This window comes from Acartia tonsa, chromosome 2 (genome assembly GCF_053477335.1).
Source record: "Acartia tonsa isolate MP-2025a chromosome 2, ASM5347733v1, whole genome shotgun sequence".
Classification (NCBI taxonomy): domain Eukaryota; kingdom Metazoa; phylum Arthropoda; class Copepoda; order Calanoida; family Acartiidae; genus Acartia; species Acartia tonsa.
This window is the reverse complement of record NC_137261.1, coordinates 4,260,945-4,333,033: the sequence shown is the minus strand read 5'-3', so window position 1 is coordinate 4,333,033 and position 72,089 is coordinate 4,260,945. Positions and strand designations below refer to the sequence as shown.

Genomic DNA, 72,089 nt, shown 5'->3' with positions numbered 1-72,089 from the left:
TTTCTAGAATGACACATAGTTATTTAACATACATTTTCAATGGATCAAAAACATGTATCGCTTCATATTAACGACAATTTTCTACACACGGATAAGGAAACATCAAATCCGAGCAAAAAAACCCGAAATTTATCTCAGCCATTGCATTCGTAAATAAACAAGGATGATAAATTCCATAAAAGCGAAGCACTGAAACTGTAGGACAAACGGACATTAACACTTATATAGTGTCAGAACTAAATAATCAGAATATAAATGTATAAGAGTTGAAGCAAAATTGCAAGTGTAAATTTGTTGAAAAACTGCTTGATACAGGATAATGTTTATGGGCATACTTACATTTTTAGGACTTGATTATAGAGTTGCTTTGCTTGAACCATTATACTTTGTTGTCCCAGGAATCAATATACCAAAAATCAGTTCAATCGGATGATTAGATCACAAAAAAATTTGTTGTTAAAAAAGTAAAAAAATCAACATGTTTAAAATGGACGTACGGACATTCTTGTAATGATTATAGAGTTGCTACGCTTTCTAAATCGTACCTAACTACTAAAGGAATCACCATGCAAAGTTTGAAATCGATAGGACAATTCTAACATGCCTAAATTAACTAAAAAAGCTATCCGTTTGTGACAAACGTACGGACGGTCCGACCCTAATTATAGAAAAGCTTCGCTTTTAACAAGAATGACAACAACAAAAGTAACGAATTACAATGAAAATATATACGTCTTTTGTAGCATGACTGACAGCTAGACTGACAAACCGATTAAGTTGTTTGCTGAACGCTTTGTGGTAGTTGATATTTTCGCCAAAGAAAATCAAGGGTTTATCTTAAATAGCCACCGAGAAAATCCTATATCCGCTGAAGCGAGAAGGGTTGATTGATGAACAGGCGGACGTAGTTAATTATAGAGTAACTTCGCTACTAATAATGTCAGTTAGCAGCTTTTTTTGTAGCACTTAAAAACTAAAAAAAAAGTTTTTATGACCATTTTACTTGAGATAGTTTATTTACTCTTCTAAACAAGCCAGGACCAATATGAAGATTCCCAAATAAGGAGAAGGCACTAAAGATATCTTTTATTACATACATAAAATAATAAATGACAAATAGCCCTCAAAATTTTTTTTCTTCTAAATAAATTAAAATGTGAAAAATGTTTGGCACTTTCACGCAATGTTGAGCTAGGCCCCCTCCCCCTCTTAGTTTTGAAATAAATTGAAAAAAAGGAAGGAGGGTATTTTTTTCTTAGTTTGTCAATTAAGGTAAGGTTAAGATATATTGAGAACTAGTTAGCCAGGCAGGGTCAGGGCACCGCAAGGATATGATACCCCAGGTTTAGGGGTTTAGGCAAAGTGAAACAACTCCCTCCTCCTTTCTAAATTTATTTCAACATGCATTTTGTGTGGAAGCCCTGTCAGGAATTTAAAGAGGTAAAACACAAAATTAACCCTTCTTTATATTACAATAAGTGGTTGAAACGTTTGGACACTCAACTGAATGAACCAACCAATCAAATTTAATAAAATTCCCCAACATTGTTGATTTAAAGAATAAGAAAACTTTACTTTAAAACTTTTGGGACTAGTGTAATAAACAGCCTAATGTCCCCTCCCTCCCTTACTGTTGGTACTGTAACAAAAATGATGTGATTATTAGCCCATAACAGAGTAAATACACACATTTACGGATTACGGACTATACAATACAGGGATCAGGGGGATTTCACATCCACAAAGAATTATAAAAAAAGTATATCGCGAAAATAAGGAATGTCTTGGCCCGTTTTCAATAATTCATAATGTCCGTATCACTTAGGGGCTTCCAAGCTTTTTTTTTTTTGGGGGGGGGGGGGTAAAATTGTTTTAAGGGGGGGGGGTAAAATGGCGCGCGAAGCACGCCGCAATTTTTTTTAACCCCCCAAAATTTTTACCCCGGGGGTAAAATTTGATTGGGGGGGGGGGGGGAATTACACCCCCCTGAAATCTGTTAGCAGGGGTAAATTTTGTTTACCCCCCCCCCCCCAAAATTTACCCCCGGGGTAAAATTTTTTTGGGGGGGTAATTTAATTTAAATTTGATCAAATATTTAGTATATAAAATGCGCGCGAAGCGCGCAAAATTTTTGTTTGTTAGAGATTTTTATTTTGGGGGGGGGGGTATTTACTCCCAAAAAATTGTTTGGGGGGTTAAATAGCCCTCCTAAATGGTTGGAGGTGCCTACGGCACCCCCAGGGTAGGGGTAAATTTTAAATGGGGGGGGGGGGGTAATCATTCCTTTACCCCCCCCCCATTGGACGTCTATAGTATCACTATTAGGGAAATTAAATAGTTGTTTATCGCATCGTATTATAGACAGCTTTCCGCAGCTATTAAAATGAAAAAAATATAAGATTGGTTTTCATCTTATGATTCCTGGAAAATAGACTGTAATACTATACATGAATTCTCAGTATGGCTAAGATACGGTTGTTATCCAGCGGATATTAATCGGTTACTGGAATATTATTTACTAGCAGCTACGCCCCTAGAGGCCTCCAGTGGTACTTTAAATGTTTGTTTTTTTTGTTCATGTCTCTACGATACCTCTTTATGTTGCGTTCAAGTCTCTCAAATAATTAATTTTTTTTTCAATTTTTTGTGAATTCTCTTAGGAGGGTGGTGGTACCATCCCCAAAAATAGTAATAAACCTTTCCGGGACCTATGAGAAGCTACTCTGTTAAGGAGAACCCGCTCGGTTTAGCGGTTTGTGTGATCCTTCGGTACAGACACACAGACAGACAGACAAACACACATCCTGTTACTTTATTAAAAGGATTGTGAAATAATGAGCATGTTTATAACTTATTCTGATCATCTGTTTATTTCTTTACTTTATCCAACATAAATATGTATTTTACTCTTTGAAAAATGCAGTTTTTATGCAAAATATTAAAATAAATAGGATCAATTTGCCTATCTTAAAATATCCTTTTATTATATATTTTTGCAAATATCTAATTTTGAACATTATTAAAATCATATGAAAAAAGTTTTCGGATTTCCATATTATGATCTTTATAGTAAAGAGTTTTCTTCAATCGAAGCTTTTCTACATACAGGGCCATTCATTCTGTTCCGTACCTTTAACAGATAGCTTTTTAAAGAAATTAAGTAATGTTAAAATTATTCTATCGTATTCTAATATAGCATGGTCAATAGGTCGTATGTATAACAGTTAGAATTTAGAAAGCGTAGCAACACTTTGATCATTATCAGAAAGTTAGTTCCTCCATTTATAACACAATTTTTAAATGATATAATTGTTATATTTCCTTAATTTTTGGAATATTAATTCTCAGGACGATGAGAAACAATGTTGATAGCAAAGCATATCTATAATAAAGTCTTAAAATGTAGGTATGTCCATTGTTCATATTAGGCATCCTGTGCAGATAACGTGATTTGGAATAGATTTACATGGAACTTTTGTTAAGAATTGATGCATGCGATTTATAACTTTCTTGTTTGTTGAGCTTTACATTTGTTTTTTTTTTGATATTATCATCCTTTTTAAAATGTAACGCTTTTCTGTAAATCTATTTGAAAAAGAATTATTTTGTCCATAACTTACGCAGCTATATCTATCTATCTATCTAGATGCATAACTCGGAGATATCTAAGAGACTTGGGGCTGACTGGAAGCTACTCACAGATTTGGATAAAAGACCTTACATCGATGAAGCTAAGCGATTAAGGTATGTGTTTCAATCAATACAATTTTTTAAAATTAAGTAAAATGCCTTGCCTATTGAAATTTGGTTTAGTAAGGATTATCATAGCCACGTATGACTATTGTCCCGTAGGGTTAAAGCCCCCCCCCTAGTGAGCTATAAAGACGTTTTTAAAAATTAATAGAGGGGTATAGTCTTCTTATATGAATAATTCTGGTCATGTAAAGAAAACGAAGTTGCGGGTTTCATCGTATTTTTACAGTAGCTTTTGTTAGGTTAGGTTAGGTTAGGTAAAGTCAGGTTATGTGATTGCCCTGCAGGTTTAGAGCCCCCCGCTGGTGCTAAAAATAGGAAAAAAGCTACTGTGAAAATATGATGAAATCCGCAACTTCGTTTCCTTCACCTTACCCATTAATTCTTTTAGCTAAGGTTATTCTAAAAAGAAAAAAAAGATTACTACATACATTTTTGCTTTGATTTTGTTACTTTCTAATACTTTTGGACATTTAAAAACTATAAATTATTATTTTTGTGTTTTATAAAAAAAAACTTCTATTTCGTTATTATTATTCAACAAATTTTTATAAGTTATTCAATTTTAGAGCCCTGCATATGAAAGATCACCCCGACTACAAATACCGTCCCAGAAGGAAGCCCAAACCTTTGATCAAGAAAGAAATGCCTAGGTTCCCCTTCTCCTTCCCCTTTATTGACCCTGTCTCCCGCCAGCTGATGAACTCCTATCCCATGCTAAACCCGCCATCCCTTCAGGACAGGAGCGTCAAAGATTTTTTACCCGCCCTTGATTTTTCCAAAGTTTCAAGAACAGTTGAACAAAGCTTGGGATTCATTCCAGCATCATTGCATCAGTCAAAGTCGCCATTAATGGTGTCATCATTCGTTTCCCCAACTTCCTCATCATTTTCATTAAACTCTTCAACGTCAGTTGCACATTTAGGATCTATGACATCGGCTGCAGCTTCTCTTCAATCACGTCTTGCTGCTGACCGCCGGCGGCTCGGGCCGCCATTCCATCCCGATTCGCCGAATCACCACCATCCTGATTCAACAACAAGTCCATTGCCGCCATTAAAAACTAGTCCAGCCCCGTCTATACCTCCATGTTTATCAATCACATCCCTAGCTAATCTATCAAGATCAGGATCACCTAACATAAGATCTAGGCGTGATTCAAGATCACCTTTGAGAACTAGACGTGATTCTAGATCAAGATCACCTCCGCCATGTTCACCACCATCAACCTTGCCACTAGCGACATCTGCACTGCACGCGGCAGCTTCTTCAACTACACACCAAACAATAACAAAACAAGAATCCACATCACCATCCACTTCGCCAGGTCCTTCAACAAGAGAATCTTCATTCAGTAGATATTCTCCATTAATATCAGCAGCAGGGTTATCAAGTTCTACTTCTAGCTTTTCATCCCCAACTCTGCCATACCTACATCCACTTCAGTATTATCCTTCCTGGTACCTTCACCATTTGCTGCCATCGTATGTGCTCCAGCCGCCGCCATTTTTGCCGTTTCCACCTCCATCAAGCCTGCTGCCGCCACTCACGCCGCCGCCAGGTTTTGGTGGAAGTTTGCCAGCAAAGCCTAATCAGACCTCAAGTCTGACTGGTTCAGATTAGTTTTAGAATTAAATTTTTTTATGAATTGGATATTTTTACTTTGGCTGTATCCAGTGTTTTTCAATAATATTCTAAAATACATCAATTTTTACGCTGTTAGCTACATAATTATTTTTTTAGATTTAACACAAAAATAGTAAAGCCAAATAATTTGGTTAATAGTGATATTTACCGTAGGAGTTGTCAGATTTTTTATTTGTTTCTTGCAGCAAAGCTACTCTTCAGATATCTTTATGTTTACTAACTTCATTAACAATACACTATAGCAAAATATTACTAAGATAGTTATTAGAACTTTGAATTTCGCCCTATTAGATTTTTATTAATTTTTTATCTTAATTAAATAATAAACTATCAAAATTGTAGTTTTTAATAGATTTTAAAAAATTCAATAAATTTTTTTAAATAGGGTTTGCCCTGTTCTCTTTTATTTATTTCCATTTCAATAATAAAAGAATTTGGATTTAGTGCAGTTCACGGTAAAATGTTCCTGGTAACGATTATCTCCAAAAATCTGTGAACTTTAAATTTGCTAGCTGCCAAATGGCTGAATTCACATGTCATGCTCGCACACAGTGTTAAATTGCATACGAAGAGCAATAATCTGGAATAACCAAAATCTAATGATGCACAGGGAAAGACCAACTGAAGAAAAACGCGTAAATAAGTCTTTTTCAAGCATTTATGTGCGCTGCAAGATTACTGCGCATTATTGAGTTCTGACCATCCAAATCATTATTAGGCCTTCTTTAGTTGGTTAAAATTTTGTGCGATCATAATCTATACGTTTCACCGTTTGGCCGTTAGCAACCTTTAAAGTTCTTAGATTTTTGGAGATAATCGTTACCAGGAACATTTTACCGTGAACTTTAACCAGATCCAAGAATGTAATTAGGAAATAGTACTTTGTTTATCAATTAAATAGTCAATGTATCCTAATAAAAATAAAAATTGTTTCTAATTGTTTAAAATATATCACTGTAATAATAATATATTTATAATATAATAATAAATATTTCTGTTGTACTTGACTATTGTTTTTATATCATACCCATATAAAAAATTGACCTTTAATTTTTAGACTTTTTAAGAACAGCGATAAAAATTTAGAAAAAAATCTGCTAAATACTGCATAACACATAACATGAACAATTATAATCATAAGTAGCGAAACAAACAACATAGTAAATTAAGTTTGAATAATCAAAAGTCAGGGATCTTTAAGGATAAGATGACAACGGACGTTAATGCTTTTGTAGAATAAGATATCAGTGGAAAAATTTTGACACTGCTAGTTTGTTCCAACTTATCAAGATTCGATAAAAGTCCCCAAAGTTTTTAATAGAACGTGTTTATAAAACTTTATTGAACAGTAAAATTAACTGTCCCCTCCCCCAATATAAAAAGTCGAGGGCAGTTTATGTACCCCCAACAAATTATATTGACAGAAAGGAGGATGGGGTAGGAATAGTTATTTCTCGTATCGTATTATAAACGGCTTTCCGCGGATATAGAATGTACAATTATAAGATTAAAACTAGTTTTTTTAGCCCCGAGGTGCCGGAGGCACCGGCTAAAAAAACTGGTTTTAATCATATGATTGTACATTTCTTTATTCGTAGAAAACTGGATATAATACGATGCTAGACATAGTTTTTTCGTATGGATGAGAACCGGTTCCTATCCACCGAATTCGAATGAATACGAGAATAAAGTTTTCTTATGTTTGTGTGCACGTGACTTAGGAGACAGGATCTTAGAAAGATTACAAGAAAAGGTTATAGACAGCTTTCCGCGGATAATGGGTTAGAAAATTATTAAAGATTAAAACCAGTTTTATTAGCACCGAGGGGCCGTAGGCCCAGGCTGATCAATTTTATGATTTTTATTTTGATATTCGTTTCGTTGAATACTGTCTATAATACGATGCTATACATGATTTTTTAGTATGGCTAAGAACTAGTTCTAATCAATACTGGAAAAATAGATTAAATGCTCAAATCAAAAACTTTATAGTTTTTTTAGGACACATATTCCTGTCCTAAGTGTTTATAATTCTGTGTATTTTGGGATTAATAAGGAACATTCAAACACTATTGAACAAAAAAGAACAATTTTATTTCAAAACAGTCAAAATCATGACAACTTTCATTAATAGGCAACTTAAATAATTTTTATGAAATTATCAAATACAGGCAGGCAAACAAATTGATGTCAATTAGTAAAAGGAATCTCAAGAAAATCTTCTAAAAAATTCCATTTTTTTCAGACCTAGCCTTATGAGGACGGCAAAATAAGATGTAGTTGATTGTCTAATACGAGAATCACCACAAGAAATTCTAGAAATTTATCTCATACAGAAGCCGTGTAAATCATGTTTAGAATTAGTTATAGCCATGGGCAGACGGACAAACGGACAGCAACAGTAAGTAATATATTCTCCATGGTTTTGAAACTGATTAATATCCACTGGATAAGAAACGGGTTTCAGCCTTTTTGAAAAATCATGTATAGCTTTGTATTACAGACAATTTTCCACGAATATTAAAATTAAAATTTAAAAATAAAACCAGTTTTGTTACCCCGAGCCTTCGACACCTCAGGGCTAATAAAGCTGGTTTATTCTTCAATTTATAATTTTATTATCCGCGGAAAACTGTGTATAATACGATGCAATAAATAACTATTCAAACATTAATTGTCTTATTTTAAACCATAGTGCATAAGGGATTAAATTATATTGCTAATTAGCTTTTCAATGCCTATGAAAACAAATTTTTTAATAACATAATAATTATCACATTTTATAGAGTTTATAAATTTAGTCATCGCTTTTATTAAACAGGATTAAACTTGCATAATGATTTTAGCTTAGTATTTCTATAACATGGTTTTTACAACTTTATATGTTAGAAGGTCTTTATAGTGCCTATAAATAGATAAATTTAAAACTTTTATAGGCAAAATTAAGAGAAAGCAGCTTATAGTGCCTAATATAAAATGATGTCTTACAATACAAATGACCAATGTTAGGCCAGTATACATTTTACAATTGGTCAATGTAAATGTATACTGGCCTATCCTTTTTCATTTGTAATGTATGACTTCTTTTTTTATTATGCTCTATAAGATTATTAAAAAAACATATTTTATCTGGCTGCTTTTTGGGACTACCTTAGTATTTTTAAAACATGCAACCCAAAAACTGCTGAAATCACAAAATATCTTTTAAAAATTAATTCAGTTATTAATTACAGCTGATTTCATATTCTAAATACACTTTTGCTACAAATTAATTTAGACCTAGACAACAAATGTAACAATGAAAAGTTCTATCATTTCAGATGAATACCAACATTTCATTGTTTAAAAAAATTGATCTCCTTTTTATTAATGTTTTCATCCTTGGAATTGCACCATTTTAGATGCAAAAATAACAAAATTTACCTAATTTTCAAATTACCTAATTTTTAGAATTAGGAATATTTATCGCATCGTAATATAGACAGCTTTCCGCAGATATTAAAATTAAATTGAAAGTCTAATAAAGTGAAACGGGCTAAAATAACGATTCCTCCTTCCACTCCCTTTTCCCCTTCCCCTCATCTCCTACCGAATAAACGATCTGACCAATAAATGAATTCCATATTAGAAAGCTAGATTGAAGACAATTTTTCCCTGTCATAATATCCACGTATATTTAATTACATTATAACATCCTATGAAAGATAAAATAATAATCAAACCATTGCTTACAATATTGATAGGTTGTATCAAATTTCTAATACTCTCTTCTTACGAGATACAGACAAGACCTTCATAAAATTCATTGATTTCACGCCAAGGGTTTTAAATTCTTTAAATGGATATTTAAATTTCTTCTATCAAATTTTGATTGTCAATCCTAGATTCATTTATACTCGATTCAAATTTTTATGCATATCACAATATACAATGTTACAATTAAAATAAACCTAATTTGACAACGAGGGAAGGGACATTCAACTTGTACTGTTCTCTTTAAGCACGAATATATTTTTGTATATAAATAAAAAAAAACAGTAAGTGAGATTTGATGGTATTTTGCTAATTTTGTGAATATTGAAAGGATATTTTTTAAAATTGAAATCTTATTTTTTATAAAATTATTAACACATAATAACTATATTGGTCTATGTAATGTTTAAAAAAAAAGAATCATAATACAATCCTTGTATGGCTAAAACCAAAAATTTGTGTATCTGTTAAAAATTGACAGAAGTATTCATGACAAGTTTTCATGGGGGGCAACCCACAGTTTTATTTGTTAACGTGTACACCTAGTTTAATGTATTTTTTGTATAATTCTACATACTACAATTATCCTACTGACTTCATTTTTGAATTATTAATTTCTAGAACCATTAGTAGTAAAGTTATGAGCAAAGCATCCTTATAAAAGTCTAAGTTTGTCAATATTAAGCATCATGTATTTAAGTAATTTTGGTTAGATTTAAACAGAATTTTTTAATATAATTCTAAATAGTGTTAAATGTTAAATGAGTTATTGTTCAGTGTAATATTTCAGTGAGGAAGGGGGCATTGAGCTATTTATTACACTTATTACACCAAAGTTTTATAATAACGCTTTCTTATTCGTTGACTGAACAACTTTGGGGACTTCCATGAATTTGATTGTTTGGTTCAGCCACTAATTGTAATCTACATAAGAGGTTATTTTATGTATCATCATTGGGGATGTACATCAATTTATCGGTCATTGTCTTATCCACTAAGATCCATCCAACAATTGGATTGATTTTGACTGTACAAATGCCTGATCTCACTATTGTTGGTCATCAGGGGGGGGGATTGAGTGAAATATTTGGATGGATCATGGGTCGAGAAATTCAACATAGAAAACTTACAAGGCGGAGTTTATACAATACCCCTATAAAAAAACTATTTTAGCTGAAGAATTTTGTTGTTGTAAGTTTTGTTGTAAAAAATATTAATCGTTGCATAATACTAGGAAAAAGAGGTGGAATGTATTTCTCTGTTGCCTAAGATCTCAGATTTAATCATGCATAAGTAAACTTTAACTTTTGTATAGAATTTTGATCATTTTTACATGAACACTAAAAGATGGTATGTGCCTAAAAGATATTGGCTACAAAAAAAAAACTATTTTTTATTTGACCTATTTATTCTATTTATAACATTGCAAAAATTTGTTGTTTGTGAAATTTCCTTAGTAAAATTGACAAGCCAAATTCCATGAGGGTCCCTTTAAATTTGTCTAAAAACTAAGAAAAGGTTTGAGAGAAAGAAAGAGGAAGAGAAAAAGTAAAAGTATTAGAGATAAAAAAAAGATTGATCAATTCTGTAGTCATCTTTCTCAATTTGAGATCTTGCAATCAAGGTTGTATATTTTCTGGATGAGACTTTAATTGAATAGCCTAAAACCACCCCAACACTTAATTTCAGAAGTAGAATAGTCTAAAACAACTCCAAAATGCTTGCAATGGATAAATTAATCGCTTTTGTGGTTAGCGAGGTTTTAATGGACAAAAGCCGTACTAAATAGAACACAAATACTTAGAGAGAGAGAGAAAGAGAGAGGGGGAAATAAGACTGTTTATTACACTAGTTTTAAAATAACGTTTTCTTATTCGTTGGAGACTTTAGTGAATTTTGATTGGTTAATTCATTAAATTGGGGTTCAAACGTTTCAACCACTAATTTTATTCTACAGAAGAGGTAATTTTTTGTATCATCATTGGGGATGAACATCAGTTGTCTTATCTTTTTAGATCCCTGACAAATACTACTGTTTATTTAGAAATCTAAACTCTATTGGGGGACACAGAGAGAACAAATTTGTCAGAAATATTAATATTCTCACATTTAAGCTAAATTTAAATTAAAGCTAAATCAGGACAACTGTATCCATAATAATTGTAGCATAAAAAAGCCAAAAGTCTAAAAACAATAAGTGTTAATAGGGATATTTGTTGTCATGGACTTTATTAAAGTCAACTACATTAACACTTTTAAAAGATTTAACTTATTCAGTTTTTAAGTTTTAACTTTATAATTTTCATCACTCCTATATTACCATTGTCTCCATATCGCATTTTTCACATAAACTTACCATAATTCGAATTCAATTTCTGATATGAGATTGAATAATAATTCTTCCAGTTTATTTTCGATTAGTATCTGCAGGATTAGAATCGGTTCTCAGCCACAATTAGGGTCTAACAGAACTGGTTTTATTCTTATAATTTTTCTTTTCAATATACGCGGAAAGCTGTCTAAAATGCTATGACAAAAATAACTATTATAAGTTTGAAAACAAACAATAGAAGATATTTATTAGTTTTGAGTGGACACTATCTGAATTATCAGTGGTGTTTAACCAATTCTAATTTCTGTTACGGCTGTCAATCAAGAATGCCTGGGCCAGGGGTAAACCAGAGAGGAACGGATCAACCACATGAAATCTACAACACATGCTTCCTTTCAAAAGATTTATTAACTTTACTGGCAGTATTAAGAGCAAAAAATCAAGAGAAATATTAGTTATGTTTAGGTTGTTAACATGACTCCCTTATTTGTCTGTTCGTTCATCCATTAGAAAAGGGAGGGGAAATCATTATTTTAGCCCGCTGAGAGTTTCACTTTATTAGATCCAAGTGATAGTAAATGCATTATTCCTTAATCCTTGCATTGGGATGTCAAGAATTTATACAGGGAAACAGGAATCTGCCATTCGGATTGAATATTCGTCAATCCTTATAATAAAGTAACAGGATGTGTGTTTGTGTGTCTGTGTGTTTGTTTGTACCGAAGGATCTCGCTAACCGCTGAACCGATCGGGTTCTCCTTAAAAGGGTAGCTTCTCATAGGTCCCGGGAAGGTTTATAACTATTTTCTTGGGGGGTGGGACACCCCCCCCCCAAAATGAAAAATCCCCCCTCTAAAAAAATTTTTTTTTTACAAATTTTTTGAACAAAAAAAAAAGTTTTTTTTCGCCCACCCCCCTCAAAATTTTTGTTTACGTTTTCTTTTTAAATCTAAAATAAGAAGTTGAATTATTAAATTCGACCTTCTCCTCCTCAAGTGCCCCTAGAGGCTTCTAGGGGGCGTAGCCGCTAGTGAGCTATATAGGAAAATTTGATAGGACAATGAAAGATAAATCATTTATACAATGAGTATTAGAGCTCATCATTGGCAGAAAATATACATATGTTTTTTTAACCAAAGTGCTTCGTCTTACCAGTATAAAACTTACTTAGTGACAGTCTGGTAGTCAAGATACAAATTCATCCTTCGCATTTTTATTACCAATGGACATCTGCTTTATAACTCACTTTGTTCGTTTGTCCATTCTTGATTTTTCTAATTTAAATGCATTATCATTTTAATATGATATCCTTTATTCCCTGAAGAAATTCTAACCATATCTGATAACTAATGAAGGAATATTTAAATGATTTATTGGCTGTGAATACCTTTCATAACAATAATTTTGGATATGATTTGATAGCAATACACCTTTAAATGGTTAGAAGAATAATAATTATATGCACATATACAAATACAACAAGGATAAATATATTTATTTAAAATACACCTTTTTTCGGTGCTAGAATAAACAATAAAAATGAATTTATTTGTTAACAATTAGGGTGGCTATTTTCTTCTTTTTAAAAGCCAAGCTTTTCTATAACTAGGGTCGGTCCGTCCGTACGTCTGTCTGTAATGAATAGCATTTTTCATTAATTTAGGCATGTTAGAATTGTCCTATCGATTTCAAATTTTGCATGATGATTCCTGTAGTAGTTAGGTACGATTTAACAATTGTAGTCTAAACTTAATTGGACGTACGTACGGACATACCACAACTAATGTGAAGAATATGAAGCTTTTAATAGTGCATATAAAAATAACGTCATACTGGCCTACCATTGTTCAATTAAAATGTATACTGATCTGCCATTGGTTATTTAGTCTGTGAATTGACATATCATTGGTCATTTGAATTATATGACGTCAATTTTTGGCACTATAAGGAGTTTCGAAGAATTGCGACAAAACAGCGGTAGATGAACAAAATATTACGAACATACAAACACTAAAAACATACGAATTATTGATAGCTCAAGGACTGTTTGTTCAGTCAATGAGGGTGGTGGACATTTATAGTGTTGATACTTTATAATTTAAAAATGAATCTATATGTATTATACATTTTGTAAAAGGGTTTAATATTTACAATTCTTTATATCTTTTAACACGGTGTTTATTGTTATAATAGTTATTTTCGCATCGTATTATTGACACCTTTCCGCGGATATGTAAAATGGAATATTATACGAGTATATCCAGTTTTATTAACACCAAGGGGCCGAAGGCACAGGGTATCATTGCAAGGAATGGTTATGCAAAATTCATCAAAGATATACATGTGTATCATGTTGACAAAAAGTCTTGAAAAATATGCAATGTAAAAAGACAGAAAATAATTTTCACATTTTTTAAATTTTAAGTAAAGCTTTAAGTATATAGTCTAATCTTAAGATGGCTTTAGGCTATTTTTTGCCCGTATCTTTTTTTCTTCATATACATATTCCCTTAGACGTAGGGGCGTTGCTGCTGGTTAAAATTTATATTTCAGAATATCAATATCCAGTTTCCTGTGAGTATTGACTTTATTTCTAGTGGATTGAAGAAAAACATTCTGTGTGTCCACAGATAATTATTCCATTGTCAGTCAGAAAGGAATAATTAAATAATGATATAATGGATATATTATTATTTGAATCTTACACCAGATTATCATGTACTCTAATAAAGTGAAACTTGCATCTGGTTAAAATAACGATTTCCCCTTTCATCCCCTTTAACCAATCCCCTACTGGATAAACAAACTGACCAATAATTGAGTTCTAAGTTAGCAAGCTAAGGTGACAAAAATTTTTTCTAATTTCATAATATCCACGTATATTCTACATCCATTATTGAGATAGTAAGTAGCCCCTAATTCATATGACAGGTACATTAAGTTAATATCATCAAGCATTATAAAAATATACGTATTTTAAAGTTAGTATTTTTTTCAACCTAAAAATATACGTACATCGCATGAACCTCACTGTAGCGAAGCAACTCAATAATTTACTTTGGATATCCGTCAGTCCTTCTGTTATCCAAAGTTTGAAATTGATAGGACAAGTTTAGCATGCTTAAATTAGAAAAAGAGCTAACCCTTACGTGCGAACGGACGTACATACCCTAATTATAGAGAAGCTTCGTTTTTTAAAAAAAGACTTGCAATTGTACTGTAAATTCGCTACTTTTAATTCTAATTTCTCGTATTCATTCGAATCCGGTGGATAGGAACCGGTTCTCATCTATACGAAAAAACTATGTCTAGCATCGTATTATATCCAGTTTTCTACGAATATAGAAATGTACAATCATAAGATTAAAACCAGTTTTTTTAGCCGGTGCCTTCGGCACCTCGGGGCTAAAAAAACTAGTTTTAATCTCATAATTGTACTTTCTATATCCGCGGAAAGCCGTTTATAATACGATACGAGAAATAACTATTTCCTCCTACCTATCCTTTTATCCCAGGTTAGAGCCCACTTATCCTGCCTTTATAATCAAATTATCCAGAAAAGGTCATTTACACAATTGTTTGACCAACACGCAGGCTTTACCATTTGAAGGATACGGGTTTTCTTGAAAACAATGTAGAACAAGATATGATGCAGACAAAAACTTATTGTGTATTAATACTAGGGGCGATATCTCTTGGGAGGCTTGGAGAAATCCTTCGGTACAGACATATATGTCAAGGGACAGGTTTTAGGCTATTTTGCGAATTAAGAATGAAGAACCCCCAAATTACATTCTCGAAAGAAGAAAAAAATCGTCAGACCAATTTTGTTTTATTATTTAAAACAAAAAAAATAACATGTGGGAGATAGAAGATAATTAGAGGCGAAGCCACAGGTAATTAATAAATAAAATCTTTCGTGAATAATAAAAAAAAAGATTTAATCAAATGTTTCTGTATCATTTCTTCGTTAGAATATTTGTCAGTTCACACACCCCTCCTTAACCGAACTTTAGATTAAAAAAATTTAAGATTTTTAGTAAAATTTTAGTGAGACAGCTCAATAACAGAGAATCTTTGCTCCTGTGGCTAATCTTACTGCCTGGAGTCCCTAACAGAGAGTACCTTTATGTGTTAACACAAGTAGGGATTCGAACCCATTCCCAAAACTAACCAAAGTGGAATAGCTGTGTATTACAGCATTAGGTCAGTATTTTCACCACTGACAGGTGGAAGGCAGTGCCTATCCTAACCAGAAACCCGATCATTCACCCACAGGCCCCAGTGGAGCACCTTGGAGGTCTGCACCACATGTTTAGTGGGGTGTTTACCTGCACCCATGGATTGGGTAGGTTGAGACCTAATAGTGCCCACAGGCTCCCATTAACCCTGCCATTTGGACAAAGCTTAGAATAATGTCACACACCTGGCCCCTAAAATGGGCTGTGAGTTACTCCCCTGCCAATCATAGATCAGCACAGCCGCCATGGAAGGATAGCTGCAGGTGGTGGGCCGCATACCTTCACTCAAGATGCAAGTTAGCCCTATTCTGATTTTGATCCTCCAGGAGATCATGGTAGTGTGCATCTTGAACTATGCCCAGAGCCTGGGAGGGTTTTTTTCTGAGGGAGTTGGGGACACCATTACTGTTTGACAAACCCGAGCTGATGGTATGGATCAATAGGGAGAGTAGCCATGGTCGCCGCCACTCACATTAAGCAAGTGGTCACAGCCCTGCCAAGCCTGGGGAAGGCCCAGAGCCCCTCCCACAAACAGCTGCTGAAGACAAGAAGCTGTAAAATCAACTGTCTGGCCAGGGCAGCTTTCACGGGGCCACAGCCCTTGTCCTCATTGACTTTCACGAGGTCAAGGAGCACCTGTTCAGAGCTGACTGATGACCAGGATATGGGTAGCGTGAAGTTCTTGGCCATTCCCATCAAGATAGGGGCCTGGGCCCCTTAAAAGGTAAAACTGAACAGGGGCTATTCTTAGTTGTACACCCCCATGGTGTTCAATGTGCCTCCAGGAGGTGTGACTGCATCAAACGGTCCCCTAGGAGAGAGATGGTGGTCAAGACCAGGCCTAACTTTCCAGTGCAGGGGACCCCAGGTAAAACTTTAACAAGGAGCTGAACCCAATAATGTAAAATACAGCTATTCCACCATGGATAGTTTCAAACAGTAACTGTGTCCCTAACTCATGCATTGCTTAATGTGAATGGGGGGCGACCATGGCTACTCTCCCTATTGATCCATACCATCAGCTCAGGTTTGTCAAACAGTAATGGTGTCCCAACTCCCTCAGAAAGAACCCTCCCAGGCTCAGGGTATAGTTCAAGATGCACACTACCATGATCTCCTGGAGGATCAAGATCAGGGTAGTGCTAACTTGCATCTTAAGCAAAGGTATGCGGCCCACCACCTGCAGCTATTCTTCCATGGTAGCTGTGCTGATCTGTGATTGGCAGGGAAGCATCTCATGGACAGGGCACAAGCCAGGTGTGTGACATCACTCTGAGCTTGGCCCAAATGGCAGGGTTCATGGGAGTCTGAGGGCACCATTAAGTCTCAACCTGCCCAATCCATAGGTGCAGGTGAACAACACCTCAGAAAACAAGTAGACCTCCAAGGTGCTTCACTGGGGCCTGTGGGTAAATGATCGGGTTTCTGGTTAGGATTGGCCTTGCCTTCCATCTGTTAGTGGTGAAAATACTAACCTAATGCTGTAATACACAGCTATTCCACTTTGGTTAGTTTTGGGAATGGGTTCGAATCCCTACTTGTGTTAACACATAAAGGCACTCTCTGTTAGGGACACCAGGCAGTTAGTTTGGCCACAGGAGCAAAGATACTCTGTTTTGGGACTGTCTCACTGAAATTATACTAAAAAATTTAAAGAAGATTTAAGTTTGTATTTGGATATTTAGTGCAATTTTACTAAAAATCTTAAAATGGCGATATCTGGCAAGAAGGAACGGCTGGGATTTTGTTCTCAACTGATTCTAACTACCACTAGGTCCTATTTGAACACCCTATTGTCTGAATGTTTGGGAAATTTTTTTAATCTAAAGTTCGGTTAAGGAGGGGTGTGTTCACTTTTCTTAAAATTGAATGGGTTATCAATATTTACCTTTATGGTTACGATGCTATCCTATAATTTTATATGTTCGTCTCCATATCCGTCAATAACTAGGCCCATGTGGTGGGGATTTTTTGTCTGCTAGCAAATTGCAATCTGCTCTTTTGAAGCGACTTAGCTGTGTTTATATTTCCGACGCTATTCGCTGATATTAAAAGACCCAATTAAAAGTCGGCAGAGGTTCTCCACCATGTGGGTAGAGTTACATATAGCTAGTGCATCCTCTATTCTTTAATAGCCACGTTAAAAGTCAATCGATATAGATAGATGTGCGACTTTTTTGGTGAAATCTTCTGATAAATAAACTTCCACTAACTTACTTTGACAGTTGAAATAGTCGATTTATTGAAAAATATGATTTTATCGTTATATAACTCATATTAATAAGTATAAGTCTTACAAATCAAGTTATTTTTTAATTTGATGATTTTTTAACAACAAATTCTGCTAGCTATATATATATTAGCCGTTTAAAGCAGGTTTACATGGATAGGCAAAAGGAGTCAAAGAGTAGATAAAGTTTCACATAAAAAAAAATATGAGCACTGAAATGAAAATATCTGAACAAAAGACCAATATTCAGGGCATGTCTAAGTATCCTTTAGATTTTTACATACAATCTCTATCCAGGATTACGGAGCCTAAAATGTTTTCTAAATTGAACAAAGTTGACGACATCCATAAATTAAAGTTTCAAAATGGCTATATTATTACTTGTTACAACATTTATTATGTTCTCTAATAAAGTGAATCTCGCAGCAGACTAAAATCAATAATTTTATTGCACGACCTTTATTGATCCGACAACAAACTTATTCCTTTCAATAAAAAAAAAACATTTTAGAGGCATTTGGATAATAACCAATTTTTGTAAAAATACTTATTTTTTTATGCTTTTTGTAAGTTAGGTAAATTCATGTTAGGGCAAAAGATATAGCCCCACAGGATAAGAGCATCCACAGTAACTAGAAATATGTTTTTTTCCCCTAAAAAAACATCAACCTCTCCGTCCCGCTAAAAACAATATATCATATATTTCTTTTTACTTGATATAAAAAAAGTTGGAGTGTAAATATCCCTCCCTCTTGGAGTGAAGCCACTGTTTTTTTTCTCAAAAAGTTAAATATCCACCAGGAGAATGAATATATTATCACATGGATTTTGCACCAGATTTTCATGTTCTATAAAGTGAAACTCGCAGCGGGTTAAAATAAAGATTCCCCCTTTCCACCCCATCTCTTCCTATTGGATAAAAGAACTTACGAATAAACAAACAAGTTCCAAGTTAGCATCCTAAATTGACGCCAATTTTGCCACTGTCATAATATCCCCGTATTTTCTACAGCTATTACTAGGAGCAAAAACACAGTTCCGGGTCCGCAGCCCTGAATCAATCAAACAAACAAAAAAGGGGGGAAGAATAGAATTTGTATTTTCCTCTGATTTTGAGTTGAGAAGAAAAGATGATAATTATTGTGATTGTTTGGAGAGTCTTTAGATAAAAGTTTTGACCAACTATTCAGTTTGAGAGGTGTGCAGGTAAAACTGTGTATATTCTAAAATAGCAAACTTGTTCAATGTCAAATTTATTATTGATCACTTTGAAATAACCCGCGACTGCGGCGTTACACGGTGTCAGGAAGATGATAGGTTCATATCTCGGCCTAACACCGTGTCATATTAAGACGTTATTTATAGTTCCTACTGCTGCTATTTCAGAAGTTCGACATAAATAGTTATAGTAGGAGGAATTCCTTAGCTCAAAACAGGCGCAAGTCATTTCTATGCACAGTTAGGACTTCAAAACAAAGGACGTGCAATCAAAGGGTTGGTTGTCTGGAGGGCGTTTGACCATAAAATCATTCAAATTATTAAGCAGGATTTCGTTCAGAAATGCACAAAATTAATAGTTAAGCATACATTCCAACATTTTTTTTATTTTTGAGTGTTTTGCAGTGTAAGGGCTATCATTTGCTGGGATGTGGTACAACTCACCCCCCCCCCTCCACCTCAACTCCGTTGAAGATGATTAGATATCGAGGGAGTTTTAGACTTAAACACACACATTAAGATATATAAGTTTTCCGTAATTTTAAAGTTAGGGGGAGATTTGAAATCTGCATCAAATTTTGAGGATTTTTTATAAAATTCGTTTTTTCTATAATTCTTTATCTAAAAGCGGAAATGCAATTTAAGTTAATTAATTTTGGCATCTGTGATTGGTGGATTTAAAAAATCTGCGCTCTGATTGGATGGCGTACATCATTCAACCAATTAGAGCGCAGGTAGTTTAAAATCCACCTATCCTATTGGTCAAAATTAATTAACTTAAAATGCATTTCCGCTTTTAGATAAAGAATTATACAAAAAACGAATTTTATAAAAAATCCTTAAAATTTAATGCAGATTTCAAATCTCCCCCTAACATTAAAATTCCGGAAAACTTATATATCTTAACACACATATAAACACACCCACAAAACACCAACACACACATATAAATAAAAACATCTATATCACAACAATATATTTTTGATGTGTTACTTTAAGATGCGTAGCATATCTATAAGAATCCTCTTCCTAATCAGTCATTCAATAACTAACTCTGCATTCAACCAAGAAGTATATTTTATAAATAACCGTAACGGACGGATGGACGGAGGGGCGGACCAACCCTAATTATAGAAAAGCTTCGCTTTAAAAATAAATTATTTTGCTTCTATTGATATTCAAAGAAAACTTTAAATCTGATTAAGAAAATATAGATATTGAAAAACAATATTGCTTTAGAAATTTTAACTAATGTAGGTCAATATAAAAAAGCGTCAAGATATTGGTAGTTGGCAGTTTAACATAAGTCGGGGCCTTAAAATTAAAATTGATAACAATTTTATAATTTTTAATGCTTTGTCCCAACTGTAGAAGGGGTAGAAAATCCTTAAATATTTGATTTTTATTAAAATGAAAAAAAGAAAAATTTAAGGAGATATTTTCTCAGGAAATCGAGATATTATTACTTGGATGTTGCACCAGATTTTCATGTACTCTGATAAAATGATTCTCGTAGTTGACTAAAATAACGATACTCCCCCCTCCACATTCTTTACCCCATTTCCTGCCCTACTACTGGATGAACGCGCTGACCAATAAATGAGGTCCAGAATAGCAAGCAAAATTGACGACAATTTTTTCGCAGTCATAATATCCACGTATATACAATAGATCTATTTCTCAGGACCATATCTCTGGTAGTGTTAACCTAAAACCTGAGTAGGAAAAATGCAAAGCATCTCAATTATTGATCTGACCAATGATCTGACTAGTGGTTTTCGAGATCTTGCTGAATATACATACATACACATAACTACTAAACTAGCAATCTATATCATAGTAATCATAAATAGAATTTTTAACACACTTTATTAACTCATCTTTTGGGCTTACTGTAACTGTTAAATGTGATTTTTACTAGGATCTTTTTCTCTTTAAAATAGTAGTACCCTCCCTTAAAATACTTGCAAACCTTTCTAGGACCTAGAAGAAACTACACTGTAAAGTAGAGCCATATCAGTTCAGCGGTCAGCGAGATCCATGTACACATAGACAATTAGATCCTGCTACTGTTATATAAGGTGTAATTCTATTTTCAATGTTTAGAAATAGGAAAAGTAAATTTAAGGATTGAACTGGATGAATTAAAGTTTAAAGTTTGGGCATCTCCCCTGTATAAACAGGCCTCTGTATTAGTGTGTGTAGTGATTTGGATTTCTTAAACCTAACTTTACATATTTATACACTATCAAATAAAAAATATTCCAATGAAAAAAGACTTACTTAATCGATCTGATATTGTAATTCTCTGCATTATTATTAATCTAATTAATCAATATTTGAATTCAAACTATTATCAAAAGCGAAGCTTTTCTATAATTAGGGTCGGTCCGTCCGTAACGGATAGCTTTTTTCGTTAATTTAGGCATGTTAGAATTGTTCTATCGATTTCAAATTTTGCATGGTGATTCCTTTAGTTGTTAGGTACGATTTAGAAAGCGTAGGAACTTTATAATCATTACCAAAATTTCCGTACGTCCATTTTAAACATGTTGATATTTTTACTTTTTTAACAACAAATTTTTATGTGATCTAATCATCCGATTGATCTGATTTTTGGTATATTGATTCCTGGGACAATAAAGTATAATGTTATAAGCGAAGCAACTCTATAATCAAGTCCTAAATATGTAAGTATGTCCATAAACATTATCCTGTATAGAAAAAGTTTTTCAACAAATTTACTTACAATTTTGCTTCAACTCTTACATTTATACATTTATATTCTGATTATTCAGTTCTGACACTATAAAAGTGTTCATGTCCGTTTGTCCTACCGTTTCAGTGCTTTGCTTTTATGGATGTTGTCATCCTTGTATAATATAAAAATAGCGGCTGCACAGTCACACCAAGCATCTATGAGCTTTGTATACGAAGGGAATGGAAAGCAGGAAAATAGCTTACAACCATCCAGTATCTTGAGTGAAGTTTCCGTAAAATGAAGAACTCAAACAGTTCAGTAGTTATCGAAATCTTTATCTACAGACAAAATTAATAAAATGTTAAAAAATAACTTTGTGTTTTTATATATAACTTTATATAGAAGGATAGTAATAACATTTGGATGTATAATGCCACGTGACTTTCTCTACTGCTATTACAGAAAGATTAGTTTTGAATGATAAAATAAGTTAGTAAATTCTGGGTGTGGGAATCTTTATTGTGTGTGTTTGAATTATTATGTGTTTATACAGAGTGTAGACACTAGATAAAGGATTTCAATATTATTCACAATTCAATTCCAACAATAAGTCAAGCTAAAGTCAAACTTTAAGGAACACTCTGTTATAAATTTTTTTTTATAACTGAATTTTCTTTTCAACGGCTTAATTTATCATCCATTCAATTTATAGTTTTAAATGATAAATTCACTGGAGCGAAAAAGTCCTTTTTCTTCATAATTATGTACTTATTTGAAATATATTTCAGTGAACATGGCACCCTCTTCAGTCTAAATGGCATAAATCATTTAATCATTAATTTAACTTGCATATTTAAAAGATTAGGTAGTGAAAATAAAGAAATTTGTAAAAATATAAAGGGAGAAAAAGTTGCTATTAATGTCTAGTTTACAGCTTTGTTCTTAAAAATTCAAAGCTTTCATGGTGATTCATAGGGCAAAAAGAACAATGTTATAAGCCCAACATCTATGTGATTACAAAACGTTTAACTTTTTCTCATTTTCTCTAAAGGCTTCGGTTTTACTATAGCTTAGCTTACAAAAAAAAATTTTAATAGTTTCCACTAAACCATTTAAGTAAGCATGATATCTTATTGTACAAACACAAGAAAGGGGAGAGGTGACTGAGAACATTATTCAAAACAAGGATGACAACATTATATACAGGAAAATTGAATTATATTAAAAGTGGCTTTAAAAACCATACGGAAAGGAAGATAAGGGATGAGGTTAAATCAAATACGAGAAAGAAAATAAAGAACATGCTAAAATATGTGCAAATTAAAAGAAACAATGATGTGAATTCAGAGCCGGACGGCTTCGAGAAGGACAATGGCTCTTGGTGCAACATCAAAGTTACAACAAAGGACCTAGGCTAAAGTTATACTTTTGATTTTTTAAAAATCTTGCAAAAGCTTATAAAACTGAATGTTTGCCAAGTAACATTTATTTTTTTGGAACTACCATTTTTAAAATAGAAATGTTTATCATGTGATGACTTTATAATTTACCATTCCACTATGCATCCACTTCTCACCTAGTTTCTTTTTGGTTAGCAATTGATAATACAGTTGCTACTGTGTTTATTGATTTTAGGTTGGTGAGGTTTAGTATAGATCAGAAGAGCCCCCCGTAGAGATAGTACCACAGTAGGGATAGAGCCTCTCAGAGTTAGATACCCATGCATGGTTGGTTAACATGAAAATCTGGTGCAACAAACAAGTAATAATATATGATTGTTTGTTGCACCAGATTTCCATGTTAATAAAGTGATACTCGCATCTGGCTAAAATAACCATACCCCCCTATCCACCCCCTCACCCCCATCCTTTCCCCTCATACTGGATGACCAAACTGACCAATAAATGAGGTCAATATTAGCATACTGAATTAACCCTTACAGATCGGGCCCCAATTCCCACCTTAATAGATCGGGAAGGGGGGGGGGGGGGGCTCACAGAGCCCCCCCCCCTCTATCTCGGCTCCTGGTACAGATAAAGACGTAAAATTTTTTTCTGGTGGTTCATGTGTATTTTTAGAGAAAATTACTTTTTCTAGTCATAGCAGACCGCTCCTTAGCCGCATTTTAGCGGCCAGCCGCTAAATTTTAAAACAGCTGTAGAGCGGCCAATTTTGCAGCTAGGATAACCAAATTTTAGGACGAACTTTTATTTTTCATAACAAAAAAAATACTTTTTCTGATCATCGCCGAAAAACGGCTAATAACGGAAACCGCCATTTTCGGCGGTTACGGCGGTAAAACGGCGGTTGGCGGCGCAAATTAATATTTTTATCTGTTTATTATTGCTCAAGGATTTACCAAAAGAAATTATAGGTCTCTAGCTGTGATAGAAGACACGATATTCATGATTTATATCTGTAGTAAAAGCCGGACAAAAATCGGTCATAAAGTCGGTCAGGGAGCGGTCAAACGGTCATAACACCACTTTTCTCAGAAGGTCATTGATATCTAAGTATTCACCAAAAATATTTTAGGTTTCTACCTTATATACAAAAGTCATAATGTAGAAATTAAGATTTATTTAGAATTTTTTCTATTTTTTTTTGCTACCCAACCGACTTTGACCGGACACCACGACCGACACAGACCAGATATCCTAATAAAATCAACTCTTGCCGACGTATAATTACTAAACTTAAAAAGTCATGAAGTTACAGCTCTCCATCTTACCTACACAAAAAATGAGATTGAAAAAACTAGAGGGGGGGGGGGCTCTTTGAGCCCCCCCCCCCCCCCCCGATCTGCAAGGGTTAACGACAAATTTTCCCCTGCCAATAACTCCACGTATATACTTTATCCTTTTTAAAAGCACCCTTTTCTTTTTTATTGTCTATTTTATTTCTTACTTCAATTAATAATTTGTGTGTTGCTATGCATACTTACGTGATTCTCTGCACGCTATTAAACACAAGCATTACTAAGCAGTTCACTCCACATAAGGAAATTTAGAAAATACGAAGGTGAAAGTGGTTATCTAGTAAAGCGCCACGGTTTATACTAATTCCTAAAGATAAAATAACAGTGGTATCACTGTACAGTTGTAAGGTATTTAATACTGAAATTAAACTGTTACTTTAACACAATTCTAGAAACCATGTCAAAAAGCATGACAAGTCAGAAATTTATCACAATTCATTTGTGCAGCCTTAAAAAGTTAACCAGTGGCTTTATTAATTTTAGGTGACAATGGTGTTAAAAGTTATTTGGAAATAAATAATAATCATGCATAGCATCGTATTACAGACAGCTTTCCTCGGATATTAAAATGAAAAATTGTAAGATCTAAACCAGGTTTGTAAGGCCCGGGTGCCGAAGGCTCCGGCTTATAAACTTGTATTGAACTTATGATTTTTATTATAATTGTCTGTAATACAATGCTATACATGATTTTTCAGTTCTAGTCCAGTGAAATTTTTTTTCGTTTTCAAGTTATACTAGAAAAGTGCATGGCAAATTGTAAGTAGTATATTACATTTTTAATTTGGCGACTATAGGATTGGAATCTTATTTTAGAAAATATATTATAACAAGGCAAATTATTTTTTGATTCAAAGATAAGTTTAAAAAGAACCATGTTCACTGCAATTTGTTTCAAAAAAAACTTTTAAATCTGTATAGGTATAACAATAAAGGTACTAAGAAAGAGAGGTAATGTCTGATTGAGCCAATAGGAGAATCGCATCGGTACATACATTTAACCTCATTGGTTGAAATTGTGTACACATTTTGTTACGAATGCATGTTTTTTTTCATTTCATACATAGATAAAAGTCAGCTGTAAACAGTATATTTTCTTAGTAGAAAGCTTTGCGGAATCAGACTTGATTGCTCAAAAATTTCGTCTTAAATTTGAAAGCTTTAAACAGAAGTGGATTCTTAAAAAAAAATTAGGCTGGCTACTCGCTGGTTAGGCAAAATTATTTTTGTGAAAAATCCTCCAAAATCGCATAAAAAATTTACAAAAACTAAATAAAATCTTGGGTTATTAACATATGATTTTGTTTAATTTTTGTAGATTTTTAATGTGCTTTTGGATGATTTTTCACAAAAATAATTTTGCCTCACTATCGAGTAGCGAGTCTATCAATTTTTAAGAATCCACATCAGCTTGAGTCGAAAGTAAACAATACTTTTGTCTGCTAGAAATGTTCCTTCTTAGATTTGACAAAAAAGGGTTCAGAATATGCTTCTATTCTTATATTTCTATTGGTATAACCCAATGAAATTTTTGTTAACGCAAAAATCACACTGATGTCATGTCAACTGTGACGATATTTTGGTAATTACTGATTTGCAAAAATTTTATAAATACTTTTTTACTGTAACATAATTTTAAACATCTGTTTATATAAAAATCATCTCTAATTGACATTATCATATTTGTAAATGAAAATCAAGACACGATAAATAAATCGTCAATTTTTGAAGATTTATAAAAAAAATTTAACAAACATCAGTTCTAAGAAAAGTTTTAGTTTCTTCTATTTTTTAAATCATGTACAAAATAAATATCATTTTTAAAAAGTCCGACAATGTACAGAATGAATTTTAGATTCAAGTTGTCACATTTCAATTATATCCCTACACAAAAATGTACTTGCTTAAAAAAAGTCGTGATTTGACCAATAAAAATCAGCAAAATCTGAGGTTTTCACAAGATTTAACAAATTTTCATCCAAATTAAAACGTCTTCTTGATTTCTCCGGGAAGTTTAACGTCTATTAAAACTTTTTATAGAAGGATGTATTAGTAATAGTAGCTATCTACTATAAAACAATTAAAACTCCAAACTGCCTTATCTTTTACTAGCATAGACGCGAAAAATAGCTAAAAACCATTCTAAGACATAAATATGCAGCTTAGGTACTTAATATAGAGAACCCAATCGGTTCGGTATTTATTGAGATCTTAATCTTCATTAAAAAAAACGGATCATGTTACTTGTCGATGCAGCGCTTATCACATGTTACTTGACGATGCAGCAAACTCATACATGTTACTTGTAAGTGCAGCAATATCCCCCCTCCATTTCCTATAGAGATACTAATATGATTATAAATAGAAACAATTAAGATTAATTCGTTAGCTCAACATTTATTAGTAATGGTTTTGAATATATGCAAAAACATTATTGGCAGCATCCTAGTTTAGGAGTGGAGATACCCGGTATCATGAAAATTAAACCCCCCCCCGGGGGTATGCATCTATTTTGACACCCGGTATGCATCAATTTTGACCCGGTATATATTAATTTGGTCACCCCAATTTTTTTTGCTTAAAACAGACAAATGGGTAATGAACAATACATAGTGGGTCAAAAATAAAGCATACTGGGTATAAAATGAAAGATACGGGGTAAAAAGATAAAGGGTCAAACATATACCCCCCCCCCCCCGGTATGCATCAATTTTGACCCGGTATATATTAATTTGGTCACCTCAACTTATTTGCTTAAAACAGACAAATGGGTAATGAACAATGGATAGTGGGTCAAAATTAATGCATACAGGGTATAAAATGAAAGATACGGGGTAAAAAGATAAAGGGTCAAACATATAGCCCCCCCCCCCGGTATGCAACAATTTGGACACCCGGTAAGTGTCAAATTGGATACCCCCCCCCCCCCCTTATAATCCTAGTGTCCATTGAGTTCGAACCGCGCGCGAATTTCCTCTGGACTGAGATTCATCTTTAACCCCAATTCTATTTCAAAGAGGGGAAAGGGTTGAATGATATAGAGATATTCTATTGATAAGGAGGTATATAGTTAGACAACTGCCACTATCCATATGTTGTTTTGTATTAAACTGACTTTATTGTATAATAAAATTGTTTTCTAATGTGTGTGTGGTGTAGAATATGTCATTTTTTTTACCTAACATTGATGAAAGTTTGTAGGTTTGTGCCTTGTTTTATTTAAAAATTGAGACTCCTAGTGGGAGATTTTGTTACTAATATATAGGGCCTAAAATTTGGCCTGGAATAGCTGAGGCTTCATCCTCAATGGAGTTATGAGATGATTAGACTGCTCAATAAAATGGACCATCTCCTTCCCTTGTCATGTGATGGACACAAAAGAGGCAAGCTATTTGCAATAAAGCAAAAAAATTGGGGTGACCAAATTGATACATACCGGGTCCAAATTGATGCATACGGGGTGTCCACATTGATGCATACAGGGTGTCAAAATAGATGCATACCGGGGGGGGGGGGGGGTAAATGTTTGACCATCTATCTTAATTTTGTTGGTGTCATAGGAAAATGTTATTATAAAACTTTGGGGACTAGTGTAATAAACAGCCAATTGTCCCTCTCTCTCTATTTCTACTGGTGCAATTAATTCTTATATTAAAGTAACAGGATGTCTAACTGTCTTTCTTTTTCTCAGAGAGAGATGAGACAACGGATTGTTTATTACACTTGTCTCCAAAGTTTTTTTTTAATAATGTTTATAAGAATTTTGGGGACCTGAGAGAATTTTGTTTGGTTGGTTTATATTAAGTTGAGTTTTCAAAGTTTAAACCACTAATCGTAATCTAAAGAAGGGTTAATTTTGTGAATCATGTACATTAATTTATTTTACATTGTCCTATCCCTTTATATACCTACTTTTTTTCTATGCAAGGATCAGCGGACCAATTTGGTTTCTTTAATTCATTGAAGCTTTGGGTTGGTTTTGAGTATTTTTAAAAGCGAAGCTTTTCTATAATTAGGGTCGGTCCGTCCGTCGGTCCGTCTGTCCATCCGTCCGTCACGGATAGCTTTTTTCGTTAATTTAGACATGTTAGAATTGTCCTATTGATTTCAAATTTTGCATGGTGATTCCTTGAGTAGTTAGGTATGATTTAGAAAGCGTAGCAACTCTATAATCATTACCAAAATGTCCGTACGTCCATTTTAAACATGTTGATTTTTTTACTTTTTTAAATATCTTTTTCCGTTAATTTAGGCATGTTAGAATTGTCCTATCGATTTCAAATTTTGCATGGTGATTCCTGTAATAGTTAGGTACTAGTTAGAAAGCGTAGCAACTCTATAATCATTACCAGAATGTCCGTACGTCCATTTTAAACATGTTATTTTTTTTACATTTTTAACAACAAATTTGTATGTGACCTAATTATCCGATTGGTCTGATTTTTGGTATACTGATTCCTGGAACAACAAAGTACAATATTATAAGCGAAGCAACTCTATAATCAAGTCCTAAAAATGTAAGTATGTCCATAATCATTATCCTGTATCAAGCAGTTTTTCAACAAATTTACTAACAATTTTGCTTTGACTTTTATACATTCGCATTCTGATTATTCAGTTCTGACATTATACAAGTGTTAATGTCCGTTTGTCCTACCGTTTCAGAGCTTCGCTTTTATGGATGTTGTCATCCTTGTTTAAAAACAATTTCTATAAAAGTACCAAAAGTTTTTGAATACAAAAATAAGGGAGTATGTATTTACAACTTTGGGCACTAGTATAATTAACAGTCCAATATCCCCTCCCTCCCTGTTTATAATACTGATAACCAGTGGACCTATTGGGTTTTTTATTCAATAAAGATTTTTCTCGTATTCATTCGAATCCGGTGGATATGAACCGGTTCTCATCAATACGAAAAAACTATGTCTAGCATCGTATTATATCCAGTTTTCTACGAATATAGAAATGTACAATCATAAGATTAAAACTAGTCTTGAGACTTGAGATGGATGGGGAAATTGACCCTCCCCCCGATTCGAATTTTAGTTTTAAAAAGATGAATTTGGAAAATAAAATGTTTTTTTTTTAAGAGTGGTGCGTGGTACCCTTACACAAAATAGTTGTAAACCTTCCCAGGACCTATGAGAAGCTACACTGTAAATGAGAACTATAACGGTTCAGTGGTTAGCAAGATCCTTCGGTACACCTAGACATACACAAATCCTTACTTTTTATATAAATAAGAAATGATTATCTAAATTCTTTAATTTAAAAAAACAAATTGGTCCACCGGTTATCATGATTTTGTATATCCGTATCATAAACAGGGAGGGAGGGGACATTGGACTGTAAATTAAACTGGTGCCCAAAGTTTTAGATACATACTCCTTTATTTATGTGCTCAAAAAACTTTTATTAGACAAAGCCCAATCTTTCCTACTTTCGATTCCTATGACGTCATAAAAATGAGGGAGATGAGAGGAGAAGTGGGAAAGAAAACCCTTAAAAAGAGGTGGATAATCTCTCATTTTTATGACGTCACAGGAATCAAAAGTAGGACAGATTGGGCTTTGTCCTTTTTATTATATTCTAATTGGTTGGTTAGCAGTAATGAAACACATATTTCAACCAAAAGGGATCATTTTGTTTATTATTATAAGGGATGTACATCAATTTTTCTTATACTAGCGGCCACGCCCCTAGAGGCCTCTCCCCCAAAATAGTTAAAAACCTTCCCGGGACCTATGAGTAGCGGCCCTGTTAAGGAGAACCCGATCGGTTCAGCAAGATCCTTTGGTACAGACAGACAAACAAACAAACAGACATCCTCTTTATGATAAGGTTTATCTAATCCCTTTAAATAAAAGTAAAATAATTTTATTTCAATAGGACTATTCAATCATCAAATATCGGGACTTTGGTACCCAAAATTATATAACAAGGTTAGTAAAAAACTTTGGGTACTCTTGTTAAATTTTCATTGGTTGATTCTTTTAAGTATCTGATATTAGTGTCTAAACTAACCAACCAATAATTTACATCTACAGAAGATATTATTTTTGTCTATCATCAATGGGTACGTACATCAATTTACTGTCCAAAGTTTTAAATCCCGGACTTTGGACTCTAAATTATACTGGTACCCAAAATTATATAACAACAAAAAACTTTGAGTACTCTTAAATTATTAATGGTTATCCAAATTTTTCACCCAATAATTTTCATCTACACAAGGGGTAATTTTGTCTTTCATCAATGGGTACGAACATCAATTTAACGGCCATTGTCTTATCCCTTTAGATCCATTAGTAAATCTTTATCATATACACACATACATAGACACACACACACGCACACTCACACACACACACACACACAAACACACACACACACAAACAATCTTTATCAAATATCTTTATTGGATAAACAAAATTAAAAACAAGGATGACAACATCCATAAGTAGCGAAGCACAAAAATCTTTTTTTTGACGGGTGGTGATGTAAAAAATCAGGATAGGGAGGGGGGGATACCAGGTATGTCCACTCCTAAACTAGGATTATCCATTTCTTTTTTTTACAAGTTTAAATACAATTCTTTTAACTTTTTTATAGGAAACTTTTATATATTTCTTTAAAATCCAGTATTTAGAGTAAGTCCTGTATGAGACTAGGTGTAAAGATGTCAGTTATAAAACTTTGGGTACCAGGTGTAGTTTACGGTGAAATGTTTACTAATGGTTATAAAACTTTGGGTACCAAGTGTAATTTACAGTCCAATGTTTACAAATTGTTATAGTACTTTGGGTACCCAATGTAATTTAAAGTTCAATGTTTACTAATGGTTATAAAACTTTGGGTACCAAATATAACTTACAGTCCAATGGTTACTAATGGTTATAAAAGTTTGGGTACCAATTAGTCCTGTTAATATAATTAGCCTTATTCATTACAGGTTTATTAATTGAGAGAAAATTGTCTGTAATATGATGCATTTCAGTATGGCTGAGAACCGATTCTAATCTAGCGGATATTTATCGGTTGCGAAGCCATTTTTAACGTTAACTTTTCTTGCAAAAAAAAACCACTTAAAATAAAGATAGGAGTCTGAAAATTTTTGTGTATATTCCTTAAACAAATTAGAATCGCCGCTCTTTTATGCTTCGTGCTCGATTTTTAACTTTAAATCCCTTTAATTATGCGATGTTTGTCCGTAGGTTATTTACGTTTAAATTTCGAATCAATTAAATTTCAACAAAATTAACATTAAATTTTTTTGCAAAAAAAACACAATTAAAATAAAGATAGGAGTCTGAAAATTTTTGTGTAGATTCCTCAAACAAATGAAAATCGCCGCTATGTTATGCTTTGTGTTCGATTTTTAACTGTAAAATCCTTTAATTATGCAATGTTTGTCCGTAGGTACTAAATGACACTAAAAATATCTCCTCAAATCACGATCCCCCTTTGAATGGCCCTTACTCGGTAGTTTTTCATCGTAAATCAATGAAATTTTAAATATAGTTAGTTTAAGTAGTTTCTAGTACACACAAAAAATTTTATTAATATCGAAGCAATACGAAAAAAGTTATCGCTTTCGTAAAAAAGGCACTAAAAACGATAAGAAAACAGCATTATAAACTCTCTCAAAACTGGTTTTTATCTGTACCTATTAAATTAGCTTAAAAATAGCATTAAATTTGACGATTTTAACGGTAAAACAACGTTGAAAACAGCAAAAAAGGCCGTTATTCTATAGCCATTACATTACTTTAAAAGTATAGTCAAAAAAATGTTAAAAATCACGTTTTTTTATTCACCTATTGGTCTGTATTAATTCTCTATCTAGGGACTTACATCTATTGGGAGTAAAATCAAGAAAAAGTTAAAATATTTGTTTAGTTTAAAAATTTACACATAGATGTCTCCAAGTTTTAAGGAAACTTAGACTTGCCAAATTACAATATGACCATACAGGCATTAAAAACACATAACAAACACTTATAAACAAAGGCCAAACTATTTTATCCTATACTTTTATCATTTTAATCATCTTTTATATGTGATCAGAGCCTCCTGCTACTTCTATCTAGTCCTTAACAAGGTATTAACCACTCTTAACCAACCCTTTCCCCTCTTTGAAAAAGAATTGGGGTCAAAGATGAACATTAGTCTGGAGGAAATTCGCGCGAGGAATGACCTCAATAGACTTGACCCCCCCCCCCCCTGTATGTGTCGATTTTGACACCCGGTATATGTCTAAACGGACACCCCCCTACATATTGATAAATAGGGGGGTGTCCATTTTGACATTTACCGGGGGTCAAAAATGATGCATACGGGGGGTATCCATTTTGATACACACCGGGTGTCAAAATAGATGCATACCCCCGGGGGGGGGTTTAATTTTCATGATACCGGGTATGTCCACTCCTAAACTAGGATTATCCCAACATTATTAAATAATTAAACATGATATTGAATAGCAATCTGGTTGCACAAATTGTAAAATGCATTATCATTATAGCGATCCCTCCACATGTATTCATCCAAATAACTTTGTAAGAAGGTTCTGTGACAACCTCTCATTGCTTCAAGATGAAGGAAGTTGTTTGGGGTTTTGAAGTTCTTTAGAAATGACTAAAAAGCTATTTTCAATAAAAATATAACTAACATTGTCTGCCCATCTCCTTTTTTTTTATCTCCCTTTATCATGTTACTTGTAGATGCAGCTCTTATAAACATGTTACTTGTAAGTGCAGCGCTGCATCGACAAGTAACATGATCCAAAAAAACTTAATACTTAATTAACAATAAAAGAAATAATTTTTAGAAACCGGTAATATTAAAATTTTTACTCACTCACTTTAATTGCTTTTGTCCTTATGATAAAATATCCTTTGACTACTAAAAGTCGTCTTTTTTGTTTACATTTCTCCTAGCAGAAATGTCAAAGTTGAACAGAGGTGTCACATTTTCTAAAGATTTTTTATATTTAATAAATAAAATAAAATGATAAAATTTCAGATTAAACTGCCTTTTTATTTATGTCATATTTAAAGTTGTTTTTATTACAATTGAAAAATTAATGAAGAAATAAGTAGACGGCAACTCTGTAATGGTTTCATCAAACTCCACTTGTTAACAGAGTTACCATAATTATTGTGATTGTTTTTCATTCAAATCAATAAATATATTTTTTTTATTTAAAATTTTGAAAAAAATGCATTAAAAACTAGAAATAATAAAATTCGAAAATATTTGATTATTCAAGAATTCAATGTTTAAAATATTCGGCACATCTGTTTTATAACTTGTAGATTCTTCCAACTCTTTACTATTTAGGGACATTTCCACTGTGCTCAGATTGGACATTTCAAGTCCATTTTTCTCGAAAATTGGACTTTTGAAAACCTTCAATGGACTTGAAAAAAAGCAACCTCCCGATGTTCAATGGACTTGAGAAAAATTTTCTCCCCCTTCCCCTTTTTTACCCCCTTCTTCCCAAATGGACTTCAAATGGAAGAAATGGATGTAAAATGGACTTCACGCGACCTAGAAAATGGACTTGAGGCTTGAGCAAAATTTTCATCTGAGCACACTGGACATTTCCGTGAACTCTAAAAGATCGACTACAAGTAAAGAAATTTTTACTTTTTCTCTTTAAAGGTTATTAAACGTCCAAGTTAGCGAAAAGCTTCAATTTTGTATCTTAATCATCGTGTATAAGCCAAAATTATAGTTTTTATATTAAACTTTACTATTTACGAAAACATATGGTTTCCCCTCAAAACTTCACATCCTACTATAAATGTAATTTTCAATTTTTTTCACCTCTAACTTTTGTTAATAAATGGGATTTTCTACAACGTCCAAAACATGTTTTGTTCACTTAAGTCCTAATAAATTCTTTTGTCGGTTTAACATTTCTTGACACTAAACATAATAATTTTCAGAGATCCAAAATGCCTGTCCCATATGGAGAGGGAGATTTTGAAAGAGAGATTGAACGATTGCAATCTATTTTCAACTCTAAATGCGAGGTCCGTTGAACAATTAGATTCTTATTATGGCCTAACTACCATTTCCTTTCAATAAATATATATTTAAGAAGGACCATTATGCACCTATCACACTTAAAAACTAGTAAGGTATATAGCTAGGCATTAAAAAGCCAGAAATATTTTCTACTGTATTTAGTTATACTGTTTAAAACTGTATCTAGTATAACAACTGTCTATTACCTATATCTGATAACACTGTCTTAATTATATTTAATTATACTTTCTTCTATTATGTCTTGTATTAATACTGTCGACTATATTCGTTGTTCATCCAAGACAGCTTTTAAATGATAGGTACCTATATATAAATAGATTTTTTTACAATTTGAAAATGTATTCTCAACAAACAAAAAATATTTTTTTCCAGAACGTTGAATCATCCTTGGAATCGCTAACAGATTCTTCAGATGTCATCAAATCATTGATTAGAAAGTAAGATTTATTATTTGTTTATATTAAATACATTTAATATTTATGCATAATTAAACTTTTGTAATTAATGTAAGAACCCACCTCTCTGGTGTAAAATATTAATAATGATATAATTTAGAGAGTATACCCGAACCCTGTCAATGATACAATACATGGAAACAGAAACATCCAGAATATTAAAAACTGCGGTTTTGGATACCCTAATGAAAACTAAAGCTGAAGCTAGCAAAGCCAAGAAAATGAAGCAGGTTTATTTTATTATTTTTAATCAATTAAATTCATTAAATTGACGGTGTAACATTCTTATCATTTACGTTTGTCAGGGGTGTATATTCTGCACAAGAGTTATTTTTTTTCCCCGGCTACAAAATTTTTAATCCCCCCCCCCCCCTAGTTTTTTCTCACCAAGTAGGGGGGAAAATGGAAAAATATTTAATGAACTTTATATTTTATTTATTTTATCCCTCCTACCACACATTTTTTTAGTTTTTTTCACCAAGGAGGAGGGGGAAAAAGAAAAAATGTTTTCAGTTTTCTTAATTTTTACATTTTTTCCCCTCAAACCACTTATTTTTTATTCCTCCCCCCCCCCCCCCTGAGCTGGGGATCCCATGTAGAATATTCACCCCTGACGTTTTTTTTAAATAAGTGAGTGAATTGGAATTATTTTTATAACTTCAATTATCATTTTTACTTCATAATTGATTTCACTGTCATAGGAATTGATTGAGGTTAGGTTAAGGTGAGCACGTAATAGCCCCTTGGGCCAGGGTACTTTCTCCCTATTTTTCAATTAATGATTGTCCATAGTTGAGTTTCTAAACGGCATGCAATAATATAAATTTTTATATCTTAATTAGGAAATGTATCAAAACGGGAATGTGAAGGAGAATCAAGCCCAGCTAAGACTCAAAATGGAAACCCTGGTCGAAGACATTGAATTTCTTCGTCGCAATATGGGACTCATTGGTGTGCTAGACTCTGAGAAAATTCAGGACACACTGAAGGAATGTGTTTATTTCAAGACTGTTGATTGTGATCCAATAATGTTTAGGCTTGAAACAGATAGTGTGTATTCACCGAAGGTAATATACATTTTTCATTTCATAAGCATTCAAAAAGCATGTTTGATTAAATCTTAAATCAAGAAAGGGACATTTTGTTTACATTATGCATATTTCAGCCATCTATCATAACACAAAACCCGAACAGCTTCAAATCCGAATTTTTACTGAATGCCATAGAAGTTTCTTGGAGCAGTGTTGATCCAGACCTTGAACATCCGAGACAAGGTAAGCCTTACCCAGTAGGCATCTACAATAGCACTGATCATTTTTATAATTTAATGTTATTTTGTTACGTAATGAAAAAAAAATGATTAATAATAAACTAAAACATTGAGAGGTGTTGATTTGAATAATTTAAAGGTGGTGGTTCCATGCGCATTCCTAAACTTAAGGATAGTATCAGAGGCTTGATTAAGAGGAACTTTGCTGTCCTAAAGGATAAACAGTTTATTGAACTGAATCTGCCGGTCTTCCCCTCTGGCCAGGGCCATCTGGAGGTAAAAATTGATTACTCATAGCTTTCTATGCATTTTTATTATCTTCTTTATTTCGTAAGGTAATTGCAGGCATTTTACAAATGTCTGCATTCACAAGATATTTGGAAAATTTGATTGAGGCATAAGGAAAGGGAGATTTTGAACACTGCAATTCTCCAGTTTTAAATTGTAAGAAACATACTTTCAATCATAACAGCAGATTGAACTTATTAAAAGTAGTTTTATTTCTTGATATAAACATTTTCATATACACTGCAAATTCATTTATAAAAGTATTGTAATTTAATTATATTACCCTAATTCTATCCTCCTCAGACCCACTATTTTAAATAAATCTTGATATTTTCAGGTTACCCTCTTTGGGAAACATATATTAAATGGAAAACAGCAAATGGAAGTTACTGACGGCAAGAACATGATTAACAGTAGTAAGTTTCTGGATGAGAAGTCCATGATGCTAATGACCAACTCTCGTATGGATCTTGACCAGTCAGACTATGTCAGCCTGGATATGACAAACAGACGCCCTGTGCCCAATAATGGCTGTCCAATTCAGGAATAATATATTTACATTACTTTCATAATTAATCTACATTAATTAAGAGTTTTCTAGGATAAGTAAATTATCTGCAATGTTTAGGGCAGTGCACTGCTTTATTTGATAGTCAACATTGTCTTACAGTTGTATTTTATCCCTTTACAATCTGTAATACAAAGTAGAATGATGTCTGTCCGTCCGTTAGTCTGTCCCTGAAGATATCGGTAACCACACTCTTCAGGAAATATAAACCTACTTGTCCTGTGGTAGTTTTAGGCTATTTTCTTGGGGCGTGGGACACCCCCCCCCCCCCCCCGCCAAAATAAAAAAAATATCACAGAGTAATTTGAAAAAGAATAACTTTTTTGAAAATGTCTTATAGCTCTAAGAAAAATTCTACATAAGAGGGTTGACTTTCCATTACCTCATAGGGTGAAGCACCTAGAGGCTAAGGGCGAAACCACTAGTATACAGGGAGTAAGGGAGGGGACAATGGATCGAATATTCAATTTTTAGGAGTCTCAGACTTTGGGGACTGGCTTAAAGGGAACATGCAAGAATTTAGCAGTTTCTAACCAATCTTGGGGACCAATTATGAATGACGTCACGCAAAATCATGCATAATCTCGCGGCAAACTAGCGCGTCAACAAAAAGATAAACAATAACAAGCAGACAGAATATTTTGATTTTGAAAATTATTTTGTAAATTGAATCATTACATTTTTTATATCTAATTCTTGTTTAATGTTAATTCAATCCGATTAGTGCGTTGTAGAAAGAAATTATATTAAGATTATTAGTTATTATGAGCAAAGCCTTCCTATAATTAGGTCCCGCACATAGCTCTTTTCGTTACTTTAGACATGATAGATGTTTCTTATTGATTTAATGTAAAGGCAAAAGTTTTTTGTCTTTAGCTTAATATTTCTGTAATTAATGATCCGATTAATTTTAAAATTTTAGGGAAAATTCACGAAGTCCTGAGTTGTTCAAGGTTTGTTTATCATTAAAATCTCAAGATGGTGTTATTTTATTTTTCTGTCCTGGATGCTAGGAGCGCAGCTACCAGTTATCCTAAGATATGTTACTTAAACCTTAAGATCTTTAAAATTAAGATGTACTTATGTTCTCAACTATTTTATTTATGTAGTATGAAATTTTGACGCAAGGTATCTCATTTTTATTTCGTTAAATGAAATAACTTGAGTTAAAAGTTCTGTAGGAAGGTAATTGTTTTAGTAAGTTTTGTAATATAATTATTTAAAGGCTTTTTCATGTCTAAGCTTTTTAATAAATACAATAAAAAAATTTGGGTAAAAGATGTTGTAAAAGTAAAATAGTATGTTTCCTTAATTTTCCGAAGTTTAAATAATAATAATTATGGAAATGATTTGTAAACAAGGGTTTTGATCTCTAGAATCAAAGGCTTGTAGTAAAGCATCAGTTTAAGGATGGTGCATTTCGAATGAAAAACAATTCAAAAAGTCCAAAATTTCCACTAAAGGTTGCTATATTGTAAATGCTTGTTTTATCTGGAAATATCTGGGTTTTCAACCTTAAAGGGTCACAACTATAAAATTGAATTAACTGCCCATTGTCCCCTCCCTTACTCCCTGACTAGTATAGGTAAATTGTAATATGTTTGTGTTAGGATTTCAATATTATTTTAAGTAAAGCCAATGTAAATATGTTATTAGGATATAAATCCGTCAACCAGTTTGAACGACTCTGCTTTTGTTCAAAATCAAATAAAGGACAGATACCAACTATCAGCAGTTCAAGAGGTCAGTTTTTATCCTTGTACAAACATAAGATGTATGTCATCTGCTTGTCTGTTCTAAGATCCTGCTAATATAGAGATGGTGTTTTCCTTAATTTCTCTCTCTAGTATTTAGATGAGGCATTGTCTAAAGTGGGGACCAAATCAAAAAGACTAGGAACCACTGCTCTACGCCAAATTATAACGCTTTTATGGTTGAATTTCTTTTTATTTTCTGTGGTTTATCCACACCCCTTAACTTTTCAAAGAGGCTTTGGTGAATGACCATTTCCCTTTTGAGATGACAAATAAATGTTATAATTTAAAATAATAAGCAATCTTTAAGATCTGATCAGTAGTCATTGTTACACGAAAGACAATATTTTTCTTATTACATTGATAGGTATTTAAATTAAGAATAACAATTGTAGGTATCTGAACCATTAAATGTGTCCACTCCCTTTTCAATAGCATCAGAGGCTCAATATTCTACAATGAGGTAAACATTAAATATACTTCTATTATTTTAGAAATATATATGCAAATGCTTTTGTTAAAAGTAAACTATGAAAATTTTTTAACACCAATCCAATATGAGTCAAATACGTATGTAAAAATCCGATGTAAGATAGATTCAAAAATATATTTTTTTTAGAGAGACTTCAGCCCAAAAGCTTGCAGAGATGTTGGCTTCGGCCTCAGCTTCTGCGGAGTTGGTAGAGACCGAGAATGGAGTTAGAATGCAGGTTAGAAAAAAGGGGGGGGGGGCGGTTGTGACACTTTTTGAAACCAAAACTATAAGTCAAAGGAACTCAACTAAAAAAAAGTTACAGCACTGAAATTTGGTATGGCAGTTACTTTAAAGAGGTAAAATATGGAACTGTGAAAAAAATGCGGCGGAACCGCCGCTATCGCCGAATTGTTTTTTTTTTGGCGGGAAACGGCAGTAGCGGCAGTTTCACCAACTTTTCTTCACAGTTCCACATTGTACCTCTTTAAAGCGACTGTCATTTCCAATTTCTGTGCTGAAACTCTTTTTTTTTAAGTTGAAATCCTGTAATTTTGGTTTCAAAAAGTGTCACAACCGCCCCCTCCCTTTTGAATTAAAAGTTAACAATTGAAAAGTTTATTTTAAAAATATAAGAGTTCTATTGTGTCTCTTAAGTGCACATTTTACAGATGTTTTTAGATAATAAACTAATGTTGTAATATTTAAATTTGAGAGTTTATTTAGACTACTTAACATTATACCTAATATGTTTTAGTACGGAATCTATAAGGCTCTTGAAATACTATGTAAAAATTTCCCTGTCCAATAATCATAAAAATACCTACCTAATAATTTTAGAAATAATAACTCAATGCGATTTTTTGGTAACTTTCTAGGACTTTACTTGTATATTATTTTTGTCATTCCTTTCTACAATTAAGGGAGAGGACTTGTTAGCTCCTGTTTCTGAATCTGGACGCAGAAGTGTTGAGGCCATGCAGAAAAGTCTCAGCACTGAAAATTCTCCTTCCAGTACAAGGGTTAGTTACTTATCTTTAAAAGACTAAAAAAATATATGAACGAATGGAAGAGGGTGTCAAAACTCCACTTGAAATTTAAATATGATTGTCAAGTTGAGTCTGCTCCTTTTTTTATCTTCAAAAGAAAAATTGTTATTCTTTTTTAAACGTCTCTTTTGTATACCTACCTACGTAATGTATTTTTATTTAATCTTCAAATATGTTATGTATTCATTCAAAATAAAATCCAGGGATCTAAAGGGATAAGACAATGGGTGATAAATTAATGTACATTCCTATTAATATTAATGATACACAAATGACCCCTTCTGTAGATTACAATTGTTGGTTGAAACGTTTGGACAATCAACTTTAAAAGTCCCTGAAGTTTTTAGCCAACGAATAAGAAAACTTCTTTATAAAACTTTGGGGACTAGAGTAATTTCCCGTCCCTGGTTACATACAAATGTTTTTTCTTATTGTGACGCAAATTTAACACTTAGCCTTTCTTCATTCATCAGTTTACACAAGAATTTGCAGGATCTATAAATAACATTAATCTTTGCAGTGTAACAAGTGTATTGTTCAATAGGTTTATTGTTTATTGTTATTTTACTCTTAAGAACCCAAGTAGGGTCATAGTAAGAGGTCTGAATATCTAGGCCAAAGTCTGAATATGACTATCAAGTCTTTTCTTGAATGTAGATAAAGTCACGGCCTTTTTCACATGAACAGGTGAAGTGAATAACGTTGATTGAAAATATTATGTTGTATGTTTAAAAAATAAGAAATTCCATTCTTTTTCTAGTTATCTAAACAGTATTTTGGAATGATTTTATACAGGCTGGAGTTATTCATCTAAATCTGTTTTAAATCATTTTTTATCGTAATCCCTTTTAGGATATAATCGATATTGAAGACAATGACATAGCACCCCCAGCTGAGAGGTCCATACTCTTTGCACCCAGAACTACAATTTATCAAGAGCTAGCTACACCCCAGGTTTGGTTTATAAAAAACCATGTATAAACACTCTAATGTTTCAACTGTTTTTATTATCAAGGATCGGATAGTTACTCCTTTTAATGAAACTATTTTATATAAATAAGTTTTTGGTCTATGTTTCATCTTTATCTACTCGTTGTATCTTAAAAGAATGATTGAAAATTTATTGTTGTAGGTAAAACAAGATAACAAGCGGTACCAGGTGCAACAAGGACGAACCAAAACGTCAGATGGCGTAACTGGTATCAATGCTGTTCCTAGAAGCAAGAAAACAGCTGATAAAGGAACTTCATGGACTACGGCTGCAAGTGATAAGGTAAGATTTATATTTTGAGTTACATTAAACATTCCCTCCCACCTCATTATGGAAAAAACTAGGTTGGGGAATAAATGAAATATTTAGCAGCCAGGGTAAAAAATTATACACCCCCTGATAAATAGGTACCTAGTGGTTTAAAAAACGTTAAGACACTATCAAGAACTTATAAATTGCTTGATTAGAAAATAGATGCTCTTAAATTAAAAGAAATTGACTATTGACTCGAGGGGCGTGGTGACGTTTTGGATAAAGTCCTCTACACGTCACCTTTGAAGATACTCTGCATTTTAAATTGCAATGTAACGCGCTCAATCGCCTAGGGTATCAACACCCATCAGGCAACCAACCCTCTGATTGCACCACCTTTGTCTGAGAAGTCCTAACTGTGCATGGTAATGAGTTGCGCCTATTTTGGGCCAAGGCATTCCTTCTACTATAACTATTTATATCGCGCTTCTGACATTATCCTAGCAGCAGTAGGAACCATTTTAATGTCTTTAGTTATGACGCAGTGTCGGACAGAGATTCGAACCTATCACCTTCCTGGCGACGAGCGGATGCGCATGCGCTTCGTGTTGAGCCACGGTCGCGGGTATAAATGAAAAGTAATACTTATACAAGTTTGCTTTTTGTAGAATATGGGAGACAGAGGACAAAGCAATACAGCTGCCGTATCAAGAGGACCAACTACCACACAAAGTGGATCAAGCGGGTCAGCTGCCACATCAAGGACACCAACCACCATGCCAAATGGATCAAATGGGGCAGCTGCCTTACAAAGTGGTCCAGGCAGGACAGCTGCCATACAAAGTGGACCAACCACGACTACAAGTGGATCATCACACATGCAATCAGGCCAATCCAGCATGTCACCACGACAAAGCTGGACATCTGCCATGCCTATACCTGTGAGCAAGCCTCAGCAGAATTTTGTGTACAATTCCTCAAGACGACCTACAGTTAACAATGCACCCTCTCCTATTTATGAGGTACACAATTTTGGAATTTTGGCTTACGGTGCTTTTATTATCATCATCATCAATGCCTTTTAGTTCTCATTAGAACGTAGGCCACGCACAATGGTTCTCCAATCTTCCTTGGGTTGGGCAAGTTTTGAGGCATCACTGAAAGATGCGCTTTTGATTTTTTTTTCAGTGCTTTCATACCTACTGCATAATTAATTTTTTTTGTCATTTGATTTAAATTATTGTTGCAAGTGTCGTTAATAGTTTAGGCGATTAAAAAATGCTCCTTCAACCACATTTTAAATCTAGAATTTTATTACTTGTGAAATATTTCAGTCAGATGAATCCTTACCCGACACCCCAGGATTTCCAATGTTTGGACGTCCTATTAAGGAAGAGCTAACCAACGATAACACCAGAGATAAAACAGTTCTGGAGGTAGATATTTCATTAATAAATTAAGATAATAAGGATCCTGACCTTACGTCCTAGACATATTATCTTTGTGGTGGATGAACTTTTTTGGTTTTGCTCTTATGACAAAATTTACTTTAAAAGATAGCTTAGAATAAGAATCTAGTATTTTAATAGTCTGTTCTTTACTAGAGTATCGGACGATTTCGACTAAAACTATAACTTGAAAAATTTTAAACCTACGATAAAATAGGTATATTAAACTATAATCAACCTGAAATTGATTTCTAACAAATGTTTAAACTCTATTTACCTTTTTCGCATTTTAAAAAAAAAAATTTAGTAATTTTTAGATCTAAAGGGATCGAGTCTTCATCGAGAGCAAGTAATGTTAAGCACCTTCCAGAAGTAATATTGAGTATTTATTTTATGAATGTTTCAGGTTTCTGTGTAATATAGTTACATGATCTAAATAGAATAAATTTCAACTTGATTTTATAGAAAAACTTTGAAATATTAAGCGATTTTTGAGGAAACATAATAATAATAATAATAATAATGTTTATTTGGTGCTGCCAGGTACCCCCTAGCTTAGGAGATAGCACATACAATACTCTAAATTGCTGCTATCTATCGACAATTTAGAGTTTACATTATGATGTTTAGTCTCATACAAAATAAAATAATATATACTAAGAGATTAATTATTAACTAAATATAAATTGGTGGAAAAGAAGTAAAATTTTCAGGATATGCACCAGGAGCTACAGGAGTACTATCTTGACCAAAATAACATCCTTTAATGTTTTGTTGAATTTAGCTTGATCACTCATTTAGCCCTATAGGTATAATATAAACCAAGTAGTTGTGCATAATTATTACTGACATCACAGCTGGAAGGTGCCTAACATCGTTTGCTCTCGTTCGTACATAGTCCCCTTTTATTTAGGATTCCATATGGAATGAAGATGTGCAACTTATTAGTGAAAGCGAAGAAAATCAAGAAACACATCCTCTAGAAAACTCAAGATGGGAAGAAACTATTAATAAAGGAATAAATAAGATGTGATTAAGGAAACTTAAACCTAATATGATTAACTTTTAGTCAAAAAGACTTTTTATGTAGGTACAGTTTCGATTATTTACAAATTGTCATTTTATTTAGGTAGTATTCTTTTCCTTAAACCAACTTATTTTTGTTCTGATTTATAGAAGATCGTTTGACGCACGCTTCCGCCCTAGAGTGCACACTTTGGGAGGATGCAAATAAGCCATCCTCTTTCAATTTTATTGCTGGAAACATTAAAGTGGACAAAGTGTATGAATCTGGCAAGGATTATCTTGAATCTCCAACGTTTATGACTCACTTAAGAAGACACAAGGAATGATTAGAAATATATATTTTTTAATTTAAGGCTTTTTCATTGTAAACCCACAGTTTTTAAACTCTTGAAGCATCTAACATGCAAAATTTAGTGCTTTAAACCTTATAAATACTATAAGTTTATTTAACCCCCATTGTACTGTAGTGTACTGTAGGACATTCTGCCTTTAATTGACAAAAATGATAATTTATTTTACATTGCCCTATCATTACCTTATCTAAGTATGAAAATTTTAGCATTTGCAAGAATTTAAAAAAGAGAAAAAAGGGATAGTTGCACGAAATGCATTTAAACATGAATTTAGTGAACTGCATATTTTTTCGACGACTAATTTAGTGATTTTTTGATTATTTGTTATTGTTTTATAAGATTATATATGTTTAATGGTACACTTATAACTTTTGCTTGAAATCTGTTTTCTGAAATGCTCTTCATGCAACTATCCCTTTAGTTTAACATAAAAATGTCACCTTATATTTTGACCTAATCATAAAATTAATGAAGGCTGTAATGGTTTCTGAAACGCTAAGAAATAGGATTGGATTGTATGATGAAGATACATTTGAATTAAGGGTAAGGATAAAGTTAGTTTCATGAGGGTTATATATTTGGAATGATCCTGAAAATGTTTTAAGTTTAAAAAAAACAAAATCTTAACTATTCTAAATAAAGTTGGAAAAGTAACGGCTAACGGCTCAGCCGTTTTTTGGCTATTGTTTAAACTACAAGATAATGAGGAATATTAATTAAATGTGTTGTTACTCACTATTGGCCACTTTTTCATATGTTGAGCTTCGCTTATGAATGTTGCAAGCCTTATTTCATTTCATTCATATTAAAATTTGCAGGGTTGGTTTCCAAGCTTCAAGAGTGATCTAGCCAAGCCTATGCATCTTCTTGCCTTGTCTTGTGGAAGTGTTGCTGTAATTGAAGCTTTTAAAGGTAAAAATTCTTCAGATGTTTTATAGGGATGAAAAATGATTATTTAGTTTTAATGTGATATGAAATTTACACTCTGATATCGCTTGTTGGCTATACCTTATTCCTGACTAAGCAGAAGCTCCCATATTTTTTATTTAGGAATTTCAATCTACAGTTTCAATGGGACGAACTATGAGCGCAAGTTTCTTATCGAGGGGCTATTCCGTGGCCTGGATGAAACAGAGGATCAGGACCTTGTTTCACTGGAGCATGCAGTTGATAAATATTTTGTCAGGTATGAAGAAAGTGGGATAGGCGGATGAGACATCCCTTGAAAGTTGAAACCAAACCTAAAACACAAAGAAACTCGATAAAAAATAAATTCGGCTGTGAATGGCAGTTTTTGGCAGGAGCGGCGGTTTCGCCGCCGTTTCTTCACATTGTACCTCATTAAAGCAACTGCCATGCCAAATGTCAGTGCTGTAACTTACTTTTTGGAAGAGTTTCATTTAGTTTTATTTTTCATTTCAAAAAGTGTCTAATCCGCTTCACCCCTTTGTTGTCAGCAAAATACTAAATGTATCCGACGATGGGTTGAGTATAGATTGAATACAAGTTCGACATTTATTGAAAGAATAATAGGAATGCCTTCGCATAGAAACAGGCACAATAATGCAACCATCTCGTAATCAATGATTAATGGCACTTAGGTTTCGAATTTCTATCTGAAATTTTGCATGAATAATCCTTGGTAGGTCTATTTTCCCTAAATCGAGCAAAAAGTTGGAAATGTAACGGCTAACGGCTGGCTGCTCAGCCGTTTTGCTATTTTTTGGCGATCTTAAGAGCAAATTAGTCACGAAACCTATCTCAACATAATACTTTTTGTCACTCAAAAACCTTATCAACAGTTCTAGCCGGTAGCTGTTGGTACTAGAAATTAAAAAAAAGGTTATTGCTTTTATTGAACATAAATTAAACCAAAAATATGTTTTAAAAAGTTGAATCCTACGTAATTAATGGTGAATTTGCCCTGAAAATAGGAAAAAAACGGCTAAACTGCTGAGCCGCTAGCCGTTAATTTTTCAACTTTTTGTTCGATTTAGGGAAAATAGACCTACCTACCAAGGATTATTTATGCAAAATTTCAGATCGAAATTCGAACTCTAAGTGCCATTTAATCAGTGATTACTAAATAGTTGTAATAACCTTCCCCCCTTATATTTTTGACTTCCAGACAATGGTCGTAGCAGTTGGGACAAATATTAGAATATTATGACCTTCCTCAGATGCAATATCATTACATACACTCACAGACAAGGGAGGGAGGGGTCATTGGGCTGTAAATTGTACGGGAATCCAATGTTTTCTAACCACGTTATCTTGTTTGTTGGATCATTGATTTCTAATTTTTTGACTTTAAACTAGCACTGTTTAAACTTTTTTAACAATAATTCTAATCTTTAGAAGGGTAATATTTTTCATTTTTTAATTATTGGTAATGTATATTAATTTATCGTTCATTGTCTTATCCCTGCACACAGATACAATATTTCTATTAACTATGTATTTTGTCAGGATTTTCAAGATGGAAGAAGGTAGTGATAGATATGAAGTTGGAGATTCTTTACAACTTAATCTTGATACTAACTCAATGTAAGTTTTTCCCTTTGATAGTGAATCGAATCACTGAAAGAAATATTGTACACGATCTTTTTGTTAGTAAAAATTACCAGTTTCCTCGACTTTTGCAATATTTTCTGTAATGTAGTAATCACAGAATGCTGAGGCACAATAATGTGTTGATTTTCATTTTTTTATCCTAAGGTGAATTATTACTTGTCAGAGTTTTTTTTTTTTTTAAAGGAAGACATAAGTGAACTTTTAATTGGGTGGTTGTTGGTGGGGTTTCTTTGGAACCGTGCAGATATTTTGTGGGTAGGATAAACTTACTTTTTTAGAGGCTTTTTTTTTGCATGTTTAACGCAATGTCTAGATTTTTAACTGTTATTTTTAGGACTGGAATGGAACCCTTGCCACGCTACCTTGTCTACTACAAGGGCAAAGTATACATCTCGGATTTTGGCGCCGCCAAAATTTATGTTCTCAATATAGCCAATGGGTAAGGATTTATGAATAAATATTTGGTGCTTTACCACAAATGCCTATTGAGCACTGAAAACCACTCCCCCTTTATATTTAAAATAATTTGAAAAGAGGTGGTGGGGCCGAGGATATTTTTTTGCTATGCCTAACCTCTAATGTACTTATACCTGCGGTGCCCTAACCCTGCGGGGCCACCCAGGACCCAATATAACCTAATCTAACCTACAAAATGTTTTCACCAAACATAATTGTAAGATTAAAAATGTGCGTAAGGGAAGTGCTCTTTTGTCACATAGTACCTTTCTAAGAATGGACTTCGGTTAATTTTAATAATATATAGCGAAGCTTTATTATTATTTTGACAAAAACATTGTTTTTATTCTAGTGAACAATTAAACATTGGTTGTTATGGAAAGAGTAAAGACCATCTGATCAATCCTTTACCCATACTTATTGATGATCAGGTATATTTTTGGATAGGCCTCAGGAGCTGCAGTCCTCCAGGTTGACTCTGGACATATAAAACTTAATTTTTTTTTAAACAGTTAGAGTTCAACTTAATAAACAAAATATGCATTTGAATGTTATTTAAATAGTGAAAGAAAAAAGATGCATATTTTGTTTCATAAGATGACCTCGAACTCCTAATTTTTTTTATATTTTTACCTGTCCAGAGACCGTCTGGATTAGGGGGGGGGGGGAAGTTTGTACAGTTATAGGAAATGAAATTCAGTATAAAAGTTTGGGAGGGCCGTGTGGGCTTGTTTTTATAGTTATCAACCTAATTCTTTTTGTAGGCTCTCTTATATGACTGGATGTACACATAAAACTTTGAAAATTGAATTTCGGCACTTTCCTTCTAGGGGCTTGTGGAGCAAAAGACCCCCCAAAAACACAAAAAATATGAGTTCTGATCTTATTTTTAAAGATATCAAACTGATTTTTTTTATGGAAACTTTTTTAACATAACCGAATCAATGAACCATTACAGATTTCATTTTGGGACTTTCCTTCTAGGAGCTTGTGGAGCAAAAGACCCCCAAAAACTAAAAATATGCGTTCTGAGCTTATTTTTAAAGATATCAACCTGATTTTTTAAAATAATACTTTTTTAACATAACTGAATCAACGAACCATTATAGATTTCATTTTGGGACTTTCCTTCTAGGGGCTTGTGGAGCAAAAGACCCCCAAAAAACACTAAAAATATGAGTTCTGAGCTTATTTTTAAAGATATCAACCTGATTTTTTTAAGGAATCTTTTTGAACATAACCAAACTAGAGAACCATTACAGATTTCATTTTGGGACTTTCCTTTTAGGGGCTTTTGGAGCAAAAGAACCACAAAACACTAAAAATATTAGTTCTGAGCTTATTTTTAAAGACATCAACCTGATTTTTTAAAAATAATACCTACTTCTTTAACATAACCAAACTAAGAAACCATTACAGATTTCATTTTCGGACTTTCCTTCTAGGGTCTACTGGAGCAAAAGACCCCCAAAACACTAAAAATGGGACTTTCCTTCTAGGGGCTTGTGGAGCAAAAGAACCACAAAACACTAAAATTATTAGTTCTGACCTTATTTTCTAAAGATATCAACCTGTTTTTTTTAAAGAACACTTTTTTAACATAACTGAACTTGGTAACTTTTACAGATTTCATTTAGGGACTATCCTTCTAAAAGCTAGTGGGGCAAAAGACCCCCAAAAGTATTATTTTATAAAAATCAGGTTGATATATTTAAAAATAAGCTCAGAACTCATACTTTCAGAGTTTTTGGGGGTCTTTTGCTCCACAAATCACAAGAATGAAAGTCCCAAAATGAAATCTGTAATGGTTCGTTGATTCGGTTATGTTAAAAAAGTATTATTTTAAAAAAAATCAGGTTGGTATCTTTAAAAATAAGCTCAGAACTCATATTTTTAGTGTTTGGGGGGTTTTTGTGCTCCACAAGCCCCAAGAAGGAAAGTCCCAAAATGAAATCTGTAATGGTTCGTTGATTCAGTTATGACTATCCTTCTAAAAGCTAGTGGGGCAAAAGACCCCCAAAAGTATTATTTTATAAAAATCAGGTAGATATCTTTAAAAATAAGCTCAGAACTCATATTTTTAGTGTTTTCGGGGGTCTTTTGCTCCACTAGACCCTAAAAGGAAAGTCCAAAATTAAATCTGTAATGATTCCTTAATTCAGTTATGTTAAGAAAGTTTTCTTTAAAAAAAATCAGGTTGACATCTTTAAAATAAGCTCAGAACTCATATTTTTAGTGGTTTTGGGATCTTTTGCTCCACAAGCCCCTAGAAGGAAAGTCCCAAAATGCAATCTGTAATGGTTTGTTGATTCGGTTATGTTAAAAAAGTATTATTAAAAAAATCAGGTTGATATCTTTAAAAATAAGCTTAGAACTCTTATTTTAGTGTTTTGGGGGTCTTTTGCTCCACAAGCCCCTAGAAGGAAAGTCCCAAATGAAATCTGTAATGGTTCGTTGATTAGGTTATGTTAAAAAAGTATTATTTAAAAAAATCAGGTTGATATATTTTAAAATAAGCTTAGAACTCATATTTTTAGTTTTTTGGGGGGATCTTTTGCTCCACAAGCCCCTAGAAGGAAAGTCCCAATATGAAATCTGTAATGGTTCGTTGATTTGGTTATGTTAAAAAAATATTATTTTAAAAAAATCAGGTTGATATCTTTAAAAATAAGCTCAGAACTCATATTTTTAGTGTTTTGGGGGTTTTTGTGCTCCACCAGCCCCAAGAAGGAAAGTCCCAAAATGAAATCTGTAATGGTTCGTTGATTAGGTTATGTTAAAAAAGTATTATTTAAAAAAATCAGGTTGATATATTTTAAAATAAGCTTAGAACTCATATTTTTAGTTTTTTGGGGGGATCTTTTGCTCCACAAGCCCCTAGAAGGAAAGTCCCAATATGAAATCTGTAATGGTTCGTTGATTTGGTTATGTTAAAAAAATATTATTTTAAAAAAATCAGGTTGATATCTTTAAAAATAAGCTCAGAACTCATATTTTTAGTGTTTTGGGGGTTTTTGTGCTCCACCAGCCCCAAGAAGGAAAGTCCCAAAATGAAATCTGTAATGGTTCGTTGATTCAGTTATGTTAAAAGAGTATTATTTTAAAAAATCAGGTTGATATCTTTAAAAATAAGCTCAGAACTCATATTTTTAGTGTTTTGGGGGTTTTTGTGCTCCACAAGCCCCAAGAAGGAAAGTCCCAAAATGAAATCTGTAATGGTTCGTTGATTCAGTTATGTTAAAAAAGTATTATTTAAAAAAAATCAGGTTGGTATCTTTAAAAATAAGCTCAGAACTCATATTTTTAGTGTTTGGGGGGTTTTTGTGCTCCACAAGCCCCAAGAAGGAAAGTCCCAAAATGAAATCTGTAATGGTTCGTTGATTCAGTTATGTTAAAAGAGTATTATTTTTTAAAAATCAGGTTGATATCTTTAAAAATAAGCTCAGAACTCATATTTTTAGCGTTTGGGGGTTTTTTTGTGCTCCACAAGCCCCAAGAAGGAAAGTGCCGAAATTCAATTTTCAAAGTTTTATGTGCACATCCAGTCATATAAGAGACTTTACAAAAAGAATTAGGTTGATAACTATAAAAACAAGCCCACACTGCCCTCCCAAACATTTACACTGAATTTCATTTCCTATAACTGTACGTACAAACTTCCCCCCCCCCCTTATTTTTCATTTTATCCCTAATAACTAACTTATCCTCTCAGTCCAAAGATAAAGCCTATAATCAGAATTAATTGAGTTGTTGAGTAGTTTCATTACTTTGTTTTAGGGTAACATCCTAGTGGCCGACAATTCCAAGGGCAGGCTCCAGGTATTCGATGCCAATGGAATGTATGTCAAGAGAGTCTCATACAAGTGCCAGCTCAACAAAGGAACCTATGGATTTTTGAGGTTAGTTTGTTATTAAAAAAAAATAATTCTATGGTTTTCGTCAAAATTCTTACAATACAATCCAAGAAATAGTTTTTTTCGTATTGATGGGATTCGGTTCTAATCCACAGTATATTAATCGGTTTCGAATAAATACGTGAAAAGCAATTAAAATATTAGATATTTTTTTTAGTTCAATGATTCTAACGGCTTTACCACCATTTGTTAGAGATCCTGGATCTTGGAGTAAAACTAATGAGTTTCCTAAACCTAATAATATTATTAATTTGTATTTTAGAATAGGAAACATGTTCTACCTGAGTTTCTGGTGTACGGAACAAGGAAAAAGTGGACTTGTTAGGTATTATTTTTTTGTTGTTGATTTTGCAAGTTTTTGTAGAAATGTTGCGCGAATTGAATTAATGCTATGTACTAGAATATTGACATTTCTCAACTTGAACTAAAGATTTATTCTATATAATGAAACACCTTTAAGTATCCCCAACAAAGTCTCGCAAAACAATTAAACGACATTTTTTTGTTACTTTTTAAAACTTACGTATAAAATTTGGTACGTTTTAGGCTACATGAACTCTTGGGAGTCAATATCCAAATAAACTAGTCCCTGCGAAAAAAAATTATTTTTATTCTTATTAAAAAACGTCGAGTTTAAGAGTTGAGATACCAGTAAAATAATTTAATTCAAGATGATTCATATTTATTATTGCCCTTTAAATGTAAACATTCCGATAGACGGGACAATGTGCTGTTTATTGCAGTAGTCCCCAAAGTCTTATAATAACAGTTACCTAACAACTTTGGTACTTTCAACGTTTCAGCCAGTAATTATAATCTACAGAAAGCTTAATTTTGTGTATCATCATTGGGGATGTACATTAATTTATCGGCCCTAGATCCCTTGTAAACATTTAACCCAATAACAAAGTTAAATTGTATGTTAATAGGATTAATATTTTATTCAGGTTTGAAATCAAATCAGAAGGTGATGGCTTTGAAAACATTCGTATCAGCAGTCCGTTAGATGTTTTGATGTAAAAAGTTAAAAAGAAGAATACGAAAAATTATTTTTTACACAAATCTTTTTTTGTGATGCAACAATGAGCTTAATAATGTGTTTTAATAATAATGAGGCTGTGAATTGTGATTTTATATTACGTGACTGAATCTCTTCTATGTATTTTATTTTATATATTACCTCTTTATCAAATATCTTCTACAAATATATTTTATATTTCAGAAGAAAATGTTTTGAGCTCTTTATTTATTTTCAACTTTGACAAATAATTTTTTTTGAGACAATTGACATCACTTTTAGGTGAGATTTTGTTTTTGGATTTGCTTTTACATTGTTTTAACTTTTTTTCTAGGTATATATTGTAATTATATTTGCCACTAAAGTTTATTACCTACCAAGTTTTAAAAATGTTATAATTTATCCCTCTTTATTTGCATTCAAACTTTTTATATATTTCTTTTTAGATATGTACCTGTACGGCGCCTACACCCCAAGCCTTGTGGTGGTGGTGGTGCTGTTGACCTGCCACCTGGCCGGGGCTGGTGAACCACCCAAGGGGAAGCATACAGCCAACTCTGTGGACACAAACGGAAAACAGCTGGACCTTGTTATGCCTGGGGCCAGGTAAAGGTTTGTACTAGCGGCTACGCCCTCAGAGACCTCTGGGGCCTTTGCGGGAGGGGGGACGGGAAATCGACCCCTTCCACTTTCTATTGTAGTTTCAAAAAGAAAAGGTTATAAAAATTTTTTTTGGGGGTGGTCATTTTTCTACTGGCAATTACTCTTGGGATGGGGGGGAGGGGTACGGTGGTGTTAGCTTCCACCAAAATAGTTATGAACCTTCCCAAGACCTATGGGAAGCTACTCTGTAACTGCAACATTAAAGTTTTAACATTAATAATTTTTTTAGGCCAGAAACAGACGATTCTTATTTATGTTCTGCTTTTGATGTTGAAGCATTGAGCGGAACCAAAGAGGCAGTTCATATCACAGGTAGCATAAATAGCTTTTTTGTAAATTATTTTGAAGCACCCCCTAATTCAAACTTTTGTTCAGGAGGGGGGGGGGGGGGGTCGAGGGTGGTGTAATTTTTTATAGGCAATTTCTCTTAGGAGATTCGAGGTACCCTCCGCCAAAATAGTTATGAACCTTTCCAGGACTTATAGAAAGCTACACTGTACAGAAGAACCCTATCGGTTCAGCGGTGAGCGAGATCCTTCGGTACATAGATACTCTCAGACACCCTGTCACTTATATAAAAGGATTAAATTAATTCCTTTGAAGTTCTGAAATAACTTGCAAACTAATGTATAAATATTAAATTAAGGTTTTGTACCTGATGCTGACGCAAATCGTGCCCATCACATGCTCCTCTATACCTGTAACCAACCTAATGAACTACCTGGCAAGGTAAACTTTTTAAAAATAATGATTAAACTAGTTTTGTTAGTTTTTCTACTGAAATGAATGGGAAAATGTATAAGCGTGGGAGATGGGAAATTTTTAGCTGATATTTTACGTGAAGATTCCCTACCTACTACTAATAAGCATCTAGTATTGGTCCAGCGGTCTTCACAAGTAACACATATATGTATGTGTGTATCTATGTAAGGTCTCGTGGTTCTCTATATATTTATCTACTTTCACTCTTTCTTATACAGTCCTATACACCTTTTCTATTTTTATGATCTGGTTACATTTACATGAAACCCAACAATGTCTGTTTGTCAATCGCAGGGGCTGTGATTCAGCAAATTCATTCCATTTGAAATTACTGAAAATTTGGTTATTTTGTGCACGCAACTTGGAGCAAAACTTGTTTGGGAAGTAGGACAGGAGGGGCGAAAAGAAGGGAGTGGATTTTGGGGAAATTTTCACTTAGAATTGTTTGTCAGATTCACTGTCTCTTGTCATTGGTCAATCCTTTCGCTACTCTTGGAAGTTGTCGAATGACGTCATCCATGTTTTAACCTTAATATATATTAATAGTTATTGTTTAGGTATATGATTGTATGCACCACGCCATGTGTAAGGATGCAAATTCTATAATGTTTGCCTGGGCTAAGAATGCCCCTCCCACAACTCTTCCAAAGAATGTTGGATTTAAGATGGATCCCAAGGAGAGAAAATACCTCGTTTTACAGGTTATTATTATAGATTTTTAAATTTTTTTGGGGGGGTTTAAAAGCATTTTGATTTCATCGCGTGGCGTTACCAGTTCTATTTTGGTCCGTATGGAATTATATTGTGTTTCAATAATTGGCGTATCTACCCCCTTTCATTCAGATATTAATCGAATCTAATTAAGGTACATTATGCCCACCCCCTACCTGACGCAGACAACACAGGACTCTCCCTTAAATACCAGATGACTCCTCCGACCTATCAAGCTGGCATTTTGCTTATGGTTACAGGTAAGATTGCTTTACTCTCAGGCTAGGTATTTTTTCTATTAGCGGCAATTTTTTCTTTACACATAAAGCTAAAAAAAAAGTCGGATAAATTATTTATTAGGAAGGAAAAAACGAATTTAAATGGAAAGTAGGAAATGCATTATAGTTACTCGAAACAATAATTAGACCACAGAACCCCTCCTACCCCTTAATTTCTACATGTTACCTACCTCTTTAAAAAAATAAAAAATGGTTTCTAGCTTTTGTGATGAGCTGCTAACAAACTTCATTATTTTGACTCGAGCTTTAACTTTTACTAAAAATAAGATTCTATTATTGATGTTAGTGATGATAGCTTTTTATTTCATTAGTTTATAGAATTAGTGTACCACAAAGTTTTAAAAATCTTTCAATGCACAGGCGGTCAGATTGCTCCACATGAAGAAAAGGTTCATCTGGATATTAACTGTAAGCTTCCAGCAGAGGTCCCTCTACACTTCTTTGGATTTAGGTACACTTGTTAAGTCTTTATTTATTACATTTTAAGTACTTTATTATCTACTTCCGAGCGACTACGCCCCTAGAGGGGGGGGGGGGGGAGGGAATCGATCCACTCTGCTTTCAATTTTAATTTTAAATAGAAAAAGTAATACAAAACATAAATTAATTCTTTCTTTGCCACATTGTTCAGTGGATTAAAAAAAAGTCCTTGCATCCTTTAACTATTCTTTTTTATTGCTATAGAACCCATGCGCATTCACTTGGAAGCGTAATCTCTGGGTACGCCTTCAACGAGAAGTCGAACGAGTACCGCCAGATTGCCAAGGGCAGCCCCCAGTGGCCACAGGCTTTCTATCCAATGAAACAGCTGCAGACAGTTAAACCTGGAGAATACCTGGCGGCTAGGTGTACCTACAACAGCACCACCAGAGACAAGGCAGGCGCTTAGGATAAGAAAATAAGGGAAATTATTAGTTTTCAGATTTAATAACATATCATATGTGTGTCAGTTTCGCCAAAATTGTGAAAAATTATCTTAACTTAAAAAGATCCTGTTTAAAAACTTTGTTCATCTCACTTGTAGTTGTAAAAAATGCTTAACGGCCTTGCAAATTGCATTAAAACCTACTTCTAGCTTATTTACTTATCCTTGAATGTAAAAGGTGACTTTCATCGGTGCGACCGCCGGAGATGAGATGTGCAACCTGTACATGATGTACTTTTTCCCGCCTGGCAAAGCAGCTGATTATCTGGGCTGTGGCGGCGTCCAGGCTGGAAATGAGATAACCGAAGGTAAATTTGTATTTCACTCTTCAATCGTTTTTTGCCAAAAATTGAAAATAATTTCCATGAAGTATTGGATATTTTTAAATATGCCTGTTTGGTCCGCCGTACTAAGGCAAGCTTAAAGATAATTCGGTTCCATTGATAGATGTCTTATTGATAAATCCAAAAATTTGATATGTGCGTATTAAAGATATTTCAAAAAATTGTATGTACCTATCTGATTGAATCTACTTAATTTTAATATTGTAGGTCTGCCAGCTGGCAACGACGTAGCTCCTCCTCGTAATGAAGTGTGGGAGGCTAAGGCACACAACAGCGGTGTTGATACTGGTGTTACTGCTATCAATTATGATGATGTAAGTTAGTTTTATATTTGGGGTATTTCATTTAGTTTCATAATAACAAAGAAATGAAGAAAAAAACAGACATGATTTTTTTTATGTTAAGTCAAATTTAGGAATTTTACAAGATTTTCATGGACTAACAGCTGTTGATCAAGTGTGTAAAATAATTTTGATAGTTATTTATCGCATCGTATTATAGACAGCATTCTGCGTATATTAAAATAAATAATTTTAAGATTTAAACCAATTTTGTAAATCCCGAAGAGCCGATGGACCGGTATACTTAACAAAACTAATAAAATCTGATAGTTCACACCAAAAATGAAACAAAAGTTAAACAATGATAAAAACAAAATTAAAATATTTTTTTTAATATATCAAATGTTTATTAGTTGATGGATACCCAAGCCTTGATGGATAACAAAGGTTCCACAAAGAAAGCTGGAATAGAAGAAGAGGATCAGATGGCTATCTACAACTTTACTATGATAGGTATTTGGAATAGTATAATATCAGAGTCGCTACCCTATAACTCATTTATTTACATTCTTAAATGAAGTTTTATATAGGTAACTCTAGGTAGTTTTTATTTTATAATTATTATTTTCTAAATAGGTATTAAAAATCTTAAGTGTAAAGTGCAAATATACCTAATGATTTTTTTTATTAAAAACAAACAAGTTTGTCTTAGATTATACAGAATTGTCTAAATTGGCGGAAAAAGGCAATTCTTTTGGCGTTTTTATAAACAAAAAAAATACTGAGAATAAAACTATCTTTTAGGAGCAAAACCAACTCAGACAGATGACTACCTGTGTACTGCACTGAAAATGAAAGGAATGTCAACAAGAAAATTATGGATTGAAAGATTTTCTGCCATTGCGAATGGAAACAGGGCCCACCATATGATTCTTTCAAAGTGTAAACATCCAATTAAGGTAGGAAAGTTCATTATTGCAAAGATCAATCAACAAAATTTTGCCTTTTCATTGTCTTTATTTTGTTTTTTAATGTTTAATCGTACTTTTATGGTCCCGGGGACCTTTAAAGCAATGGTCTGTTACACAGTGTTATCATCTGATAACTTTTTTCAGTCTTTAAAGTATTACCTAGTATCCTTTGTATAGTGTTTTTATGACTGTTTAATTTTTAAGTTGATTTTCTAAAGAGGGGGGGCGGATGTGCGACTTTTTGAAACCAAAAATAAAACGCGCATGATCTCATCCCATAAAAGAGTTACAGCTCTAAAATTCGGCACAGCAGTTGCTTTTGTGGAGAACAATATGGAACTGTAAAGAAACGGCGGCGGAACCACCACTCCCGCCGAAAGCCGCCGTTCCCCGCCCAAATTTTTGTGCCTTTTTTTCGCCAAATTAGACATTTCTCAATCATCTGAGATAAACTTTTTTTCCCCATAAAAATTTCCCTTATATTTTCACGTGACACTTGTAATATTTCAAACATGTTTTTATGAGAAAAAAAAGGTAATCTCAGATAGTTAAAAATTGTTTATTATGGCGAGAAAAGGTAAAAATAATTTCGGCGGTTTTTGGCGGGGGCGGCGGTTCCACCGCCGTTTCTTCACAGTTCTATATTGTTCTCCACAAAAGCAACTGACGTGCCGAATTTTAGAGCTGTAACTCTTTTATGGGCTGAGATCATGCGCGTTTTTCTTTTGGTTTAAAAAGTGGCACATCCGCCTCCCCCCTTAATATTCTAACTGAGCTTTTAAGTTTTATGTTTATTCATGTTTAAGCTATTACATATAATTCTTAATTTTTAATTGCAGGAGGACGATTCCATCTACGATTGTCGACATCACGCCATGTGTTTGGACCAGAGCAAGATAATGTTTGCCTGGGCGAAGCATGCCGAGCCCACGAAGCTGCCACCTGACGTGGGATTTGATATTGCAGATGATGATTTCCTTGTTCTTCAGGTATAAAATTTTACAAGTTGGTGGATGGGGTTAAAGCAGGTTACTTGGACATCCGACAAAAGTACAGTAGATGTATGTATTTCTTTCTTAATGGAACTATATTTAACCAGTCCAAAGACTAGGTATATAATATAGTCAACACAATAATCAACATTGACGGAAAAAATGATTGTCTAATCTTAACCTATGGCTAAAATAAAAAATCGTATTGAAACTTTCTAAAACATTACATTCAAACTTCATTGTATTTTTAGGTACACTATGCAGAGCCCCTGAACGACCCAGATTACAGTGGTCTCCAGCTACAATTCACTACCAGAGAGCCCAAGTATACAGCTGGTATCTTCCTGCTTGGCCGCAGCAACCTCTACATCCCACCCAACACACCAACAACCCATGGAGATGCCAACTGCAAGGCTAACATACCCGCCTGGATTCACGTATTCGCCTACCGTACCCATGCACATTCATTTGGTAATGTGATCAGCGGTTATAAGAAGGGTAAAACAGGAGAATGGTCTTTGATTGCTAAGGGCAATCCTCAATGGCCCCAAGCCTTCTACCCCATGGAGAAAGAGATGATTATCGCCCCTGGAGATACTGTGGCTGCTAGGTGTTCCTACAATACAACTGGTCATGATTCTCCAGTTAAAATAGGTAAGATAGATTACATTTTTCACTAGCTTTATTAAAAAAATATCTAAGTATTTTTCTCTTCATAAAAAAGCACTATTTGGTGCTTTCCCTCAAAGTGAATATCAGCCTCCCCCCCCCCCCTCCTCTTTGAAGTTTTGAAATAGATAAAAATAAGGGGAGGAAGGGAGGGGGGCGCCAAAACCCTGTTGGACTTGTAGCTGCATGGCTACCCAGCACCCAATATTATTATAACCTGACCTAGCTCCAATAAATATTTCTTAATAAATCTTTGAAGAAAAATTCTACGTTTCACTAAAGTGAATTTGTCTTATGAATTAATAAACGGATAAAAACTCCTTCTATAAAGATAGATATCATGGCCTTTCAGTAATATGTTATTTACATTAAGAAGGTAAACAATTTCAATTATTTCATTTCCAGGCGCTACAGCCGGAGACGAGATGTGTAATTTGTACTTGATGTACTACACCACCAGCAAGGATACAGAGTTTGTTGTTTGCTTTGACGAGAAGGATACAGAGCTTAACAAGCATCTTCCACAAGGTTTAGACTTTTATTTAGTTCTACATAACACAGTGCAGCAAATGTACGTTTTTTTGGACATTTTATCCAAGTTCACTAAAACCTTTATAAATCGATCAATTATTGATGTATAGAGTAACTTAATATCAATTTAGAATCGGCATTGAAGTGGGAAAGAATACAGTCTATCTTTTTAAGTTATTAAATCTCTTATCAAGATTTTTAACAGTCAAAACTGAACCTCAAAATATTCGAATTTTTTCTCCAATGTCTTATTTTTAAAGAATATTTTAATTAAGTACTTTATTCAACAACTAGCGGCTGCGCCCCTAACATCTAGAAATCTTTATATTCAAAGGGATATGTAAGGGCAAAAATGGCCTAAAACCTTTAAGAAGCTTCATTGTAAAGGAGAACCATATCACTTCAGTGGTTAGCGAGATCCTTCGCTACAGACAGAAAAAGCTTACTACTTTATATAATTGCACAAGTAGAATATAGTAGGTCATTAAAAACACTGTTATAAATAAAACTGTTTTAATGCTATATAATATAGTAAATTCACTTTTTTTATCATATTTTTGTTTAGGTAAGAAAAATACTTTATTGCATTGAAAGCAATCAAGTGTTATATAATTACAAAGCTCAAATACTATTTCTTAGGTAACGACGAACCCTTACCACCTAACCCAGAACTTGAAATGAAGGCCCACGGTACGACAGAAGCTGCACAAACTAACCCAACTACAGGTATAAAGAGTAAACTTAGGGTTCTTAATAACTTACTAACTAACGGTGATGGTGATATTTATACTAACATGCTTACATTTGGTGATGGGATTCCTAGATATAATAGATTTGTGAGAAAACAGAAACGTCAGATTGATGGTATGGGCAGATATGATCCTTCTCCCGGAAACGGAGGCTATGGCGGTCCTGTGGCGGGGGGATTTATGAGTCAAGGATATCAAACAGGCGGTGGATTCAATCCTGGCGTTTATATGCCTAACATGGGCGGTCTCCAGCCGCAGGCAGGCATGTATCCAGTTGGCAATGGAGCTGGGGGGCTATATCCATCTCAACAGCAAATACCACAATATCCAGTCCAGATGCCGCCACAACAGATGTTGCCACAGCAATATCAAGATCAACAAATTCAACAACAACAGGCTGTTGGTGGAGGTGGTGGCAATGGATTGCAAGGTCACTGGCCACAATTGCCTGACCCACAGGATGTTGGCATTGGTCTTGATGACGGAGGGGAAAGCCAGGGGGATGAGAATCAACAATCTGAGGAGGGAATGGATAATGAACAAATGGATGAAAATGAAGACAATAACGCGCCAGAAACTGCAGAAGAAAAAGATACTGCGGCAACCACAAAGCAGTCCAAAGAAGCGAAGACAAAGTCTAGAAAAAAGACAGGTTAGTATACTTTCTAGGCATGATTCTATCCTTTTCTTTTAGTGCATGATTTTTATTTGTTTTTTTATCTTTGTAGTACACAATCTACTATTTATGAGGATTAATTATTAGGGTTGGCCCATTTCCCCCTTTTTTTTAGATTTTACTGTTATCATAAGTTATCATAAGTTGTGTATGATAAGCCCCATTCAAGTTTCAAAAGTGACTTGGCTCTTATGACTGCCAGCGCGCGGGGGGTATAAAAAGTGCCCACCCCCTTATAAAACCAAAAATTGAAATTCCTTCAAACACAGGCATGTTGCATATCAAAATGACCGCATTGAAATTCGGATTACGAATCTGAAAACCGTTTTAAAAAATATTGCTCCTAGTTCGAATAAGATGTCATTAAGTGCACAAAAACAGCTGATTTAGTCAAAATTATTTTGGTAGGTTATATAAAAATCATTTCAGACTGAATCAATATTTTTCAAAATGGTTTTCAGATCTGTAATCAGCATTTCAATGCGGTCATTTTGATATGCAACATGCCTATGTTTGAATGAATTTCAATTTTTGGTTTTATAAGGGGGCGCGCACATTTTATACCCCCCGCGCGCCCGTTTTTTTGGATTAAAAAACCTCTTTCAAGTTTTACAGGGTTTTATATTGGCCCAGTAACCCTTGTCAATGTCTACTAATGTGAAATTACAAAATCGACCCACCCTATTAATTATTTTACAGGGAATTTAATTTTAGTTTTATTAATTTGTTTATATTTAATTTATTTTGTGATTAATTAGGCTTGTGATTTTAATTCATCTTACTTTATTTAAAATATTTATTTTTTACAACGCAAGATCTGTTCTATAAAGCTTACCTTGATTTACTATGTATGTCTGATTGTTATTTATTATTATTATTCTAGATTGTTTAGTCGGGTGGGTCGATTTTGGAATTTCACATTAGTAGACATTGGCAAGGATTACTGGGCCAATATAAAACCCTGTGAAACTTGAAAGAGGTTTTTTTTATTCCAAAAATAACGGGCGCGCGGGGGGTATAAAATGTGCCCGCCCACTTATAAAACCAAAAATTGAAATTCCTTCAAACACAGGCATGTTACATATCAAAATGACCGCATTGAAATGCTGATTACAGATCTGAAAACCGTTTTGAAAAATATTGATTCAGTCTGAAATGATTTTCAAATAACCTACCAAAATGAACATTTTTGACTAAATCAGCTGTTTTTAGGTACTTAATGAGATCTTATTCGAACTAGGAGCAATATTTTTCATAACGGTTTTCAGATTTGTAATCAGCATTTCAATGCGGTCATTTTGATATGCAACATGCCTGTGTTTGAAGGAATTTAAGTTTTCGGTTTTATAAGGGGGTGGGCACTTTTTACACTCCCCGCGCGCCGGCAGCCATTAGAGCCAAGTCACTTTTGAAACTTGAATGGGGCTTATCATACATATATATGACTTCCGCAACTTATGATAACAGTAAAATCTAAAAAAAGGGTGAAATGGACCCACCCTATTGTTTAGGTACCTATTGATATTTTGCCTGGTATTTTTTTAATTAGAATAATGTTCATAAGAAAATTTTTGTACCTTGATGATTATGGGGGGGGGGGGAGTTCTGACACATTTGCGTAAACATGGTACATAGGCTTTATCTTTGGACTGAGACCACACTACGAGACCACCTGGGAGCCTGGAGCTCCGGAACCTGGAGGCCTTTCCAAAAAATCCTAAAACTTGGGAAAATTCATCATATAAGAAAGATTTTATCCCTAATAACCTATCCTCTCAGTCCAACGATAAAGCCTATATACCAGGTTTACGCAAATGTGTCAGAACCCCCCCCCCCCCCCTTTTTTTACTACCTTGCAAAAACATATGTGAAGACTCTCTCTTAGGCCTCTCATAATTTCATAAATGAAACTTTTCGTATAACTTAAGTTGGCTAAATTAATTTTTCCATATTTGTGAGTTCCCTCGAGTCTAGATATTATTTTCTTTGCAGGTCGTGAAGGAAAATCTCTGCCAGGATCCCACTACAGTTTGGTTCCAGGATGGCCAGCCAAGGAGACTGCCAGCTACCTGGGTCAGGTCTCTGGGGTGGCTATTGATACATACGGCAATGCAGTCATTTTCCATCGCGGAGATAGAACCTGGAATGGAAATACGTTTAAAAGGTTGGTGATTATTTTGTAACGAATGTACTCTATCAGTACTGTTCTCTATCCGCCACTTACTTACTAGCTTTTATGGACAGATGGCTAAATCTTGTATGAAATTTCTCCTGATAAATTATGATCCGCTTTTTAACTCGATATTTTGTCCGTCCTTCTGTTTGTTCTTGTGTTTTATATTCGAGCTTCTGTAGTCATAAATATTATTTGTATTGCATAGTTTGTAGGTAGGTTTTATTATTTTTTTTTATGAATAAAATCATAGATATACTTGAATTGAAGAGGATTAATGAAGGAAAGCAAAATAAATAGATTTATTGTCTTAAACATCTTTTTTTTTATCGTGGTACCAGTTATAAAAATGAGCAAAAAACTACCTTATAATTCTTTTTCTGATAACATTTGTCGCGTGATCTTCCTAAATCATTTACAAAGGAAGGTGAATAACGAACGATATTATTTTAAAAGCTTTAGAAAAATATTTTATTTAGTGACAATACCTACGGTATGGACAAGAACGTGCCAATTCCACAGGACACTGTGCTGACGGTCAACTCAACCGGCCACATTATCAACCAGTGGGGCAATAACTTCTTCTTCTTGCCCCACATGATCACCATTGACAAACAGAACAATGTGTGGGTCACTGATGTTGCTATGCACCAGGTATATTGTGCTTTTTACATCAAAACAATGCGGCGTTCGGTCGGCCGTGATTTATTAAGACAGCTCAGGAATTGTGACTTTTAAATAGAAGTGACTACATGGGTGTATATTCTACATGGGATCCCCTGCTCAGGGAGGGGGGGGGGGGGGGGGGGAATAAAAAATAAGTGGTTGGAGGGGAAAAAAAAGTAAAAATTAAGAAAAATGAAAACATTTTTTCCATTTCCCCTTCCTTGGTGAAAAACCAAAAAAAAAATGTGTGGTAGGAGGGATAAAATCAATAAAATCTAGAGTTCTTTAAATATTTCTCCATTTTCCCCCCTTCTTGGTGAGAAAAAACTAGGGGGAAAAAAATAAAAAATTTTGTAGCAGGGGAAAAAAAATAAATCTTGTGCAGAATATACACCCCTGAGTGACTATTAGAAGTTTTTTAAAAAAATTGTAAAAACTTTAAATTAAACAAAATTGCATTATTAAGGTATTCAAGTTTGGACCTTATGGAGGAGATGATAAGAAACCTTTGCTTACCCTTGGTACCAAGTTTGAACCTGGAACTGACGACAGGTTGGCTTTTAATTACTTTCTTACTGTTTAATGTTTTTTTTGAATATTGGAATTTTCTAATATTTAAGTTAATATTTGCGTGTACTGCAAATAACTATTGAGTTTTTGTGTGTCCTGAAGGATGGCAATGAAATGTAAAAATTGCTTTTGAGGGGGGGGGGGGGAGTGTAAATGTTTGGACACGCCACTTTTGCAAGCACTGTTCTTTTCATTTTGTCTCATTTTCTACTCTTTTTATTCATTTCTTTTTTTATTCACATTTGTGCTTTTGGGAAAGGGTCTGATATTGTTAATGCCTAGGCCCTTCATTATCAACATTTAAACACTTCCTTTTTCATATAATTTAATTACATAAACCATAAAATAATTTTATTTTTAATAACCTATTAAGTTTGTGTATTTGGTAGGTATTTACTTAATGGTCTGACAAATTAAAGCGTAAAATCTATAAATCTTTTTTTAATTTTAGCCATTACTGCAAGCCTACATCAGTGGCTGTTTCCGCAGACACAAAGACCTTCTACGTGTCGGATGGGTACTGTAACTCCAGAATTATCAAGTACTCCATCACTGTGACAAGTGATGGTAAACATGCTGTTAATAAGATCACAGAGTGGGGCAAAACTGCTGGTGTCATGAGCATTAGCAGGGTAAGTGATTTCCAAGATCTTTGTTAACAAACTCTAAAATTAGTCAAATATTTTGGTTGCCAGGAAACTGAAATAGAAGCTACGACCTTTGAGGCCTCTAGGGGCACTAGGCTAAACGGAAGAAACCCTACTTCTATTTTAGTTATAAAAAGAAAAACAAATTCATATTGTTAGGTTCATTATTTCCAAGGGAAATCTTTTCCTGAGAGAAAAGAGGACCATTAACCCATTAGGAGTTGAAAAAAAACTCCAGAGCTAATTTTAGCCTACCAAATAAGAATCCGAATCCGCTATTAAAAAACGGATTCCGGATTCGGATTCCAAAATTGGCCAAAAATTGGGCAGATTCCGGATTCGGATTGCCAACCCTAATTGGGATGTCATTTTTTTTGCAATGTAATAATTAAACGTATTTTTTTAATTGTGGGAGAAGTAGTTTCAATTTTGAGAAGAAAGACATGATTAGCATTTCATTGAAATTATTTCTTTTTAGGGACCTTACAATTTCAACATTCCTCACAGCCTCACCCTTGCAGAGGACAAAAACTTGATCTGTGTAGCTGACAGAGAAAACGGCCGGGTCCTTTGTTTCGACACAGACGGCAATGCTAAGAAAGAAATTCAGCCGGAAGGATTCGGCGGCCGGATATTCGGTATCTCGTATGCTAAACAGCAGTTGTACGCCGTCAGTGGGCCGGAGTTTAATCCGTTTGCCCCGAAACCTGTTGGATTTATTTTGGATGTTGAGTCGGGACAGATTGATGGAACTTTCCAGGTAATCCTTGATTTACTTACAAAATTGTTAATAGTTATTTATTGCACGCATCGTGTTATAGACAGCTTTCCGCGGATATTAAAATAAAAAATTACAAGATTTAAACCAGTTATGTTAGCCCAGAGAGGCCGAAGGCCCGGGTAAACAAAACTAGTATCAATCTTTTGATTTTTATTCTAATATATTCGTAGAAAATTTAATGTTAAGCTTATTATTTATAGATTGTCTATCCTTGTTCCTTGTTCCATTAACAGTTTTTGATTAAGGGGGGGGGGGGGGGGGTTTCCCTAAATTGAACAAAAAGTTGGAAAAGTAGCGGCTAACGGCTGGCGGCTCATCCGTTTAGACATTTGTTGGATATTTTCAAGCGAAATCCATCACGAAACCTCTCTCCACATAATGCTCTTTTCCGATCCAAAACGTTTTCAAACGGTTCTAGCCGGAAATTGCTGGTACTAGAAATCTAAAAAATGTTTTTTTGTATCATTTCACATGATTTAAAGCAAAAATATGTTTCAAAAAGTTGATTTCTACGTAATTTATGAAGATTTGCCCTAAAAATAGCCAAAAAACGGCTAAACGGCTGAGCCGTTAGCCGTTACTTTTTCAACTTTTTTTCAATTTAGGGAAAATAGACCTACCAATTTTAAGTGCCATTTATACATTGATTACGAGATGGTTGCATTACCCCCCCCCCCCCCTTAAGTGCTTATACGACATACTTTTATAAAAAAAAAATTATGTAAATATAAAAAAAATTTATTTGTAGGTTCCTGACGGCCTGAAGAATCCCCACGACGTGGTTGTCTCTGAAGATGCTAGCACAATCTACGTGGTGGAGCTCAACCCCTTTGTCACTTGGAAACTTAGCAACGGTGGGGACCACAGCAAAGTACCCCCGCCCCCCAGACAATCCCTTGTACAAACCCTGCTGGGGTTACTTGGATAATAATTGAATTGTATCATTAACCCAATTTTCCCTTATCGCACACTAATGTATTATTTATTTACAGGAAATCATAAATTGGTACAGCACACTTTATTGGGAAAAAGGGGGAGGTAGGTTGTGCTAAATTCCGTAAAAGTGTGAGTTTTAAGGCTTAAAAACAGTAGTAGAACGATAATATTCACTAGAGTAGATATAAATATATATATTTTTTTGTCTATGGTTTTATTCAATAAGGAATACATATATTTAGTGAATATTATCGTTCTTCTAATGTTTTAAGCCTTTAAACTCACACCTTTACGAAATTTCAGCACCTCCCCCTTACTTAAAAACGTTGTGAATTTTTGGATGAAAAAAGCCAAACGAGAAATAATGGCTTTGGTAGCTGGGAAACGCATTTGAAAGTTTAAATAACAAAAAGATAAAGGTTCATTTCAAAATCCTGTCCCTATTAATCCTTCATTTATCCAAGTAAAATATCAAATATTGCACATTTAAGGAACACACAAGGGATTGTTATTATTTGTTTTGTCCGTTTCTTATTTGTAGTACCTAGTCGTTAAGTAGATAGTTTTTAAACTGCATGATATTAAACGAATGGACTTGAATGAGACTACATATACTTTGACCCAAGGACATCCAATGTTTTTATTTTTTGTGGATTGAATCTCTATAGGGTAATTCAAGTACTAGGGGGGGGGGGGGGGGGGCAAAAAACATACTTTCGTTATGAAATGTAAATACTAATATTTTTAAAGAAGTTTTTGGGTTTTAGCTTTTTTTTGTGAGGAGTAATACATTCCCCTTTGACCTGTATTGACAAAAATCGGAAATGCACATAAAAAAAGAAGTATTCACCCTAAACATGATTTAGCTTTGTACTATTACTTAGAATATTTATTTATATTTTTACAACCAATATAAAATGTATAAAAGTAAAACTCTTTATGTTATCAACCATAGACTAATGAGTAATGACTATATTGACTAAACTTTATGATAACCAGTCTTCCAAATTAATTTCTGTTATTATTAGTAGCTTTATTTCAATGCAACCAAGTTTACCCTTACATGATATTACACTATGTATTTTGTTAATTTTATTTTATTTTAATAAAAATTTGCAAAAAAAAATTCGTGTACGTCTGTTGCATGCTTATTTAATTCAAGTAATTATTTTTAATGCCCGGCTTAATATTCTTGCAAAATTATATTTAATTGCATGAGAAGATTGATGAATATATTAGATTAAATGTTGGTATTCATTATAACCTTAATTAAGATTTTCAATATTTTTTTTAATGTCTTTACTAGGTTTCACAAAATTAACCATAAAAATTATAGGTTTTCTTTAGATAACCTTTAAGAATTCGATGCTCATTAAATCAACGTGCGTCAATTTAAATGAAAAACACGAAATAATTGCTAATTGATAAAAATTAAAATTTTATCTCTAAAGAGCCCTAAACAAAATGACGAGTAGAAAAAAATGAAGGATAGAAATTATGAAACTATATTTTATTGTGTCATCGCGTCTTGCTTTTTCTGTTTATTATTTCTCATAACTACATTTTAACAAAAGTTTTATCTGACATTATCATTTTAGGACAACCCTCTGCCTTAAGTGGTAGCAGCAGCGTGTCAAGTGGCCTCCCAGCGGCTGGAAAGCAGCCAACAGCGGCTGGCAGCTCCTCCCCTCAACAGATGATATTGGATGGAGCAAAGAAGCTTGTTCCCACTTCCAGTAAGTATTCCTTAGTAATGGATACAGAATACCTGGGGAAATTTTTTTGTGAATTTTTATTATGTATCACTATCAGTATCCATATATTGGCCGGGTCGTTCATCCAGTAGAAGGGGAGGGGATGGGGTAAATGCGTTGGATTATCTTTATTTTGCAAGTATCTCTTAATTAGAATAAGATTTTATATACTCAGGGGTCGTGATTTAGCAAATTAATTCCATTTGAAATGCTTTAAATTTAGATATTCTTGTGGCGTAAAACTTGTTTTGTGATGTAACTAAAGGGAAGTGAATAAGAAGAAGATTATGGGAAAAATTTTAACTTACAATTGTTTGTCAGAATCCTGGTCCCGTGTCCCATAATATATAATTTAAAATTATTAGGTGGTGTACTATGGGCTGCTGTTATCTCTGTACCGCTGACTATTCTCGTATCCTGTCTACTTGCCATCAGAAAATGCAGAAAGCGAGGAAAAGGTAAAAATAGTTTTTTATCGCATCGTATTACAAACGGCTTTCCGCAAATATTTAAATGAAAAATTACAAAACTGGTATTAATTTTAGGACTTATTATTTGAATATTCGTGGAAAATTGTATGCAACACGTTGATATACGTGATTTTTCAGTATGGTTGAGAACAGGTTCTAATCCAGCGGATATTAATCGGTTCAGAAGCCATACTGGGAAAATTATTTTTGTTTTTGTTTCAATGTAACAAGGGTTGTCATTAAAAGATAATTTAAACTTGGTGTTAATTATCTATCTTTTGATTTTTGTGACCATAAGAATTAAACTTTAAACTTAAAATACTGAGTTCGACAGCGGACAGAAAGATGAGAAAAAAACTTACTACTTTATATGATAGAAAGATTAATTATTGATACTTCAGGTACAATGACAGATGGAGGTAGTAGACCCAAGAACTGGGGTCTAGGTGATATACTTGGTAGGAGTAAGGATGGTTTCCAACCTGTCAACACTGAGGAGAGAGATGGTCTTGTTGGCGATGATTCAGATTCAGAGGTCAGCTTGTTTTCAATAATTTAAATTTAGAAACATTTTACAAAGAATGGGGACATTTTTAAAATTTTTATAAATTATTATTTTAAATCATTAATGAAGCTTCATCGTAGTCGTTTTTTTAGGTTGAAGAATTTTCAGTACCTGCCATGCACGCTTAATTAGACCAATCCTTTTCAAATATTTCAATCTATAGATACTGTGCTAAAAACCCACCAGTTAAAGCAATCGAAATATCAACAGTGCAGTTATTGTTTCCAGAAAAATTTAGAAAAATCTCTGTGAAGAGCATTGCCCTAGCCTATGAAACTGTGCTTACTGAACAACCAGAATTCTATCAGATATTATAAACCATCGATTGTCAAAACAAAATGTCATATTCAAACAAATCTATTAATCTATAATTATCTTTAAAAGAATCTAAAAAAGATTATTATTTAATTGCACAAAAACTCAAATTATTGGTAAAAAGAGGTCAACATTAATAACAATACATAAGAATAATTTTCTTAAATTTCATTTTAATCTAAAATATATTTTTCTGAAGGCTTACCTATATAATATTATTAAGCTTAAATTAGTTAGGTAATAAATCTTAATTAAATGCATCATAATCACACAATGCAGCTTTTATAAGTATTAATTTTATACCTAATTGTCATTACATCACATCTATTGTTTAAAACTGAGCAATTTTCATGTAAAGTTTCATTAGAGGAACAGAAATATTTAATTTTAATGTTTCAATCTTTCTGATTTTAAGTTTTGTTTCTGAGAAACATAGTTTTAGACTTGATTAGAGGCGTGCTGAAAGTGGTGTATCCACCCCCTGGCAAAATCCTCTGCACGTTTTATATTTCTACTTAGGTTGTACGCTAAAAAATCTTGCTTTATTACTTTCGTTCAAGTTTTTGTTTAAAGATCTGTTATACATATATTTTTTATCATACTTCAGTTAGAAAAAGAAAATTTTTGTCCAATTATCTTAATTTCTTAAAAACAGGAATGGCAATCAGTAGCAGTCTCACACAACTGATTCGAACTGTCATCCGTTTTGTAAGAATCCGTACAAAAAAAAAACCTAATAAGCACGGATTTTGGATTCAGAATTTACAATTTTTTATATGTATAAATATAAAATGATCCAAAACTGATTGTAATTCCTGAATAAAATTTCAATTTAAATTTTCATTAGGTATCTAATTGTTATGATTTTATATTTACAAATTAATTAGGTATAAAATCTATAAATAAATTTGTTTTACAATTTTTAAAAAAAATTGTTATCAGGGCTCGGCAGCCGCGTGTTAGCCTTAGTAAAATTGTCATGTTAATCTATACAATTATGCTGTATGTATAAACCTTTCCTACAGAGTCAATTAATCTTTACATAAGTTGGTTTAGAATTTATGCTTATGCGCAGCTGCCGAGCCCTGATTGTTATCTTGCATTTGAATGATCATATCCCCTTCGTCTGCATTTCTACATATATGTCGTCCTGTGATATTTTTTTTTATCTACTACATTTCTGATATATTTTGGCTGCAAATAATTAAGCTCATTAATTGTGTTATTTTGATAATTATCCTAACTTTTAACATTACAATATTTTTACCTAATGGGTATAAAAAGCTTTAAATAAGGCAAATTTTATCCATTTTAGGGAATTCTGTATATTATATAGGTATATGTGAATCTAATCTTTATTTTTTGTTTTGTTTCAAAGATTATAAGTTGTTGTATCATCAATGTTTGTAAAATTATTATTGTATATATGTTTATTTTGTACTTAATGTTTATTCCAGATGAAATAAAGTAAATATATAAAAGCCTTAATGTATACTCTTCCTGTTTGGTAATTACGAGTGGATACGCCCTTAGGTTCTCCTGGGTAGTAAAGCTTCCTAGTGTTCTATGAAAGGGTTCCAACTATTTTTAGGGAGACCTGGCCCCTAGAAAAAATTAGCACCAAAATAAGATTTTCTTTTGAAAACTAAAATAAATAGTGATGAGTCGATTTACCCCTCCCAAATTCCACAAATGTCCCTAGAGGCATTTAGTGGCGTATCCGCTAGTATTAGATACAGTAAACTTGGTATACAAATAATAAATGTATAATCCAGACAAATACCTGGCCCAATTGATATAAAACCTTTTCGTCTGCTGGCAAATTGCTTATTGTTCCTTGTAAGGACTCTGCTGTATAAATTTCTGAGGTTATTTACGGGGTGCTAAGACCCAATTCAAAATCGGGACAGGGTCCTCGCCATGTGGACTAGATTACATGTAGCCCAAGGGTCCTCTATTCTTTTACTTTAATTTACAAATAATTATTTTTGTTCTTATCCATGCTGCAGCATATATTTTATTAATGTATTCCTGCACATAAATCTCTGGAAAAAGTGTG

At 33.6% G+C, this 72,089-nt stretch overlaps 3 protein-coding genes across 4 annotated transcripts in view; all 3 read left to right on the top strand.

The window, feature by feature from the left end:
• Window positions 1-6,403, top strand: part of LOC145312679 (uncharacterized) — a 7,113-nt gene extending 710 nt beyond the window's left edge. Inside the window, exons 2-3 of the mRNA XM_080151938.1 lie at window positions 3,647-3,744; window positions 4,323-6,403. Coding sequence (XP_080008064.1) covers window positions 3,647-3,744; window positions 4,323-5,376 — 1,152 coding nt within the window. The 3' untranslated portion in view covers window positions 5,377-6,403. The remainder of the gene's footprint in view (window positions 1-3,646; window positions 3,745-4,322) is intronic.
• Window positions 6,404-34,570: 28,167 nt separating this feature from the next.
• LOC145334261 (uncharacterized) lies at window positions 34,571-52,792 on the top strand. Its single transcript, XM_080179642.1, has 26 exons — window positions 34,571-34,676; window positions 35,065-35,129; window positions 35,248-35,377; window positions 35,990-36,214; window positions 36,313-36,421; window positions 36,557-36,693; window positions 37,043-37,251; window positions 38,932-39,016; window positions 39,423-39,490; window positions 39,647-39,737; window positions 40,423-40,521; window positions 41,401-41,502; window positions 41,681-41,821; window positions 42,460-42,813; window positions 43,126-43,227; window positions 44,153-44,255; window positions 44,416-44,586; window positions 45,094-45,161; window positions 45,437-45,530; window positions 45,669-45,804; window positions 47,088-47,165; window positions 47,527-47,631; window positions 48,001-48,079; window positions 51,426-51,547; window positions 51,825-51,887; window positions 52,510-52,792. Exons 1-26 carry the CDS (start codon window positions 34,599-34,601, stop codon window positions 52,580-52,582), a joined length of 3,087 nt encoding a protein of 1,028 aa, XP_080035768.1. The 5' UTR covers window positions 34,571-34,598; the 3' UTR covers window positions 52,583-52,792.
• On the top strand, window positions 52,782-71,511 carry LOC145334246 (peptidyl-glycine alpha-amidating monooxygenase B-like). 2 transcript variants are annotated; one of them, XM_080179633.1, is made up of 26 exons: window positions 52,782-52,862; window positions 53,027-53,186; window positions 53,473-53,555; window positions 53,890-53,972; window positions 54,563-54,706; window positions 54,871-54,976; window positions 55,376-55,466; window positions 55,700-55,892; window positions 56,119-56,248; window positions 56,492-56,598; window positions 56,979-57,078; window positions 57,370-57,524; window positions 58,376-58,525; window positions 58,780-59,182; window positions 59,603-59,725; window positions 60,368-60,454; window positions 63,146-63,317; window positions 63,806-63,980; window positions 64,459-64,544; window positions 65,014-65,194; window positions 65,688-65,969; window positions 66,739-66,844; window positions 68,525-68,662; window positions 69,046-69,138; window positions 69,552-69,685; window positions 69,808-71,511. In XM_080179633.1, the coding sequence occupies exons 2-26, from the start codon at window positions 53,029-53,031 to the stop codon at window positions 69,841-69,843; spliced, it is 3,516 nt and encodes a 1,171-aa protein (XP_080035759.1). In that variant the 5' UTR covers window positions 52,782-52,862; window positions 53,027-53,028; the 3' UTR covers window positions 69,844-71,511. The 2 variants fall into 2 exon arrangements, with proteins under 2 accessions (XP_080035759.1, XP_080035751.1); XM_080179625.1 differs by having other exon boundaries at window positions 60,368-61,129.
• The last annotated feature ends 578 nt before the right edge of the window (window positions 71,512-72,089 follow it).

Bases quoted from the DNA above. Each gene is read 5' to 3' on its own strand.
- LOC145334246 (XM_080179625.1), top strand. From the start codon at position 53,029: ATGTACCTGTACGGCGCCTACACCCCAAGCCTTGTGGTGGTGGTGGTG. The intron at 54,977-55,375 runs GTAAGATTGCTT...TTCAATGCACAG, and splicing joins CATTTTGCTTATGGTTACAG to GCGGTCAGATTGCTCCACAT. The intron at 56,599-56,978 runs GTAAGTTAGTTT...AATGTTTATTAG, and splicing joins CTGCTATCAATTATGATGAT to TTGATGGATACCCAAGCCTT.
- LOC145334261 (XM_080179642.1), top strand. From the start codon at position 34,599: ATGCCTGTCCCATATGGAGAGGGAGATTTTGAAAGAGAGATTGAACGA. The intron at 39,017-39,422 runs GTCAGTTTTTAT...TAACAATTGTAG, and splicing joins AACTATCAGCAGTTCAAGAG to GTATCTGAACCATTAAATGT. The intron at 48,080-51,425 runs GTATATTTTTGG...ACTTTGTTTTAG, and splicing joins CCATACTTATTGATGATCAG to GGTAACATCCTAGTGGCCGA.